The 71,483-nt window shown below is 48.7% G+C and overlaps 2 protein-coding genes across 3 annotated transcripts; one reads left to right on the top strand and one right to left on the bottom strand.

The window, feature by feature from the left end:
* Positions 1-26,424: 26,424 nt before the first annotated feature.
* Ackr2 (atypical chemokine receptor 2) lies at positions 26,425-40,547 on the top strand. Of its 2 annotated transcripts, XM_041677239.1 has the most exons (3): positions 26,425-26,553; positions 29,051-29,161; positions 36,632-40,547. In XM_041677239.1, the coding sequence occupies exon 3, from the start codon at positions 36,642-36,644 to the stop codon at positions 37,782-37,784; it is 1,143 nt and encodes a 380-aa protein (XP_041533173.1). In that variant the 5' UTR covers positions 26,425-26,553; positions 29,051-29,161; positions 36,632-36,641; the 3' UTR covers positions 37,785-40,547. The 2 variants fall into 2 exon arrangements, with proteins under 2 accessions (XP_041533173.1, XP_041533174.1); XM_041677240.1 differs by lacking the exon at positions 29,051-29,161.
* A 13,664-nt stretch (positions 40,548-54,211) lies between these two features.
* Positions 54,212-56,204, bottom strand: LOC121464432 (7-alpha-hydroxycholest-4-en-3-one 12-alpha-hydroxylase). The gene is made up of 2 exons (XM_041677413.1): positions 54,616-56,204; positions 54,212-54,501 (listed from the first exon to the last, which is right to left on the bottom strand). Exons 1-2 carry the CDS (start codon positions 56,119-56,121, stop codon positions 54,364-54,366), a joined length of 1,644 nt encoding a protein of 547 aa, XP_041533347.1. The 5' UTR covers positions 56,122-56,204; the 3' UTR covers positions 54,212-54,363.
* Positions 56,205-71,483: the final 15,279 nt, after the last annotated feature.

The following is a 71,483-nucleotide window of genomic DNA, read 5'->3' as shown; positions in this document are numbered from 1 at the left end:
CTACTCTCGATCTCTGTTCTTCTCCTTCGGCAGCTACATGGCGTCTCCTTGACTTCAACTACTCTATATCTCTGTTCTTCTCCTTCGGCAGCTACATGGCGTCTCCTTGACTTCAACTACTCTAGATCTCTGTTCTTCTCCTTCGGCAGCTACATGGCGTCTCCTTGACTTCAACTACTCTCGATCTCTGTTCAGATTTGCTGTCTGGCTTTACTCTGCTAAGTCATTGGCTAAAGCAGCTTCTTTATAACCAATGGTAATAAAATATATTCATAGCATACATAGGGAAATCCCACATCATAGTACTGTAAAAATATCTTAATTTTATACCAAACATATAACATATATTTTTGTCATTATTTTTCCCAGTAGATAGCAAGTAGGCATGAAGTAATAAGGGTGGCGGCGGGGCTGCGTCCCCAACACCCCAGCCGCCTGCCCGGCTAGCTTATGCCCCAAAATAATTACACAGACACTGTATTCTTTTAAGCACTGCTTGGCCCATTCTCTTCTAGGCTAATTCTCACATATTAATTTAGCCCATCTCTAATCATCTGTGTATGGCACCCCAAGGTGCGCTTACCAGGAAGATTCTAGCCTATGTCCATCCTGGGTCAGAGCTTCATAGCGTGCATCTGCCCAGGAGCCAGGAGCATGGCGTCTCTCTCAGGCGTCTGCTCCAGGGAGGAGAGCTGTTGAGACTCTGCCCTCACTTCCTCTTCCTCCCAGTGTTCTGTTCTGTTTACTCCTCCCACCTATCCTCTAACCAATAAAATGGGCCAGGGCAGTGCCTTTATTAGCCAATGACCTTCCTCCATCATAGGCAGAGTTTTCTTTTTTAATATTCAGCTAGTGATGGGTTATATGTTGACGTTTTAGATGATAAAGCTTGTAATTTAATAAATATAACTGAAGAGAATGTCTTATTTTTATAATCTGCATTTGCACACATGACTGCTGCAAAAAGAGCCTTGGTCTCTGGACGCAGAGCTCCCTGCATCCTTCAGGAAGATAACCCTTCCCGGTAGCCTGATCGATAAAAACACAAAGACAGAAATTGGGGTTCAGCCTGAAGGTCAGAAAAGGAAAACAGCCAGCCACTGGCTCTTACCTCATTTCAAAATGGTGATCCTGCCTCCAGGAATCTCAGAATGAGACTGCCTGAAAGCTGTCTCCTCCAGTCTTATATTTCTCTCTAGGGCTGGGATTAAAAGTGTGCACCACTACCGCCTGGTTTTTATGGCAAACTAGTGTGGCTACTGGGATTAAAGGTGTGTGTCACCACTGCCTGGTCTGTAAGACTGATCAGTGTGGCTGTTTTACTCTCTGAACTTCAGGCAAGCTTTATTTATTAAAATACAAATTAAATACACTACACTTTCCAAAGGAAGGAGTGGAGCAGTTTTGCCCCCAGGGTCCCTGGCTGGGACCTGCACCAGGACTGACACTCGATGTTGGACTGTAGCGATGAGTGAGTGCTGCCTTGCAAGCATCCAGGATTAAGAATTGCTGTACCATGCTTCTGCCACTACAGGGCCTGCTGGTGTCCTGTGCACAGAAGCTTCCACCAAACCCTGGAACCCTGGGTGAGTGACTCCAGGCTATCTTTGCAGAGGTGAGCAGCTGCACGCAGAGACGCTGGCTGCACCGTCAGAGGTGAGCAGCTGCATGCAGTGACAAATGCTGCACTACTATGGTGAACAGCCGCATGCAGTGACACTGGCTGCACTGTTAGGTGAGCAGTTGCATGCAGAGACATCGGCTGCACCATCAGAGGTGAGCAGCCGCATGCAGTTGACGCTGGCTGCACCGCCAGCTACTGGAGTTACAACAGAACTTTTTTCCTTTTCAGACAGTCTCACTCAAGTCCAGGCTGATCTTGAGCTAACAGGCCTCTGCCTCAACCTCTGAAGCGCAGGGATTACAGGTGTGTGCCCCACACCCAGCCTGCAGTGGGCTTTTGGACCCTCCTGTTCACCCATCTTCTATAGCCCCCCTTCATGACCACAGTTTGCCCAGAATGCCAACTTTCCCCTCTCTCTCCACAAGGATTTCAGGCCTGTTCATGGGCTGCTAATTCTCTGGACGAGGCGCCTCTCCTGGGAGGGCCACCACACTCGATGGCAGTACAAACAGGCTTTTATTGACCCATCTCCACGCTCTCCAGCCATCTACCCTCACTCTCCATTAGAGGCACCATCTGTTTGCCCTGACAGCGTAATGAATTGAGGGCTCACAAATGGAGCTGACATTTAAATTAGATCCAAATCGCAGTAATGGTGTCCTTTGCCAGAGATGAATGAGCAATCACTTTTAGAGCTCCAGGAGAAGAGTGGATTGTGCAAACAGATACTTCACCCAAATTGGTGGCCCTGAGTGACTCTCCCTGATGCCTTTGGTAGGGAGAGGAACCCGCTGCCCAGGGAAGACGGGAAAAGAGAAGTTTTCTGCCTGATCAGAGCAGTCACACTCCAGGTCCTTCTACCCTGCTTCGTGGTGACCAGAAGAGGGGTTTAAGGGTTTGGGGGCATCGAAACAACAGAAAATTCAAATGAGCTTAGTAACCTTAGCCTGCCGCCTTGCAAGGTGTGGTTGATGAGAGGGAGATCCCAAGGCAGGGGGACGGGGCTAGAGTTCTCTGCAACTCTTGGTTCCTCCGGAAACGGGGCTGTTGCTTAGAGACAGCTCACCAGCGCTAAGATGCCGACCACCAACAGTGTTCCCTGGGTTCCTTGGGTTCCGCCGCCGTCAAAACCGGGCTCTTCGATTCAGAGGCACCACTTTCTCTAGCGCTCTGTGTTACTTCAGGTGACTGTGAGCCTTCTATTTGTATCCCACGTGACCTCAGTTTCCCAGGGTCTCACAACCGTAGAGGGGAAGAGTCAGAGAGGCCCGGGCTGACAAATCCTGGCCCCCCAAACCCTCAGGGAAGGATCTGACCAATGGGAGTTGGGGTTTGTCTCTTTTGTCCCTCCTCCTCAGGCCTGGGAAGGGGACTCAGAGCTGTGAAGCAACTCCAGAACTCCTGGTTCCCACGCGTCAGTCACTGCTGGTCACGGGCCTCCGCTTGGGCATCCAGGACTCCCCTTCAGGACCCGATGGCAGTGGTTGGCCAACCGTGGGCAGTGAAAGGTGAATTCCCCACTAGTCTCCATGTATCTGTATCTTCCCCATAAAAGAAAATATTTGTTGGAAAGAATATAGACCAAGTGAGCAGGGACGGGAAAGCACCCCCGCAATAAACTCTAGTCCCAGTGAGGTGGGTCAGGGGATGCTGCCATTACATTTGAATTTCAGATAAAGAATGTCAGGCCAAGTGATCCTAAGGACCTTCCTCTCCTGTCACTGCCTCCTCCTCATCCCCCTCCTAGTTCTCCCTTTCTTTTCGAGGCAAGGTATTGCTCTGTAGCCCAGGCTAGCCTCAAACTCACGGTCCTCGTCCCTCAACCACCCAAATGCTGGGGTTGCAGGTGTGTGCTACCACTCCCAGCAAAGGAATTGTTTCTGAGACCTCCCGTTCTCATCGATCTAGAAAACTGGTTACGCCGGTGTGCTGGAGGCAGAGATACAGAGAGGTGGGCAAATTCCACAAGCTAACTTGACATTTGATCTCTAAGTCAGGACAAAGACCGATGATGCCTGAGCTACCTGAGCGGTTCCTGGAAGTCTCTTATCAGGGGTGCAGTGTGTGGGAAATATCAGCTGCTCTTGGTGACCCTGAAGATCAATTCTGTTATGAAGCACAATTCACGCATGGTTAGTGCACAATTTGTGCAGTAAAGAGGAGGGTAACATGAATGACGGCGCAGAATCTGTAGTGCTGGGACACAGGGCCTTCAGTATGATCGTCGTGGTTACTGACGGCCAGCTGAGGACAGGATGCTCCTGGAGAGTATCGTGCCTCCTGAGAGGGGCAGCCAGAGAATCAGAGGTGGCTCAGGGCAGGTCTCCAGGAACGGGAGGGCTTGAGAGGGTTAGAAGAATGGGTGATCTTTGGGCGGAGAGAAGGGGAGACAGAGAGCCAGTGGGGTGGGCACAGAAGCCAGGGTAAACATTCATCCATGTGTAGTGACCAGGCGGTGCCAGCGCTGGACTTTGGAGGAATCAAAGCACAGGGAAATTGCTCATGGGTGTGTCGGCTCACTGGGTGCAGATAGACGGCCCTTTAACTTTCTGTACTTCAGGCAATAGCTCCCGTTGACCTCATGACTAAGGTAATTACCCATGAGTCCTCAGAAATCCTCTTCCTGAGGAACCCAGGGGAGAGGTCAGCCATTATGGGTGTTATGGGCTGGGCCAGTGTGAGTGGACATGATCACCTATGCCCAACTTGGAAGCCAAGCGAGAGGTTGTGCTGCTGGGCCTCGTTCCTCTGCCTTTCCTTCCTCTCAGTCTCTAGGGTTGGAGTAACTTTTACATCAGGGGGTCTGAAGCCCAGGGGATCTCAGGATTGTGACCAGGAGAGGCCTCTGACCTCCAGCTTCCGCACCTGGCCCACAGCTTTACCCTTTTCATTTCTTCACCTTGGGAGGCAGAAGGGACACAGAACAGAACATGGGGAAGCTGAAGGTGTCCCGCTCCACGGCAGAGAGCCCTGGGGACCAGTGGAGGCGGGAGAAGTTGAGGGTAGGGTTTGTCCTTGATGGCTGTGTTCTTGTGGGGAAAGCCAGCCTCTGCATTCCTGTCTCAGGTCTCAGTTCTGGGCCAGGGATGTGGTCCCATGGCAGAGAACTTGCTTAGTATGCCCAAGGCCTGGAGTTTGCTCACAACCCTTAAAGTTAAAGCGAACAAGACTAGGGCTTTGAACTCGCAGACGCCGTGGCTCATTTAAAGGGGACTAGCCTTCTGCTGAACAGTTCGCAAGAACTCGCTTTTAAATTTGGGGTGCCAGCATCTGTTTCCAAATACCCTTCGTGGCATTTAGTAATTTACTGCAGGGTCCACATTTCTCTCCTCTATGAATATAATGAAGTCTTGTTTTTCCTGCCAAATGTCTCAGGGGCTCCGCTGTCTGACTATGTGGCCGTTGTAGTCATGCTGTGTGTTTCTATTAAAGATGTGTGGCCCTTCATGGTAAAGAATCGAGGTGCAGAGCTCTGGTCCCTGACTAATGAGCAAGACCTGCCTGCCTGCCTTCTGAAGTGCAGCCCTTAAAAGTGACAAAAATCTCATTTTAACATCCTCCCTGCCTTCCCTTCAAACCATAGTATACAAGATGTGGAGCAGTAGCGCCCCCAAGGGGAGCAGAGCTGTACTGCAGGACGTGACAGCTGGCCCACCTGGTAGGTTGCTGTAAGGCTGGCTTTTGCGTCCTGTTCTTGGCTCTTAGCGATGCTGTGACTAACTCCTGTCTGAGTCAGATTTCTTCTAGGAGAAGGCCTTGTTGCTTACGGAGAGCATCAGAAATCAAACCTTCAATGTGTTTCTTGGGCTGTCTGGACTTCTTACACGCCCCTTTGCAGACTTTTCAAAAATCTGTTCTCCCTGGGCCAGACAGGCATTCGATGGATGCTTCTACCGGGTGAGTAAGGGAATGTCAGCGTCTCCTAATCAAGTAACTTTGAGTGCTTTGTTTCTCATTCTGCTTAATCTCAGGTTAATATACCCAAACTGGCTCAAAATCTGTGTTTTTTCTGAAATGACTCTGAAAGTATGGACCATAATGTTTGGAAATGTTTTAGCCATGAAGGAAAGAGAATCATCCTCTAATGCCTAAGAAAATAAACCCATTAGTATTGCGTCTTTGAATGTATAGAGAAGGGGCTTTGTATGTTTGATGTATTTGTCATGGGGGACATATTTGGTCCAATAGAATGACAGCTTCTAACTAAGAATGGAAATATCCAAACAATTCAGACTTACAGCTTAAAAATTGAAAATAATTTTTAATATAATATATTTATATAATATATTCTGATTGTGGTTTCCCTCCCCCAACTCCTCCCAGATCCTGCTCATGTCTTAACCCACCCAAATCCACACTTTCTCTCTCTCTCTCTCTCTCTCTCTCTCTCTCATCATAATACAAACAGGCATCAAAATAATGATAAGAAGAGGAAGAAAAAGGAATAAAATAGTACAAAACAAACACAGAAAAAGAACCAGAGGAAAAGCACAAGAAACACATAAACACACATTTGTATACACAGAAGTCCAATAAAAACACAAAACCAGAAACCATTGCACACACACATGCGCGCGCACACGCACACACACACACACACACACACACACACACACACACAGGATTTGCGAGATTAAAAATAAAGAAGACAAAGAATTCCCACAATGTTATTAAGCTCATTTCGTGTTTCCCGTTTTGTTGGGCCAGGGCCTGCCTTCAAGAGTGGTTTGTGTATTCACAGTGAGACTCATTGTAGAAAACTAATTTTTCTTTTCTTTTTAAATATTTTTTATTGTTTTTATTGAGCTATATATCTTTCTCTGCTTCCGTCCTTTTCTTTCCCCTCCCCTTTAGCCCTCCCCCAGGGTCCCCATGCTCCCAATTTACTCAGGGGATCTTGTCTTTTTCTACTTCCCATGTAGATTAGATCCATGTGTGTCTCTCTTAGGGTCCTCATTGTTGTCTAGGTTCTCTGGGATTGTGGTTTGTGGGCTGGTTTTCTTTGCTTTATGTTTAAAAACCGCTTATGAGTGAGTACTTGTGACATTTGTCTTTCTGGTCTGGGTTACTGTTGTAGGAGAAACTGCTTGTTCATTCCTGGCTTCTCAGACCCAAAATATTCACACAGAAACTGTATTATTTGCAATGCTGTTTGGGCAATAGCTTAAGCATATTTCTGGCTAACTCATATCTTATTTTGTTTTTTTTAAAGGATTTATTTATTTATTGTGTATACAGTATTCTGTCTACATGCATGCCTACAGGCCAGAAGAAGGCACCAGATCTCATTACAGATGGTTGTAAGCCACCACATGGTTGCTGGGAATTGAACTCAGGACCTTTAGACGAGCAGGCGGTGCTCTTAACCACTGAGCCATCTCTCCATCCCTAACTCATATCTTAAATTAGCCCATTTCTATTAGTTTATATTTTACCAGGAGGTTCATGGCCTACCAGCAAGGTTCCTGCTGACAACTCACATCTTTTCTCTCTGGTGGTTACATAGAGTTGCTAAACTTCGCCTTTCTTCTCCCAGCATTCAGTTTAGTTTTCCCTGCCTAGCTCTACTCTTTTGCCCTATCACAGGCCAAGACAGTCTCTTTATAAACCAATGGTATTCACAGCACAGAGGGGAATCCCATATCACCTCCCTTTTTCTGTTTAAATAAAAAGGAAGGTTTTAACTTTAACACAGAAGAATTACATATAACAAAACAGGTATCAAGCAAGAATTACAGTTATAATATTTATATATTTTATCATAACTAAGGAAAACTATAACTATTTATTCTTCAACTCCATCAAGAACTATGTTGACTAGGTGTGGGGAGAGTGGCCGACCTTGTCTTGTTCCTGATTTTAGTGGAAACACTTTTGAGTTTCTCTCCATTTAGATGCATGTTGGCGTGGTCTGGCTGCATATGAGCTTTATTGTGTTGAGGTGTGTCCCCTTTATCCCTCCTCTCTCCAGGACTTTTATCATGAAGGGGTGTTGGAGAGTGAAGACGGCCTACCTGATTCCCTAGCCCTGTGGTCAGCTGGTTTTCAGGAGAGAGAGAGAGAGAGAGAGAGAGAGAGAGAGAGACCCAGGTGTTGACTGAGACCTAGACAACTATTCTCAGCAGGTAAGTGCTTGGAGACTTTTGTTGTGCTCTCAAACTATTGGATGCATGAAAGAAGTGTGTTTTTTTAGGATAGAGCATTACAGAAAATGAAGAGAGGCGTTTAAACAGAAACAGCCCAGCCTGCGATGTGCCCAGCAGCACTGTGACCATCCTAACCACCTACTGCTTGCCTGGACACCAGCACATTCCTTCTCTGTGCCCCCAATCAAGCACCCAGGTCTACCAGATCCTCTCTTTTTCTCCCGGCCTGAGCACTCTCTTAAGGAGCAGGACTGGGTGAAGTAATGTGATTTAAAGAAAAAATCTTGCTGTGCACGTGGCTTTTGTAATTAACCAGTTTTTCAGTGCTGGAAAAGCCGGGGGCATGCCGTCTAATCGACGATTGGTGTGTTCAGCAGTGGGGTTCCTGTGGAGGACCGTCCTGCTTACCTCCTGGGGAGCCCAGGGCGACCCCTACTGGCAGGAAGATGATACTACAATCAGGAGACTACCCCAGGAATACTGAGGTCTAAAAAGACTCCTTTAATGGGACTGCTCCCCAACATGTGTATAAACCACGAACTACACACCACTTCACTTCCAAACCCAGAGTCCCTGTGAGAGACAACCAAACTGGTGCTCAGGCCTCCTTCGCCCAGCAGTCTCCACCTGAAGAGCTATTTATGTGCACTATGCATGTGTGCACACACCTGCTTGTCTCTGTGTGCACCACAATCATACAGGTGGCCAAGGAAACCAGAAGAGGGCATCAGACCCCATGGGCTGGGGTTACAGGGGCTGGTGAGCTCTTCCAGGTAGGTGTTGGGAATTAAACCCAGGTCCTCTTCAAGAGCAGTGAGCTCTCCTAACTGTTGAGTTGTCTCTCCAGATCCCAAGAGGTTTTTTATTGGTCACCTTTCTTATTATCAACTAGTCATCTAAGTTCAGGGTTCCTATGTGTTATGGGAATTCGTTTCATTAGCCAATTGTATGGGGAGGCTTGTGTAGTCAGAGGCTGCTCATTCGTTTCCCAGCTGCCCAGACCCAAAATAACCATACAGAAACTCTATTATTTAAAACACTGCTTGGCCTATTAGCTTAGGCTTCTTATTAACTAACTCTTACATCTTAAATTAACCCATTTCTATTATTCTGTGTTGTATCCGGTAAGGTTGTAGCTTACCGGATAAAGTTCCAACAACTGTCTCCTTGGGCAGCTATGTAGCGTCTCCCTGACTCCACCTTCTTTCTCCCAGCATTCAGTTTAGTTTTCCTGCCTAGCTCTATTCTGCCCTGTCACAGGCTAAAGCAGCTACTTAATAAAGTTACAGGGAGCTGTGAGCTACTTGACACAGGAGCTGAGAACTGAACTCAAGTCGGTTGGAAGAGCAGCAAGTGCTCTTAATAGCTGAGCCATCTCTCCAGCCCCATAGCCACTGTGGAGGAGACCATAAGCGCCCTCTACTGGGAACATGCCCCCCCCACAATGGGTACCCCTTAACTTGATATACCCCATCTCACATTTCCATATTCCTGCAGTTAATAAATCAATGATACTAAAACATATTCACAGCATACAGAGGGCAACTATATGGCATCTCCCTGACTCTGCCTTCTTTCTCCCTGCATTCAGTATAGTTTTCCTGCCTAGCTCTATTCTACCCTTCCATAGGACGAAGCAGATTCTTTATTAACCAATGTAATAAAACATAGTCACAGCCTACAGAGGGAAATCCCACATCAGAACCTAGTTTATCGGGACTACCAGAGTCTAAACTTTGATCCTAAAATTTTGGTAAAATCTGAATAATTCAGCTGGGCAGTGGTGGTGCATGCCTGTAATTGGGAGGCAGAGGCAGGCATATCTCTGTGAGTTTGAGGCATCCTGGTCTACAAGAGCTAGTTACAGGATAGCTAGGAATGTTTTTTTGAGACAGTGTTTCTCTGTGTAGCTTTAGAGCCTGCCCTGGAACTCGCTCCGTAGACCAGGCTGGCCTCGAACTCCCAGAGATCCACCTGTCTCTGAGTGCTGGGATTAAAGGTGTGCACCACCACCTCCCAGCCAGAGGAGTTTTGAAGATACAAAACTGACAGGCTGCAAACACCTCGAACTGAGAGAATAAGGCGAACCTGGATGCACTTCAGAGACCCCTGAAGCCCTGGAGTGGCTGCAGCCTGGAGAGAGATGGGGGCAGTGTACCGTGAGGCACCTGGGATGGACTGGGTAAGGCCTCTCAGGAGGTTCCAAGCATATGCAGATGCTGGAGGGATCGTCTCAGGGGTAGGATGTGAAGTGGAGCCTGCTGGGTGGACCATGACCATACAGTGAGTCCATGAAGCCCCGTCTCGCTTACCCGGTCATTTGTTGGTACCGTACCTTTCCCATGGGTCTCCCTCTTTCAAGTCTTTACAGAGGGGACCCGGATGTATTGTGTTTTAGCTTTAGCGTCGTCCCTCAAGTTCTCATGTGCTAAACTCTACAAATTTCTCCCACCCCCAAACTACTTCAGACACGATCCTCCTCCCTGCCACAGACTATGGACAGGTGGTTGTTTTGGGTTACAGAGTTCAGGTGGGACACCAAGGCAGATTGTCCTCTTTGGTAAGAGCATAATTTAACAGAATTATTAACACCAGACAGACAGCAGCATGGTGGGGGGCGCCAGTGAGTGTTGAGACTCTGGAGGCAGAGTGGGGTTTCTTACAGGTCTCAGAGGAAGGTGGGGGGGGGCTTTCTATGTAGTAACACTGATGCCCCAGGAAGCATGGAGAGAGGGAGTCTTGCATTGCCAAGAAGGAGCGGGCAATTGCAAGAATATGGGAGCGGCAAGAAGATGGGACGCATCAAGTTAAGGGATACCCATCGTGTGTGTGTGTGTGTGTGTGTGTGTGTGTGTGTGTGTGTGGTAGGGACGTGTGCCCCCGGCATTCCAGACCCTGGTAACCATAGGATACTACAGATCCACAGACAAACTCCCAGTAGGGGCGCTTATGGTCTCCTCCACACTGGCTATTGGGGCTGGAGAGATGGCTCAGCTGTTAAGAGCACTTGCTGCTCTTCCAACCGACTTGAGTTCAGTTCCCAGCTCCTGTGTCAAGTGGCTCAGAGCTCCCTGTAACTTCAGCTCCAGAGGATGGGAAGCTTTCTTTTGGCTTCTTTGGTTCCCTACACATGCATACACATAAAAATAAAAATCCTAAAAAAAGAAATAAGCTGGACTGAGCAGGAGTCTGGTCTGGATTTAAACAGAGAACTCTTCATCTTCAGGAACATTTGGTTTTGGGACCTTGTTCTGTCTCCAATCTGTGGAATGTTTGACATTGGGAGACCTATTGTGATTGTGGGAATTCTAGGCCTGTGCACATAAGGGTGCCACTGAGAGTTTGTAAGCTAAGAGCTGTCTCATCTCTGTGAAGGACCAACACAATTACCTGTGCACTCATGAATGTGACTCCAAGCGATAGAAAAGGACACAAAACATTAAAGAAGGGTCCCCAGACCCCCTCAGTAAAAGGAACATTTGGGTCCTGGAACAGTGGAGATGCCTGTTAAAGCTGATAGGTAAAACCTCCACTGTCCAGGTTACAAGACAGACAGTGTGCACTTCTGCTTTGTCAGATGGAGTTTGTTACATTAGTTGTAAAACCTTTACCCTCTTTAACTTTCACAAAGTCCAGATGAATTGAGACAGGAGAGGAAGATGGAGAGGTAAGAAAGGCCCCACGTGAAGGCAGAACACTAATACACCCGAGAATCAAGGGCGTAGAGAAGTACTTCTCTGCTTCTATGACGTCTGTGCATCTCGGCCCGGTTCCTTTTCTGGAATGCAAGAATTTGAAAGTCACTGTGTGGCCCACTGACCTCTTGATCCACTCCTCTCAAAATGAACCTAGGAAGCCTAGGAGGTGGCTCAGTGCTAAAGCACTCAGTGCACAGTGAGAGCGGCCGTTCAGAGACTCTGAGTATATGAACACCGCGTCAGAACCCAGATGCTGCCCAGGCTTCTGCCCCTGCAGCCAGCAGCCCTTCCTCTCCCAGATAATGCAGGGCAGGCTCCCACACTAGTGAGCAGGGTGTCAGCATCTCTCACCCGGGAAAGTGAGTTTACCCCAGAGTGGCTACTGGTGGCCACACATCCTGCCTCCAGCCCCCTTCCCCGCCTTCTGCCTGGAAACCAGAGAGAATAAACCTCCCTCGGAAAGGGATAAGAAGAGACCCCTACTCTGTCCTGTGGTCCTAAATCCTCTCCTCAGAGCCCCCACTCTATTTGCTGGCTCTCTGCCCATGGCATTGGTAACCTTCTTATTCCCCAACAATCCATTTCAGAGCCTCTTAAAGCCACACTGAAGACCTTTCTCCTAGCATCCATGAGCGCCGGGAGGGGGTGGCAGCTGCCCGCAATCCCAGACATATCAAGAAGTGGGTTTAAGTGAGGCTCTTCCTCGATGAAGACACTTGATATCAACCTCAGGCTTAAAAACACTCATGCATGTGCATCCACACACGTGTTTCCACACAGGTTAACATACACCACACAACAACAACAACAAGAGCTTCTGCAAGCCAGAGAAACTAGGAGCCTAAGGAACTGTTACATAATTTATATTATATCTGCTAGAGTACAGTGTAAATGATACGCTAAACAGAAGGACACGGAAAGGGAAGCTCCCACCTCCTCCACAGAACAGAACCTTAGGGATTTTTCCCCCTGTATGCTACTCTGGATTAACAGTAAGTACATACAAGAGCCGTGACCGTCCTTAGAAATCTTTCACAACTCATACTGCCTGCTGATAGTCTTCTGAAGTTCACCCACATGGATCTGCGAATGTCAGGTTTAAATGTAACACCCATCCCTCAGCAGGGAGGCTTCTTTATCTGGGGACATGGGCTGGTATGGAAACTCAGAGCTGATCAAAGTGTAGAAACTTAGTGTCTATGGGATGCTTAGACACACATGGGACTCTGTGGCACACTCTGTCCCCGAGGCTCAGGGATCGTTGAGGGAGAAGGGAAAGGAAAGGGAAGGCCGGCTTGAAACAGTGCGTTGTGGACATGGCAGTGTTGCTGTTACCTAGATATGGAAATAACCAGGCTAGCTTAAAGATAGACAGATATATTTTATTTATTATTGGGGAAAACTCACGCCACAGGAACCGAAGATTTGGGCTCTGTGCGACTGCGGGGGGGGGGGGGGGGAGCTACAGAGAGAGCACCTGGGTGGTGCAAAGGTTTTTATCTCCCGGTCCCTCAAAGCCACGCCTAAACTAGCTTCCACCTCTTAAAGATGATTGGTTAACAAGGCTTTCCCCATCATGGCAGGACCACTTTGGCCATGAGCTCACAGTGATTGCTGTTGCCTGCACCAGACCTGGGAAAGACTGAGCCAGCCAACATTCTGTCTTGGGTTGGGGGTTCTTAGGGGCACTCACCCCGTAGCCGAGGTGCTATGAACAGCTGATTGCTTCTGGTGGAGCCAGAGTCAGTCTTCTCTAAGGGTGTGGCCCTTGGTAAGATGATGCTCCTGTGGGTATACTTATGAATATATGGGCAGAAACTGGACTTGGTGGGTTGTTATTTTATTCAGGTACAAAGTTGGGAGTAGGTGGGAGGTAGGGATGTATCTGAGAGGGATCGGGAAAAGGAGTTGGGGTGAATGAGATCAGAATATCCACAGCACGCAATGGATGCCTCTGCCCCTCGTTGTTCACCCAAGCACAAGGAGTTGGCATGGTGCAAGATTGTGCATGCGAACACTTTCAGATGCTTTGTTTATACACAGAACCCGGAAACAAATGTCCTTCAGCTGCAAATGCACAAACAAATCGGGGTATAAAGTAATCTGGTAGAATCATTGAAAAACTGTTGATGTATTTATTGAAGTGAGACTTGTGCATAGCAGCTGCATCCCTAGGGACACAGCCAAGGCAGCAGGCTTGTGTAAGAATGTAGCAGGATAGATCTGTTACTTCTCAACAGCTCTCAAGCATGCGCCTGGTTCTCTCACGCCCCACAGGTGGACAAGCTGACAGGTTCCCCTTCCTTGGAGCAGACTGGAGGCCCAAATCTCACAAAGCCCAGCCTGTGGGAGGGGCACTCTTATCCCGGATGCCCCAACCTCTGTCTAAGCCAGAGCTGCAACTTTTCTTCTTAGGCTCATGTCAAACACTCAGGTTTAAGTGTGGACTTTTCACTCCCAGAAATTGATGGTTGATTGACAGATCTTTTCAAACCTTCCTAAGGAGTATGCATCAAGCACCGTCTAGGTGGTTTATGTCACTGTGGTGGTCTGAAGGCATTGTAGTGGTCCTGCTAAGGAGAGCTGTGCTGTGTACAAGGAGGCCAGAGGATATCTCTGGAGGGGTCTCCTATCCAGCAGAGGGCTTTACTGTCTCCAGGCTCTGAACCTCTCTGGCAGCCCAGCCTGTGTTTGGAAGTCTTTACTCAAGTGCTGGACGGGAACACGGGCACCTGAGAGGAGAGGACCGAGGCCCAGATCCTTTAGCAGGCAAATGGCGGGGCTAAAATTTGAACTGAAATCCGGTTCTAGACAAATGCTCCCCATGGATTCTGGCAGGGCTGCTCTGGAAAGCTGGTGATGTTGACAAGGCTGTCTCACAGTGGGGCTTTAAAACGCATGGAACAAAATGCATGATCACCAAGCCCTATTAAAATGGCCAGGCATGCTAATCACATTGAAATGCATTTGTCAATATTTTGTTTTTGAGACATATTCTCACTGTATAGCCTATGATGGCCTTGAACTCTCAATTCTCCTCTCATAGCATCCTGGGTGCTAGTATTATAGGTGTTTTTCACCATGCTGGCTCAATTGCCATGACTTTAAAAGTTGCCACACATTGTATCACCTCTGTGTTATGTCTGGGGGTATATCTATGTGTTCATGGAGAACCTGTATGTCACGTCTATGTTATGCGGGGGGGGGTATCTATGTGTTCATGGAGAACCTGTATGTCACGTCTATGTTATGTGTGTGGGGGTATCTATGTGTTCATGGTGAATCTGTATGTCACGTCTATGTTATGTGTGGGGGGTGTATCTATGTGTTCATGGAGAACCTGGTGTTCCCCAGGTCTGCTAGACAGGCAGCAGACTGGATTCCTGGAGGAATCTGCCTGTCTCTCCAGCAATAGGATTACAGATGTGATCCAACTTTTTTCTTTTAATTTTTAAAATTTAATTTTTATGTTTTTGAGTGTCTTGCTTGTGTGTATACCTAGACCGTGTCCCTGGAACTAGAGCTACAGACAGTTGTGAGCCCCCATGAGCATGCTGGGAGTCTCAAATCTTAGTCCTCTGGAAGGGCAGCCAATGCTTTTAATCGCTGAGTCACCTTGTAGCCCCCACACCCAGGTTTTAGTGGGTGCTGGCAATATGGACTCAGGTCCTCGTGCTTGTTTAGCAAGTGCTTTACCCACTGGGCCATTCCCCCAGCCTCGTGGATGTTTATTAATGTTTTAAATTCAAGATATGTCTGTAGTTCTGGGAAACAAAGATTTTTCAGGAAGTCGTGAGTGATGTGAAATGCAGTATTAGTGCTGACAAAGTCAGGGGTCATATTCCAACTGATGGAGTGATGAGAAGGGATAATTCCGCTCCCATCCAAGTTTCCAGACCCCTTGCCTGCAGGTGTGGATTCACTGGGCGGTGTTGTGTGTGTGTGTGTGTGTGTGTGTGTGTGTGTGTGCGTGTGCGTGTGTGAACCCTAGGTTCAGACTCCCTCTGTCACCTCCACCCCGTCTCCCTCGTGCGTGTGTGCGTGTGCGTGTGTGTGTGCAGCTCAGGCATTATCCCCGCCACGTGCACTAGGGAAGGCTCTATATCCCCCAACGAATGTGGTTTCACGGTGTCATTTATGCCATGGTTTTGACATCCTCTTGGTGGCTTTTCTAGAGGATTATGGGAAGAAATACCCTAACCGGGAGAGCTGTCCACCATGATTTGGGAGGGGAGGAGCCAGCGGGAAAGCATTTCAGAGGTTGACCCTGATGTCAGGGGGTATGGAGCGTGTGCTGCCTGCCTGCAGTCCTAGCTCTTGGGAGGTGAACGTCTCTTTAATCTGCTACCTGTACCACAAACATCTAAAAAACTACCTTTAAAATTTACAGTGCGGAACCCACTGGCCGCTCCCTGCCTTGGGGAAGCTCACTCCATTCTCTCTGGAGTGTTTGCTTTGCTGTGTAAACTTTTGCCTGAAACTGCCTGTCGTTCTACTGAATTTTTCCTTTGAAGAGACAAGAGGTCCCTCATAACTCACGGGCCAGGAATCCCTGAGGGGTGTCGCTAGTACTAAAACTGGGTACAAGCAGCTTCAGGGGACAGTACTTAGGCACATACGCTTGGTCACAAGTTGTTTTAGGTTGAAAATCTAGTCCCATCATGCCCTTGTGCAAACCTCCTCAACCTCCATGCCCCAGTTCTTCATTCTTAGGGAGAGGTGACTAACACATCCAGGTATAAACTTAAGTTAGTCATGATGTCACTGGTGAGGTGGACAGAAAGGGTGGGATAGGCACCCCCACCCTCTGTGTGTGTGCGAGAGAGAGACAGAGACAGAGAGAAGAAAGCTGCCATTATACCCAGCCAGAGCTCACCCATTTGACCAGGGAGCTCCAAAGAGCTTGGGCCCACAGTGAGAGCCTGTCTCAAAAGCTGAGGTTATAAGTTGCATACACCACCACACTTGGTGAGTATTGGGAACCCTAACTCAGGGCCTCAAGCTTGTCTGAGCCATCTTCCCTGCCCCAGAGACAGCAGGGTTGTGCTGAAGCTGGGTCCCTTTTTCGGGTAGAAAACAGGCTGCCTGCGTGGTGACCTAAGGCGGGGCATAGCCAAGCGTATTTTTATTTTCATGTCTCATTGGAGGACAGCATCACAGCTGTGGTTTTACCAATATTCCTCCATAAGCTGGGGTTAGACTGTTAGGAAAGTTCACATGGTGACACACACCATGGGTGGCCGACAACGTGTCAGATAGCAAGCCCAAAGCAGCAGTGGAGCGGGGAGCCACCTTCCCCTTAGGGAGTTCTCAGTATTCTTCCGGTCAGACAGCACTCCCTGTAGCTCTGACTGGGACACACAGATGACAGCAGGCATGGAGAATCTTGGAAAAGTCCAGAGATCACCTCAACCCTCGTTTCTGGATATGCTCCCTGGCAGCGGTTCAAAACTAAGGCCACCACCCAGAAGAGGCCTAGGATAGTGGGGGAAGAGTCACAGCCAACTCTACAAACACAAAACAAGAAAATAATGGCATTGTGCTCTAGAGACAGAAGAACCAGGCCGTGGGGTGAGCCGCGCACCAGGGGCTGGCAAAAGCCTTCCCTGCTGTGTGGTGTGGAAGTGGGCCAGGCCCCTCGCTCTTTTCCCTGCCCTGTTCTGTCTGTAACCTTCCTGCCAGGCCATCTGACCCTTGAAGCAGGGGGCAGCTGAAGTCAGCGCGGTGGTTAAATGAGGTTTGTGCTGGGGGCTCCAACTGAACAGGTGTCCAGAGCCTTTGGATATGTCAAGAGCCTGTCAACTCCCCGACATTTTTTAGGAAAATGAGTCAGGCCTAACTGCGTCTGAGGGCTCACTCTGTCCCGTGTCCCTTCGCCAGACTTCAAGCCCACACCCAGGTCCTCTGCTCCCGTTGCTGGTTGCTTGTTCCAGGCAGTGTTCCCTATCGCTCCTATTTCCTCATTCTGTCCTGCGTTTCCCGTGTAGCACGTGATCTGACTACAATGCTCCCGCGGCTCCTGCGGCTCCTGCGACCTACTGGTGTGGAAGGGGACGGAAGGGGTGTTTTCTCCATAGGTTGAGAAAACCTCTGTGGCAACTTGGGAGACTGTGTTTGATGGGGTACATCCTCAGCTGGGGTGTTGGTTTGGATGTGAATTATCCCTACTGGCTCGGGTGTCATAATGCATGGTCTGCAGCTGGTGGCGCTGTTTTGGGGGCCTGTGGGACAGTTAGGAGGTGGAGCCTACTGGGGTCAGGCCTCGAGGTTTGATAGCTAGGTCCTGATTCTGATCCACTCTCTGCTTCATGGTTGCCACCACACTGTGACCCCTGGCTCCTGCCACTGCACCTCCCAACACCATGATGAACTACGTCCCTTCTTAAACCCCGAACCCAAGCTCGTTTAAGTAGCTTCTTCTTAGGTGTTTGGTTATGGATGAAAATACTACCACTCAGAAGGCAACCCTGGACTGTTGGTGAGCTTGGGTTCAAGTGAGGGACTTGCCTCAATGAGTAGGGGTGAGGGTAATGGAGGAAGACTCTTGATGTTGGTCTGCAACTTCTACACACATGCTCCTACACGTGAACAAAACATGCAAACACGCATGTACAGCACACAGAGGCACACTCATGCTCCTACATGTGAATAAAACATGCGAACACGCACACCAGCACGCAGAAGACACAGGAAGAAGGTAAATGTTTGGATTCAAAACTAAGGGTGCAGCCAACTAGCCGGGTGTGGTTCTGAGTAGTCAGGCCCAGATCCAAGTCCTGAAATTTGAATGAGCTCATCTCTCTTCATAATTTTCCTCCTCCTGAAAGGGAGCTGAAGGTGAAGAAGGCAGGGAGCATACACGGATCCCTTAAAGCAGCGTGCTTCCAGCCCAAGTACTGGGGATGTTAACACTACTGTTCCTTCTTTTCATCTGGGCTCTGGCCCAGGAGAGGTGGACCATTGTAGATCCAGAGGCAAATTATTGTGTGCTATCCTTAGCCCTGACTGTAGCCATTCATTGCTCACCTCTATGTCCAACCCAACCCTTTTGTGACTGTCAGGTTAATCCTTCTGAAATGTATTAACTGAATGGACCTTCTGGATAAGAATGTCAGCAGCTCATGACTGAGACCCATAGCAGAGGTGTCCCCTCTGTGTGCAGGACAGCAGAGATGTCCCCAATGTGTACAGGATAGAGATGTCCTCACTGTGTACAGGACAGAGATGTCCCCTCTGTGTGCAGGACAGCAGAGATGTCCCCAATGTGTACAGGATAGAGATGTCCTCACTGTGTACAGGACAGAGATGTCCCCACTGTGTACAGGACAGCAGAGATGTCCCCACTGTGTACAGGACAGAGATGTCCCCACTGTGTACAGGACAGCAGAGATGTCCCCAATGTGTACAGGATAGAGATGTCCTCACTGTGTACAGGACAGAGATGTCTCCACTGTGTACAGGACAGCAGAGCTGTCCTCACTGTGTACAGGACAGAGATGTCCCCACTGTGTACAGGACAGCAGAAATGTCCCCAATGTGTACAGGATAGAGATGTCCTCACTGTGTCCAGGACAGAGATGTCTCCACTGTGTACAGGACAGCAGAGATGTCCCCAATGTGTACAGGACAGAGATGTCCTCACTGTGTCCAGGACAGAGATATCTCCACTGTGTACAGGACAGCAGAGATGTCCTCACTGTGTACAGGACAGAGATGTCCCCACTGTGTACAGGACAGCAGAGATGTCCCCAATGTGTACAGGATAGAGATGTCCTCACTGTGTACAGGACAGAGATGTCTCCACTGTGTACAGGACAGCAGAGATGTCCCCAATGTGTACAGGACAGCAGAGATGTCCCCAATGTGTACAGGATAGAGATGTCCTCACTGTGTACAGGATAGAGATGTCCTCACTGTGTACAGGATAGAGATGTCTCCACTGTGTACAGTACAGCAGAGATGTCCCCAATGTGTACAGGATAGAGATGTCCTCACTGAGTACAGGATAGAGATGTCTCCACTGTGTACAGGATAGAGATGTCCCCACTGTGTACAGGACAGCAGAGATGTCCTCACTGTGTACAGGATAGAGATGTCCTCACTGTGTACAGGATAGAGATGTCCCCACTGTGTACAGGATAGAGATGTCTCCACTGTGTACAGGACAGCAGAGATGTCCTCACTGTGTACAGGATAGAGATGTCCTCACTGTGTACAGGATAGAGATGTCCCCACTGTGTACAGGATAGAGATGTCCCCACTGTGTACAGGACAGCAGAGATGTCCTCACTGTGTACAGGATAGAGATGTCCTCACTGTGTACAGGATAGAGATGTCCCCACTGTGTACAGGATAGAGATGTCTCCACTGTGTACAGGACAGAGATGTCTCCACTGTGTACAGGACAGCAGAGATGTCCTCACTGTGTACAGGACAGCAGAGATGTCCTCACTGTGTACAGGATAGAGATGTCTCCACTGTGTACAGGACAGAGATGTCTCCACTGTGTACAGGACAGAGATGTCTCCACTGTGTACAGGACAGCAGAGATGTCCTCACTGTGTACAGGACAGCAGAGATGTCCTCACTGTGTACAGGATAGAGATGTCCTCACTGTGTACAGGATAGAGATGTCCTCACTGTGTACAGGATAGAGATGTCCTCACTGTGTACAGGATAGAGATGTCCTCACTGTGTACAGGATAGAGATGTCCTCACTGTGTACAGGACAGAGATGTCCTCACTGTGTACAGGACAGAGATGTCCTCACTGTGTACAGGATAGAGATGTCCTCACTGTGTACAGGATAGAGATGTCCTCACTGTGTACAAGATAGAGATGTCCTCACTGTGTACAGGATACAGAGCTGTCCTCACTGTGCAGTACAGGACAGCAGAGATGTCCCCGCTGTACATATCCGGTCTACCTGGTTTCTCCACCAAAGCATCTGAAACGTGCCTGTCCGATGACATCCCTAGTCCTGTGGCTGTGTGTCACAGTTCGTCAGTCTCTTACCACGATGGAATGCCTGAATTCATGTTCCTGGGCCACAGCCACTCATATGTGTTGGGGAATATTATTTTCAGGTGTGTGACTTTTGTTTACGCTTCATTGGTTTAACTCTGTGAAGCTGTTCCTGAGCCTGTCTAAAACACCCAGTGGTCTAATAAAGAGCTGAACAGCCAATAGCGAGGCAGAAGCAAGGATGGGCAGGGCTGGCAGGCAGAGAAATGAGGAGAAGGAGGAGCAGGAGAACAAGGAGAGGGCATTGGGGCCAGCACCCACTACACAGCAGGACACAGAGAAAGACGTGAAGTAAAGCATACATAAATAGAGCAATATAAAACCAGAGGCAAAAGGTAGTCAGGTTAATTTAAGAAAATCTGGCAAGAAACAAGCCAAGCTAAGGCCAGGCATTCACAACTAAGAGTAAGTCTCATTGTGATTTGGGATCTGGGTGGCAGGCCCCTCAAAAAGCCAGAGTCCAACATCACACAACACACATGTGGCTCCTTGAGGAGGGGAAGAGCATAAAGGGGTGTGTGCGCCAGCACAGTGTGCATAGCGCGTCCATCTCATGGCATTTATGTGTGTGTGCACGTGTGCATCAATGACATCATCCACCTGATTTTGAGACAAGGTCTCCCACTGAGCCGGGACTCGCCAGCCCCAGGAGAGGCCACCATTGTGATGGGGGCAGGGGCGGGGGCGGGCTGCCACTTGCTGTCAGCCTCCCCACTGTGAGGGCTCACGGCAGGTGTCACCATACTTGTTTTTTACCTGGGTTTCAGATATCAAACCGAGGGCCTTGTGCTTGCAATGCGGGCACATTACACACTGAACCATCTCTCTAGTCCTGGGAGGGTGGTGGTGGTGCACGCCTTTAATTCCAGCACTTGAGGGGCAGAGACAGGCCGATCTGTGTGAGATCTCTGGTCTACAGAGTGACTTCCCGGACAGGCTCCAAAGCTACACACAGAAATCCTGTCTAGAAAAAAAGGGAAGGAAGGAAGGAAGACGGAAGGAAGGAAGGAAGGAAGAAAGAAAGAAAGAAAGAAAGAGAGAGAGAGAGCATTTTGAATCAAGGACAAGAAGCTGGGAATTGTGGGAAGGGTTACATCCCTTCCCATCAGTAGACTCCTTTCTTCCAGCAGCCCAGAGCTCCACCTGCGGCTAGTGAAGGCCAGCGAGTCACTCTGGAGCCAGCAGACATCTCAAAGACGTGAGTAAAAGCCGGTGCTCACTTGGTGCCTTTTCTGCGGGGCAGCTGTGGGGTTAGGAGCCCAGAGTGGCGGGACCCTGGAAGAAGACTAGATGATCCCTCATACGCTCAGTGGGGACAGGCTGAACTCACCCCAGGAAGACTGGGGAAAGGAGAGAGGGTGAGACACAGGACAAGGCAGGCCCACCCAGGGCTCCTGTGCCAGCAGCTGGTCTTCTGAGTGCCGGCAAGCCGTGGCAGATTGCAGATCGCCCCGCGTGGGTTCAGTGCTGAGCGTGCTGTGGGGGAGAGCTACTTGTAACCTAGTAGGGGGTCATAGCTGCACCTGAACAGTAATAGCTCATTGGCCCCAGAGTTGGGGAGGAATCAGAATAGGGATTTGGGGAGCCCTGGAGAATGCAGGAGACTCATGGTGGGTTGCTAGAGCTAGGCTGAGGGAGACATGAAGGTTGGCCATAGTCAGTGGTTCCCAGGTTTATGCTCTGGGATCTGCAGAAGAGAGAACCAGGGGGCTTCCTGAATGCCTCTAACACAAAGCTCCCCCCCCCCCCCCCCCCAGTTTGGTCAGAGTTCCATTTTCAGCTTTCTGCCTGGCTTTATGACTGGCATAAAACATCTGGTAACCATCTCGGGGTGGAGAGCTCTTCCGCTCAGTGTTGCAGGAGTTGGGGCAAATACTGCCAGCTGTTCATGTGGGCAGGTTTGGTCACCGCTCTAGAGGCCTGGAAGTGGACTCGGGAAGGATGCAAGGTCTAAGGTTGGTGCCTGTGTGACTAGACAGCAAAGGAGGGACCCGGCCCATGGCTGAGGCGGGAGCCGGATCTCTCTCAAAGGATTCTTCGTTTCATTGATAAAAGAATTCAAGAGCAACTCAGATGGAAGTTCAAGAAAAAAAATTTTTTTTAAAATTAAAGGAAAGTGAAATCCTTTTTTTAAAATTTATTTATTTATTTATTTATTTATTTATTTAGGATTTCTGTCTCCTCCCCGCACCCGCTTCCCATTTCCCTCCCCCTCCCCCGATCAAGTCCCCCTCCCTCATCTGCTCGAAGAGCAATCAGGGTTCCCTGACCTGTGGGAAGCCCAAGGACTGCCCACCTCTATCCAGGTCTCCTAACTGCCTAGGCTCCCACAAAGCCAGTACGTGCAGTAGGACCAAGAACCCCACTGCGATTGTTCTTGAGCTCTCATTATTCCTCATTGTCCGCTATGTTCAGCTAGTCCGGATTTATCCCAAGCTTTTTTAGACCTAGGCAAGCCAGACCCAAAAAGAGGAACATGGGATGTACTCACTCATATTTGGTTTCTAGCCATAAATAAAGGACATTGAGCTTATAATTCATGTTCCTAGAGAAGCTAAATAAGAAGGTGAATCCAAAGACAAACACATAGGCATCCTCATGAATATTAACCTTCATCAGGCGATGAAAGGAGACAGAGTCAGAGACCCCCAAGGGAGCACCGGACAGAAATCTCAAGGTCCAAATCAAGAAAAATTTTTTAAAAGAAACACCCCAGGGCAGGAAGTTGTAAACTTCAGCAGCTGCCTGAAGGGGAAGGAAGGGTAAGGGAAAAGTCACACGGGTCACGTTAAGTCAGCACAGAGGTCACGTGGCAGGGAGGGGAGCTTCAGAGAAAGGATAGAAGCCCCCAAAGCGCCAGAAAAACCTACATGGGTTCTGGCCAGCTTCGGAAAGAAAGAGGAGGAACAAAGACCTCAGAAAACTGGCACCTCATAAAGGTGAGCGGGTCTCATAAATGTGGGCAGACCCAGCTGAACCTCCGGACGGTTCCTCTAGGATGGCTGTGGTAGGGAGGTGGGATTCTAGGAGAAAAAGTCTAGTGTCTCATCAAAGGACTAAACTTTTTGGCATTGCTTAAAGTGCATCTGCCTTCCTAGAGATAGTTCCTCCTTCCTGAGCCTCCTAGCCAGGTCATTGACCCCACCCAGCTGGAATGTTAGGTCTACACCCAGGCCAGAGATTTCTTCCTCTTGGCCAAAACCTCTGGGCCTTCACTACTGTGATGTCAGGGACAGGCAGCTCCTTTCCTCTCTGTCTCGGGGACCCAGTTTCGGGGAAGGACCAGCCTTGCTGGGAAAGTGCTTGGGTGAGTTCCCTGGAAACCTGGCTGCCCATGCAGAACTGCGAACTTCCCTACCCATCTTTTTTGCACCCCAAAGCGTGGCTCATTGAAGGTGCCACAGCTGGGGAGTGACACGGAGGCCAGATGGCAGCCTCTGGCTGCATCTCAGATGGACAGGATACAGATGTGTCGAGATATTTAAACAGGGGTGGAGACAGCTGGGCCAGCAAGATAAATTGTGACAGTCAGAAGCAAAGAAGTGATCCAGTCTGTAATGATCTGGAAAAGAGAAAAGGAAAAAAAAAAAGGAGAGCAGAGAGCCAACTCTGTTTTTATAGTAAAATTCCAGAGAACATGGCAGAGAGACCGCTGGCCTCAAAGTCAGCAGTTGGCAACACCAAGGCCATTGTTGGTTACTGGAAGTGTGTGTGAGCAGCAGACCGAAAGTCAGTATGATAAGAAACAAGTTATCTGCCTGTTCTCTAAGTAGCAACCCACAGGTCCTCCCTAATTATAAAAGGAAAAAAAAAGAGTAAAATCTTTGTGGGAACATAGAGTTCTAAGGATGACCTGGCTAGCATTCTTTAAACCTATCAGGGCTAGACAAGGCAAGGCAAGACCTACGTCTCAGGATGGAGGTACTAAGGAAACTCAGGCAAATGCCATGAGGGAATTAAATATGGTTATTAGTTTATTTCATGTTGCTCTAACAAAATACGAGCCGCTAACAATTTATCAAGAAAGAGGCTGCAGGCTGGAGACATGGCTCAGAAGTTAAGAGCACTGGCTGCTCTTCCAGAGGTCCTGAGTTCAACTCCCAGCAACCACAAGGTGGCTCACAGTCATCTATAATGAGATCTGGTGCCCTCTCCTGGTGTGCAGGCATGCATGCACGCAGAGTAAATTTTAAAGGAAAGAAGGAAGGAAAAAGGGGAAGGAAGGAAGAGATTGAGAGCCAGAGAGATAGATCAGGGGTTAAGGATGATGCTTGCTACCAAGTTGAGTTTGACCTTTGGAACCTACATGGTGGAAGGAGAGAAACTGAGTCTTACAAGTTGTTCTCTGACCTCCACATGTGTGCTGTGACATGTGCATGCGTGTGTGCGCGTGCGTGCATGCGTGCGTGCGCGTGCGTGCACAAACACACAGACACACACAAAATACTGGAGGTTCAAGTGTGTGGTATGGGGCCAATATCCGACCTACTCTGGCGAGAAGCCTCAAGGCAGATGGCCTTACATCACATGGCCAAGCAGGAGCAACAGCCCACACAATTGACCTCATTCCTTTTAGTAACAACCCATTCTTGCCCTCCTCCAGAACCCAACTGCCTCCCTTGAGACTGTCTCTTAAGGTCCCACCCACCTCCTCTGAGCATAGCCACCTTGGAGACTAAACTTCCAGAATGTAAGTGTCTGGGACATGTTCAGACCATGTCCAGGCTGTGGCGTCTGTGAGTCAGTCAATAGTATGGGTTCATGTTCATTTGCAATCATTTGATCTCTCTGTTGTGGTTCCATGGCACTAATGGGAAAAGCTAACTGACTTCTGTATAGGAATACTGGAGAGGGGTGGGTGAGGAAGGAGACCAGGCCCTAGAAATTTAGGTGTTTTCTAGGAGGGAAACAGGATCTGGGCTCTTGTTGAACCATCTCTGGGCCTTATTTGCTGATCCACTGATAACTGGTATTTAGCCTCACGGAAGGTCTGGGACTCTTCTGTCTGAGAGGAGACCTGTCAGATCTTGTCCCCCACTCTGGTGGTCTGTGGAGTTAGAAAAAGGCAAACGCCCAAGTTCATGGTCACTTCTCATGTCTGAAGGAAGAACCCCACCTAAATCCACTGCTGACAGAGGCTGTACCCCCAGAGACAGGAGGGTGGTGTAGGGAGTCTGAGGTCACCTGGACCACAAAGTGTGACTCTTTCCCCCAAATAGCACAAATGGAGTGGGTGGCACACACCTATGGCCCCCTCACTATGAGTTGGAGGCAGGGGGCCAGCTTCAGCTCTGTCTCCACAATGAACTAATCAGACAGCCGGGACAGCGTCTCTGCGTGGCTGGAAGGTGCAGAGCATGCAAGGCCAGCTCCGCAAATGCAACAGTGCAGCCTGCTCCAGCCATGTTTATGGCTTACTTGTGGCAGGGGCCTGGCCTGGAGGAGAAGCTCCTGGACCTCAGGAGAGAAGAGCCAGCCACTCAGTGCTGAGCATACAGCTAGCAGCACACTGTACACCCACGCTCATCCATTCTCCCCTGTCCTGCTGCAGGAAAGGTTCCCCGCTGTTGAGGGAGAGCAGACTGCAAAATAGAACCACCAAGAAGGGAGAGGAAGGACGGTGAAGGGAGCCTGGGAGGCGAGGCTGTCTCTTTGCTGCTGATTTGCTCAGACACAGCACAGTTGGGGCATCCCACTAAGGGGTCCAGGATGGACAGAGCTGAGTGCTGGGTGGAGTTGGGAGGACCAGCCAGGTGGCCAGGATGTTGAAGGCAAGCTGCTGGGTTTGAGTTAGTGTGCTTGACCCAGCTGCTGGGAAATTGGGGACTGTGCTCTTCAGAGTCACTGGGCTGTTCTTGGGGCACTCCTTCCTGGGGTGGGGGCCATCAGAGCTTGGCGCACTGCAGCGGATGGGAGGACTTGGGAGGGAAGAGCGTGCTTCCCCAGCCCTAGGAAACCAGGATGTGTATCCGGAGATCCACACTCACTCTGTGCGTCCCCGAGGAAGAGGCAGCAGCCGCGGGGCCCTCTCAGACTCCGGTGGATGTCCCCAGTCAATCAGGTCTGGCAGACCTCGGGGGAGGGTGGAGCCGCTCTGAGGCTGTAGTGGTCTCGGTAGCCCGGACCCGGCTCTGGGGAGAGGGAGGCATGGAACAGTTTCTACCCCAGGGGGAGCTCTTCCCCTCTTTGGGACCCCGCGTTGTGGATTCCGAGGGTAGGGCCTCAGATGGGGGGGATTCCTCTGTCTCAGGGCTGAGATCCACCTCACTCTGAGATCCACTCATTTTGCTGGAGTTAGGGTCAGAGCCTGGGTCCTGACATTCCGTCTAAGGCAGACCCAGCTACTATTTCCCAGTATGCCAGTTAGAGAGGCAGCAATAAAAAGCAGAGAGAGATTTATTCAACGTGGCCACACTGAAAGAGGGACAAAAAAGGGTCCCGGTGACCTCCTCTCCAGGCTCATCTTTGGGGTCCTACGAGAAACTTAGGTTTAAACAGAAGGTCAGAGGCATGCACAGCTCAGTGGTCCCAGGTGAGAAATCTTTGGCTCATAGAGGTTCAGTGACCAGCCAGGGGTTCCCCAGTCTCTGGAAAGTGCACGGAACCTGATTTGCTTTCTGTCTATAGTGGTGGTGGAGATAATTCAGCAAAATGACAACGGGGAAGGTTAAAAAAAAAAAACAGGTTAAAAAAAAGAGCAGGGGAGAGGCTGGGGCTGGGGAGGGCCTGCTTTCCCATGGAGGGCTGCTCTGGGAGGGTGGCTGCTTCCTTTGGTTATCAGCACCCCAGACGTTCCCAGGAAACTAGGAAACCCTGAGAAGTGCAGTCTCCCAGGCAGCCTAGGGAGCTGGGAGCTTGGTGTGTGTGTGGGGGGGTCGTACCCTGTGGAGACTGGTTAAGCGGGTCCTTCTAGACCAGCTGTGGCTGCAGACAGGCTCTGGGCAGGAAGAGAGACAGACAGACAGACCGACCGACCTGACCTGAAAGTCATATCTTCCAGGGAGGGGTTTGGAGAGACTTTGCATCACGTCTGACTTTTCTCATGTTTATATTGCACATTTTACATTAGACATTATATTTATTTGTGTGTGACAGCGGCTGTGGACGTTGGAGCTTGACCTTGGGTGTTGTTTTTTGTTTTTGTTTTGTTTTTAATTTTTTATTGAGACAAGGTTTCTTAGTGTAGCTTTGGCTGTCCTGGAACTTACTCTGTAGACCAGGCTGGCCTTGACCTCAGAGATCCACCTGCCTCTGCTGCCCAAGTGCTGGGATTGAAGGCGTGCACCACCATGTCTGGCACTGGTACTGGGTATTGTTCCTTAGGGGTCATTTGTCTGTTTGTTGTTGTTGTTGTTTTGTTTTGTTTGAGACAGGGTCTTTCACTGGTCTGGAGCCCACTGATTAGGGTTGTCTGGTAGCCAGTGTGTCTATCCTGCCTCTTTTTCCTCAGGACAGGAGTTACAGGTGGCATGCTACCAAGCCCAGCTTTCTACATGAGTGTTGGGGACCTAATTCAGGTCCCCAGGCTTGCAAGGCTAATACTTTACAGACTTTCCCCAGCCCTGGACACATGTTATTTTAGACATCAAGAAAAATAGCATGTTGGGGCTGGAGAGATGGCTCAGCAGTCAAAGGCTTTTCCAGACGTCCCAGGTTCAGTTCCCAGAACCCAAGGGGTGGCTCCTAACTCTGTTACTCCAGTTCCGGGGGATCTGACACTCTCTTCTGGTCTCCATGGCCACCAGGCACACACGAGGTATACATCCATCTATCTAGGCAAATTATTGACATACATAAAATAAAAGAGAGAGAGAGAGAAATGTTTAAAAAAAGGAGCAGTTAGTGTAGTGTAGAAAGTGTAATCCAGTGCTCAGAGTGCAGAAAGAGGCTAGCAAGTCTGAGGCCAGCTCGTGCTGCGAGTGAAGGGCTCAACAAACAAAGTTAAGGGAACAGAGCATAGAGACAACCGCCGTAGTACTGTTCCAGAGACGGAATGAATGAACAAAGGTGAGAAATCCTGAGAACAGACCCTGGCCTGCAGTGAGCACTGTGTAGCTGTAGGGTGTGGCTACACATGCAGCTAGGATTGAGAACTGATGGTTTCTCAAACCCGTGATGGAGGGAGGAAGGAGAGAGCCAGTACTACCCACAGCCCCCTAGAGACAGGCTTCTGGTGCCTGGCACAACCTATATGTGTAGCTATTCTGGGGATGGAGGATGTCCCTGCATCTAGTGGCTGGGGCTGACTCGATGTCTCTAGCTACTGTTGGGCCAAGGATATCGAGAATGCCACAACTCTGGGCTGAGGGCTAGAGGGGCCATCAGAAGCCAAGCAAGAATAGTTCCCCAGACGAACCAGGGAGTCTCCGGGGAGGGTTGGATAGCCTGAGGCTCTGCGCTGGCCGTGTTCTGGATCACAGGATCCTGAGGCGGCAGGGGCGAAGTTGGCCCAAGCTGTGCCTGGAGGAAATAAAATCAGAAAGGAAAAAATGAGTGAAGAGAGGGAGGAGAGGAGGCGGCCACACCATTTACACCGCCGTCATTTGTTCCGATGCCAGGCCTGCGCCTAGGAGTGCCGGAGACGGGCCGTCACCCTTGGAGCCCCCAGACTTAGGAGAAGCCAGCTCTGTGTCTGGAAGGTGAAGGAAGGTCAGCCAGAAGTACCCTGTGTGAGTGCTGGGGACTGGGCAGGGGTGCTGCAGGGAGGGGTGGCTTTCAGGGAGGAAAGGCACTGTCCACTAGAAGTGGCCAGATGGGCTGCTTTTACATTCCACTAGCTGCGGAGTCTGTGAGGTCTTGTTTGTTTGAGCAGTTTGCACATTTTTTTGGGTTGCACCATCCATAGCACACTCTGCTGGAATGGATGGAGGTCAGCCCCTTGGGCAAACTACCCACCTGGCACCGTTCTTTAGAGCTCTTGGCTGGGTGCCTGGCGGTGGTGACGCACGCCTTTAATCCGAGCACTTGGGAGGCACAGACAGGTGGATCTCTGTGAGTTCCAGATCAGCCTGGTTTACAGAGCAAGCTCCAGAACAGACTTCAAAGCTACAGAGAAACTCTGTCTTGAAAAACCCAAACCAAAACCAAACAAACAAAATAAAAGAGTTCTTGGCTGGGATCCAGGGCAGTGGAAGGAGGGATGCTGTCAGCAGCTCTGGATCTCAGATCTTGGAGTTCAGGTTGAATAGGCAACCTGAGTTTAGTGCGGGGTATCCAAGCGTGGGGAAATCCCCACCGTGGCCTTTGCCACACTCAGTTCTCCCAGCACTGACCACAGTGTTGGTCACTGTGAAGAGCTCGCAGACTGCCTGCCAAGGCCACGTGTCAGCTGCACAGCTGCAGGGCTGGCTCCATTGGCTGACTTTTCTCTGGCCTACATTGCTCAGGCTGGAAGCTCCATTGAAGGAGTCGTATCCTTCAAACTTAAGTTTGTCTGCTGAAAGGGGGACCTCAGACTAAGGCATGGCAGTTCTCCCTTGAGTTTTCAGTCCACCAGCTCATCCATGGCTTTGGGAGTTGGGTGTTACCTCATCACACCTGTTTCACCCTTTGGTGATGTGGGATTCCCCTCTGTGTGCTGTGATTACCTTAATGGATAAGGAAACTGCCTTGGCCTGTTGATAGGGCAGAACTTAGGTAGGCAGGGAGAACTGGACTGGATGCTGGGAGAAAGAAGGGCGGAGTCAGAGACGCCATGGAGCCGCCAGAGTCAGAGATGGTGAATCTTTGCCGGTAAACCACTGCCACGTGGCAAAATACAGATTATTAAAAATGGTTTAAATTAAGATGTAAAAGTTAGCCAATGAAAAGTTACAGCTAATGGGCCAAGCAGTGATTTAAATAATACAGTTTCTGCGTGATTGTTTCAGTTCTGGGCGGCTGGGACGAACAAGCGGCCCTCTCTTCCAACACTCTGGGACATGGAAATCACTGGAGCAGCCTTTGAGCATCCTGGGAGGAAGTTCCAGGCATGCTTAGGTCACACGTCGTGGCTCTCAAAGCCACTTGTCCCTGAGAGTGAGCTCATGCGGTGCAGCCCACAAGGCCACATGCCACATGGATGGAGCTGTGCTTTTTGTTTTTGTTTTTGGAGGTTTTGTTTTATTATTTTATTTTATTCTATCCTATTTTATTTGAGACAGGATTTAATGTACCTCAGTCTCATCTTGAACTTTCTGTGTGACTGAGGAGGATGATCCTGAACTTGTGATCCTCCTACTTTTAAATCTCCTGAGTTCAGGGATTGAAGGTGCGCACCACAGCCATACAGCACTGAGAGCCAAACCTGTGGCACCAACAGCTCAGCTACATCCCAGCGTAGATATAACAACCTTACTGTGCCACAGCTAAATTCATGTGCCTCTGCGTCCCTAGCTTTATGGGACACAGTGAGCTTAGCGGAACCTAAACTTGTCGGCCCTCTGACTGGACGTCCTTAAGCGATTCTCTGGATCCCCCAAAGTTTTCCCTGCAGAGTCTCCTTTAGTACCCACAAACTTACCCCAAGAAGGGAACGACTCATTCTGCTCGAGGTTCTGATGGAGAAGCCAGTAAATAAAGGGGATAAAGATGACCAGTGCTCACACTCGTTCTTGTGATTACTGCACAGTGGCCAGGGAGGCACGTGCCGTCTATGCAGTGTACAAGGACAGAGTTGCTGAATCAGTCGGGTAGTTTGGATGGAAGTGTTGGGAGAGGCCTGTTGCTTCAGAGAACCTGGAGAGCTTCCCAGAATCCTCAAGGGGGGGAAAGACCTTCAGACGTGGCTCGGGCCCAAGTAGAGCTGCTGTCTCCGACTTTGATCTCAGCATCTGTTAGGTTGCATGTTTGCTAAAACAAAAGTCAGGGTCTTTGAGAAATCAGATCAAGGCCAGGGCAGAAGGTGCAGAGCTGCAGAGAACAGCGAGGGTGCAGTTATTGGCATCCTGCTTGACAAGCCCTGAGCCTCAGAAGGGCTCTCTTCACCTGTACCCCTCCTCAGCTCAGCTCCTGATGCCAGCCCAGGAATGGGAGGCACTCAGAGCCACCTCTGAGGCCAGCCAGGAAACGACTTCCCAGACATGTTTACAGCTTGCCCAGCATCTGGTCCCCATGCTATTAGATAGGAGCCCAAGGGTGGGGCCGAGGCTGACGGAGAGGGAGTCTCCTGCGTTCCATGGGAGGGGTGATGTCCCCACCCAGTCCATTCCTTCCAAACTCATATGTGCTCAGAGTCCCACTTGGGCCTCTTGAGCCAGCAACGCTTTCAAAATTCTTCTTATAAAAATAATAATAAAAAAGCCCACAAAATTCTATAAGAAAGAACTGGAGAAAGAAGCATACATGAGGAAGGTAAAACCCACACTACATAAGCCTCCTTACAAAAACCAAGTTATGGCAGTGTGTGCCGGCACTCTAGCACTTGAGAAGCGAGGCAGGGGGATCACTACAATCCCCCAACTTCTTATGGAATGAGATTCCCACCCACTAAAGGCATAAATAAATATGAGTACAAGCTGCCACTGAGCGCATGAGACGCTCACCCTAGTGGGTCTGGAAAACAGGGAACAAAGCGCAGATGATGTTTAGGGGGAACTGGTATGTATTTCATGGCTCATTAGCACCGGCAGCCCGCAGACCCTCTCTAGTGTCCCCTCCCTCCCCTCTCTCCTCCAAAGCCCTCCCCACTGGTGAGCTACGCAATGTGTTGGACTTAGAGGCCCCTCCCCTTGGGTTCTAACAGGGAGTGAAGTTAGTCTTATATTCTTGATCAAAGAGGCATCTTCTGCTATGAAGGAAGGGCATCCTCTTTGTCTAAGCGTGCAACTTCAAGACGGACACACGGCAGTGTGTGTGTGTGTGTGTAGTGTAAGGAAGGGGATGCCCACTTTGCTAGACAGATAAGCCACATTAGGTGGTCAAAGGGATGACTGACAGATGTCAGGCAGTCACCCTAAATACTGTCCTCTTTTTCTGCCTCTGTACCTGCCCCCACCTCTCTTTTTCTGTAACTCAGCACAGAATTGAGCACAATTTAAGTTCACTTCACCCATGCCGTGGTTCATGCTATTCTCATGTTCACCCACGCTATGGTTCATGCTATTCTCATGTTCACCCACGCTATGGTTCATGCTATTCTCATGTTCACCCACGCTATGGTTCATGCTATTCTCATGTTCACCCACGCTATGGTTCATGCTATTCTCATGTTCACCCACGCTATGGTTCATGCTATTCTCATGTTCACCCACGCTATGGTTCATGCTATTCTCATGTTCACCCACGCTATGGTTCATGCTATTCTCATGTTCACCCACGCTATGGTTCATGCTATTCTCATGTTCACCCACGCTATGGTTCATGCTATTCTCATGTTCACCCACGCTATGGTTCATGCTATTCTCATGTTCACCCACGCTATGGTTCATGCTAGTCTCATGTTCACCCACGCTATGGTTCATGCTATTCACATGTTCACCCACGCTATGGTTCATGCTATTCTCATGTTCACCCAAGCTATGGTTCATGCTAGTCTCATGCTTTGCTACATAGCAGTACATAGGTGTGGGTGAAGGTTTTCTAGACAAGACCGCAAAAGCACAGACCGAAACTAGAGGCTGGGGTGGGGAAAGTGGATTTTATCGAACAGTGCCGAGGAGAGACTCAGAAGAGTGATGAGGGAGCCTACAGGGTAGCAAAGAAATATTAATTATTCATCTGACAAGGGATTAATACCAGGAGTATATATATAAGCCATTACCCTCTCCCAAACTACCTGATCTTAAAATGAGCAAATGATTAGCTAGGCATAATAGTACAAGCCTGCAATCTCAGTGCTTGGGAGAAGCAGGCAGGAGGATCAGGAGTTCAAGGTCAGCCTCTGCTGCAAGGTAAGTTCAAAACCAAAACAAATCAAAGCAAACAGAACAAAACAAACAAAAGACAAGAGAGGATGAAGATATTTCTCAAAAGGAGACACGTAGTGGTCAATAGTACACCCTAACCATACTCCCCCAAAGATAACATTAGTAACCTTCAGGGAAATGTGAGTCCAACCCCTGAGTCGGATCACACCACACCAGTAAGAGACGAAAGAGACAGAAAGCAGGGAGGCAGAGGCGAGAGTCGGATCAAGTGAGCCCAGTCTACACAGCCAGTTCCAGGCCAGCCAGGGCTACATAAAAACATAAACAAAACACAAAATGCAAAACAATAACCTTGCTGGCTGGGATGCAGAGAAAAGAGGCCCAAAAGCCGTTGGAGGGATGTAAATGAGTGTGGTCACCATGCATTCTGAGCTTAGCCGAAGGCCCAGGAAAAATGCCCCACCGCCATGGCATTTAGCATGCAGATTCTCAAAATAACTGTACATCGAACCACCAGATATATGTGTGTGGGAAATGCAGGCCTCACAGAGTTGAGAAATGAGCAATCACAGAAGGTGTGGAAGAGGCTGGATGGGTGAGGATGTAGTCTGTGGCGGAAGAAGCGTTGGGGAGCCTCTGCATGGTACACTGACTGCAGAGAATCATGTGTGCTGTGGGTATTTTTAAACCTCGAAGGCAGATTCTCATTTGAGAAGCAGAGACGCACCGCTTCCCACAACTCTGCAAGAGAGGAGCCAGGGCAACAAGGAGAAAGAATTCTGAGAAGAGAGGAAAGCCAGAACAGCAGGGGAACTGGAAAGGGAGCAGAAAAAAGGAGGCACCAATTTGAAACTAACACCAGCGCTCTGGCTGGGCTCAGAGACCAGACACTGCAAGCAGGAGGTAAGCCAGAGTGCAACCAAGCCCAGCTACTACCAGCTACCCCGGCAGACAGCACGGTTGAGCAATCCATATTCCATCTAAGCTTTAATACAGTTCAGGGGACTGGCTCAAAAGACACCTGCGCTGCAAGGCATACAGAAAAGGAATCCAGCTACAGCTCCAGGCCAGAAGCCCTTGAAACAAATATGCCTGGAATAGCCATGAGTCGGGGGCCCTATGGACCAGCTAGCCGCATTGATTTGTTGGGAGGTGGCATGGTAGACAAGAGGTGTAGGGGAGAGTGATTCAAAGTTACAAATCTGCTCTGTGGTGGTGTAATGGGGAGTCTCCCGGAGATGGCCGCCCAAACAGTTTGTAGCCAATTGAAAGTCTTCATTTCAGCTGACTAGGTCTACACTCAGGCATTCAGAACCTACGTGTAGCACAGAGTGTCCAAATCAAGGGGTTTTCGAAGGCAAAACCAACGCCCCAGCTTTTCACTTGGCAGATGCGGCAGGGCAGGGCAGGGCAGGGCAGGGGTAGGGTAGGGCAGGGCAGGGCAGGGCAGGGCAGGGCAGGGCAGGGCAGGGCAGGGCAGGGGTAGGGTAGGGGTGCTCCACTCCAGTAAGCAGTTTAACAGAAGCCAAGATAAGCAGTTAGCTGGAGGGAGGGGGCTTCTGCACAGGCAGACAATTTAACAAGCTAAGTTAGCTGGGGCATCTTGACCTCCGAGTTCTAGAATATACTTAGGCAATTCTTCTATGGCATTCTCCACTAAGGAGATCAAATTCTAGTCAAGCCTAAAATGGCTTCAGCAAGAATACAAGATGGAGAAACCTCTTGCGTTGTCAATAAAGAGGGGAACAGAGGAGACAGAAGTCAGTTGACTACCAACATTTTTTTTAAAGTCTGTTTGTGTTTCTTTTTTTTTATTTAAATTTATTTATTTATTAAGGATTTCTGCCTCGTCCCCGCAACCGCTTCCCATTTCCCTCCCCCTCCCCCAATCAAGTCCCCCTCCCTCATCTGCTCGAAGAGCAATCAGGGTTCCCTGACCTGTGGGAAGCCCAAGGACTGCCCACCTCTATCCAGGTCTCGTAAGGTGAGCATCCAAACTGCCTAGGCTCCCACAAAACCAGTACGTGCGGTAGGATCAAAAACCCACTGCAATTGGTCTTGAATTCTCAGTATTCCTCATTGTCCGCTATGTTCATCTAGTCCGGATTTATCCCATGCTTTTTCAGACCTAGGCCAGCTGGCCTTGGTGAGATCCCAATAGAACATCCCCATTGTCTTAGTGTGTGGGTGCACCCCTCGTGGTCCTGAGTTCCTTGCTCGTGCTCCGTCTCCTTCTGCTCCTGATTTGGACCTTGAGATTTCTGTCCGGTGCTCCCATGTGGGTCTCTGTCTCTGTCTCCTTTCATCGCCTGATGAAGGTTAATATTCATGAGGATGCCTATGTGTTTGTCTTTGGATTCACCTTCTTATTTAGCTTCTCTAGGAACATGAACTAAACCCTGTGTAGTCCTGGGTGGCCTGGAGCTGGCTGTATAAGCCAGCCTTGCTTTGGACTTGCAGTCTCTGCCTACTCAGCAGACTTGCTGTCTCTGGAGCCAAACTTGGAGGCGCTGGTCTGAGTTGATGACCCTCTTCTGGTTCTGGACTCCGCGAGTCAGTGTGAGTGGGGTGGGTGTTCAGTTCTCATACCAGAGCATTCTGGAAATCGCTTTGGCATTTGCTACTCTCCTGGGCACATGCACTGGAAACTTCCAGGCTAATATATACCAACCATGCTACCCCACAGACTGTTGACAACGGCCAGATTCTGGCTATTCTGTGTTCACATGCTGGCAAAACTGAACCCACATATCAAAACCTCTGGGGAAGTGACAGCCCTGGTTAGACAATGCTCCCCTTAACCTGCTCAGTGAGATGCAGTGTCTATCCACACTTCACCCCAACTTGTACCATGCATGCTGAGTGGCACCACCTCAGGTTGCTGTTCAGGTATTTAGCCACAGCCTCAGAAAACTATCAACTTAAGGAAGGTGCATTATTTGGGCTCAGGGATTGAGGGGACACAGTCGTTCATAGTTTAGGTTTCTCTCTTTAATCTTTGTGTTTGCATGTGTTTACATGTATGTGAGTACGGGCAGGCCAGTGGATGTCGGAGGACAAACGCATGTCTTCTCTGCGGTCATGTACCCCAGGCTAACTGGCCTTTGAGCTGCTGAGGCTTTTGTCTCTGTCTCCTGTCTCTTTGTAGGAGTTCTGGGATTATAGATGTACCGCTGCCTCCGGCTTCACATGGGTCTGGGCATCTGCACTGAGGTCCTCATGCCTGCCCAGCGAGTGCCTCACCCCACCAAGCTCTTTTCCCAGGCTCTCACTATGGCTTTTTGTTTCCTGCAGAAGTTCAGCCATGCCCACCAAAGCCTCCCCCCTGCCACTCACCACCAGCTCCGAGAACAGCAGCTCCATTTACGACTATGATTACCTGGAGGATGTGACCGTCTTGGTCTGCAGGAAGGATGAGGTCCTTTCCTTTGGGAGAGTCTTTCTGCCGGTCATCTACAGCCTGATCTTTGTGCTGGGCTTGGCTGGGAACCTCCTCCTCCTGGTGGTACTTCTCCGCTACACACCGCGAAGACGGATGATCGAGCTCTACCTGCTGAACATGGCCATCTCCAACCTCTTGTTTGTAGTGACGATGCCCTTCTGGGCCATCTCTGTGGGCTGGCATTGGGTTTTTGGCAGTTTCATGTGCAAGGTGGTGAGCGTTCTCTACACGATTAACTTTTACAGCGGCATCTTCTTTATCACTTGCGTGAGCCTGAACAAATACCTGGAGATCGTTCATGCCCAGCCTCTCCACAGACCGCAGACCCGGTTCAGGAACCTGCTCCTCATTGCCGCAGTGTGGACCACGGCCCTGGCCATCTCTGTCCCAGAGATGGTCTTTGTCAAGGTCCACCAGACCTCAGATGGCATGTGGCACTGTTACGCTGATTTTGGCGGACACGCGACCGTTTGGAAGCTCTACCTGCGCTTCCAGCAGAACCTTCTGGGGTTTCTCCTCCCACTCTTGGCCATGGTCTTTTTCTACTCCCGCATCGGCTGTGTTTTGGTCAGGCTGAGGCCGCCAGGCCAGGGCCGGGCTCTGAGGATGGCCGCAGCCCTGGTGGTAGCTTTCTTCCTGCTCTGGTTCCCGTACAACCTCACCGTGTTTCTGCACTCGCTCTTGGACCTGCACGTCTTTGGGAACTGCCAGATCAGCCACTCTCTGGACTACACGATGCAGGTGACGGAGAGCCTGGCCTTCTTCCACTGCTGCTTCACGCCTATCCTCTACGCCTTTTCCAGCCGCCGCTTCCGGCAGTATCTGAAAGCTTTCCTGGCTGCCGTGCTGAGATGGCACCGGGACCCTGGCCCTGCCCAGGCCCTGCCATCTAGCCATTCGGAGAGCAGCAGGGTTACTGCCCAAGAAGATGTGGTCAGTATGAATGACCTGGGAGAGAGGCAGGCTGATGACTCCCTTAACAAGGGGCATACGGGGACTGGTTAGGCCTGAGTGGCTGGGCTGCACCATTCCGGAAAGAACACCGCTCCCTCTCAGGGCCCTCATGACTGCACTGCTTGGCCCCGTGATTCTCAACCACCAGCGGTCCTTGCTCACGGCTGCCCCTTCCTCCATCTCCCTGGACCGTATGCTGTCTGCTGATTCGCTGCAATGGTCCCCATGATCTTTGCTTCTGTGGCTTTCTGGGTCCCCAGCAGCCAGTGAGGTCATTCTACTCGGACTTCAAGGGCTTTGTGACCAGCCTATGATCTCACCTCTGCCACGCTCCCTCCTAGTTTCTGGGTGCAGGGCTCCCTGGTTTCCCCTCCCAGTAGGGAGAGCTCAGCCATGCCACCTGCCTGGACAGTCGTCCCCTTGGGGAGCGATGGCTCATTCCTTTGCTCTTGGGGTCATGGCTCAGATCTCACGGTGTTGGCGAGGGGCCCCATGCTCACCCTACTTCATGCCCTGCCTGCATCCCCGATGCTCTAGACCGTTGGCATCTGCCCTGACCACTTACACTCTGTCCACAGATTTCTCCTGTCCGTGGCGTCCACTGCCTTAAGCTATCTACCCTGCAGAGCCACGGAGGGAGGCTCTTACTGTGTGGTCACAGCTACACTCAAACCCATGCCACAGAAGAAAGTGTGGAGTGTGAGTGACGAGTTCTTTCTCTGTGGCATTTTTGGGAAGAGCTACAGGCACTCTCCCACCAGGGCCCTTTTCTGTGTAACTCAGAGGGGTCTACACCTTCCTAGCCTTGACAGTAGCTCCAGAGCTGTCGTCTGAAGGCATTGGAGGTGCTCCAGTCAGGGAACAGCACAACAGGCGCACATCTGGCAGGAGGAAGGCAGGAACCATCCCAGCTCGGGCCTGATCTCAGGACCTTCAGTCTTTCAGAGGTCTGTCAGTCAAGTTCAAGGCTTTCTCTGAACTTTCCAAAAGACCTGCCGGGGAGAAGGTGGCCCCTCAACACATCCTGCTGGGAAAACTGGGTTTGCAGGTGTGGGAGGTTAAAACAAGATCCTATCTCTCATCTGGTACAAGAGCAGCTAAAAGTGGATCAAAGACTCGGTAGACCTAAAGCTTTGACCCAAAGGAAAAGCACAGGGAAACAACCAAGACATCATCAGAGGCAAGGACTTTCTGAGCAAAGTTCCACTACCCCAGGAAACAGGAGCAGGAACTGAGAAGCAGGATTGCATGAAGTTACATGGTGTTATAGTCTCCAAGGCACAGGGGCAAAGGTCAGGTTAAAAAGACGGCTTCATCTGTCTCTTTAACCCAGCTCACTTTTACCTAACAGGGCCAATATCCAGACTGCACAGGGGACTGAAAAATTGACAAGGTCAAATAATCCAATAAAAAAATATGGGTGAGTGGTCTGAACAGGCATTTCTCAAAAGAACAGATGCTCAATAAACACATGAAAGCCCCTTTGCACCCTTGTCCATCACAGAAACACAAATCGGATGATGCCGCAGGTCTACCTCACCCAGGTCAGTTCCCAGAGAAGTTACAAGAACAGCAGAACCATGGACTCTGGTGGGACACGGGGAAGATGGACCCTTAGTGACTGCAGCTGGGTAAACTGGTACAGTCGCTGTGGGCAGGAATTTGTTGGTTAAAGAACTGAAAACTGCTAATGACCCATCAATAAAACCCCTGCGTGTCCCTGAAGGAAGTGAAGTCGGCGAACTCTGGAGACAACCGTGCATCATGTTTATCATGCTGTTTTCAACGATAGCCAGGATGGGAATCAGCATAGCTGTCCAGCAATTAACAAACACGTGGAAAACACCGTAAACACACTGTAGGGCGTTACCCAGCCTTGAAGGAGACGAGGAGGAGAAGCCGGAAAATGATAGTGTTCTGGTTGAGTCAAGTGACGTAAGCCAGGCTTACAGGAGTATCATGTATTTCCTCTATTTCGTGGAAGCTAAGACAAGAGAGTAGGAAGTAGGAGTAGGGAGAGCAGAGGGAGGAAGGCATGGCACATGTATGTCATGGACAAAGCATCATATACACATGTAAGGAAAGGTCACAGAGAACCCTGTCAGTCTACACAGGATGAGCCCATAACTACAACAACATTGCTTGGCATGAAGGCCAGGACTTGTGTGTGCGTGCACATGGATGTGCGTGTGTCAGTGGGTGTGCATGTGTGCAATGAATATGTATGTGTCAGTACATACATCCACCTTTTTTTTTTGAGACAAGGTCTCTCCCTGGTCAAGGCAGACCCCTGTCTCCCCCTTCCCCGAGGCTGCACAGCTATATGCACCAAGCCTGGCTTTTTGGCACTGGGGATTGGACTCAGGTTCTGGTCCCTGTGTGGCAGGTGCTTCCTTGACTGTGCCTCCCAAGGCCAGCGCTTTCTCAGCTGTATCCAGGCATCTTCACCCTCCAGCTCCTCCGTTTCCCCGAACACTCGCCACTCCGTGCGGCTCTTGTCTGCCCTGCTCCCTCTGTAATAAAGTTTGCTTCTGGTCACGTGTGTTCTCCCTCATCTCCCAAGCTAATCCTACCTGCTCTGGGGGAAGTTGCCCTGCCCTGTGCTCCAGGTGGAGTCTTATACTGTTCTGATTTGGATCAGCATCCTCTGAGTTTCCCGTAGTGGAGAAACCTCCGAGCAGGCCCTTGAAGGAAACGCTGGAGCCTGTTGCGGGAGGTCCTCCCACTCCTCCAGCCTATCACCACTGAGGTACCAGCCCACTGGGGCGTGGTTTCTCTCCCTTTAAAAAAGCGGCCACTTCCCTCTTCTCTCTCTCTTCACTTCCTGCTCCGCCTGCAACTAGACTCCTTTCCTGGTTGCGAAGAGGGCTGTTGGCTGGGACAGTGATCTGTAAGTTTTTTCCCCTTTAAATAAATACCACCCTAATAATCATAACCCCGAATTGGTGTGGCATTGTTTGTGACTTACGCCTTCATTTTGGCGCCCAACATTTGGTTTTAGAACCTCTCCTTTCCCCACTCGCAGCCGCGAGTTCGGCTTGGCGGCCCCAAGTTCGGCTTGGCGGCTGCGGGCTTGGCGGGTGCAAGTTCAGCTTGGCGGCCGCGGGCTTGGCGGGCTCTAGTTCGGTTGGCAGGAGCCCTCCCCTTCCACAGCCGCCAGCGGCCTTGGACTCCCCACGTGGATTTAAACTCCACAGGCCCGCGTAGTCTCTGGCCGCGTGGTTTGCTCTTTTCTGAGTCATTTTTAAATCTCCCTTGCAAGTACAGCTCTTAAGTGGCACGAACCAGAGCACGTGGTTGCTGAAAGCTGCAACCCCTCAGGGTGACTTGTTCCGTCTCAGGAATTGATTTAATTAGATTTATTTTGTTGAGAAACTTGCATTTTCCAGTTTTTAACATCTACTAAGGCACTGAAACAGGACCATGTTTTCACCGCGACTCTGCAACAGCGCCACCTGCTGGATAATAGGTAATATTGCAGTTTTTGTTTCTAACGCAAATTTTACTGCTTTGTTTTCACTAATACAATGGATTAGTAAATTTATATTTACTAATACAATTAATTACATCATACAAGGTTTATATGATTATGGGGATACCTTAATTTGCTTGTTACTAGCCTTCAGTTTTCTTTTCCATATTCTATCATTAAGGAAGAATATGGCACTCCTAAGAATGATAGAATCTTTACGAACTAATAATGAACAACTAATTGACAGGATTAAAATTATTGAAAATCAGAGGTTATCTGAACAAGTGGATACTATGACAGACAAAATTGATTCCATATCCAAGGGTATTAGAAAGTTACCTGAAAGGGTTCAGGCTGTTGAATTTGACGTTCAGACTTTATCACAAAGTTTTGATAAGGTAACAGACAGAATGTACCTCCAAGATGGGAATCTACATGATATACAAGAAAAGTTTAAGGAGGACATGTTATCTTTGAAGGAAAAAATTAAAGCTTTGGAATCACAGGTGCAGAATGGGGACCAAAAAATTGATACCTCAGTGAAATCACTGGAAATATATACAGGTCAGGAGATTCAGGATTTAAGAGAGACAATGATAAAAAGATTTGAAAAGATTGGGGAAATTATTGCAGCTGGTGAACAGAGTAAGGAGGCACAAGGACAGGATACAAGGCCTCCACCAGCTATTAGAACTGGCTTACCCAGGGTTCTAGCGACATACCCTATACTTAATTCTGAAAAAGCATCAACTTCTAAAGGCTCAAAGGGAGTCAGAGAAGCTAGATGGACGCCAATAGCAATGAATGATCTGAAAGAAATTAAGCAAGCTGTTGTTAATTTTGGCTTGCACAATGCATATGTAAAGGAAATGATAAGGACTTGGGCTTCTAATGCTAGAGCTACCCCCCATGATTTCCATCAGTTAGTGTCTGCAGTTTTAGATAATGGACCTTCCTTGATGTTCGGAATTTATTTCAGAGAAGAATCCAAACATATGGAACAGCAAGGAAGAGCAAAAGGTATTGAGGTTTCCCAAGATCAAATTCTTGGTGCAGGAGAATATGCTGATCCACAGGTCCAAGCTCTTTATGACGATGAAGTACTGTGTCTATGTCACCAAGCAGCTTTAAATGCTTGGAATAGGATACAAGATCCAGCAAAAAGGGTTGAATCATATACCAGAATTAGGCAGGGACAGAGAGAACCCTTTATTGACTTTTTGCAAAGATTAATTAAGGCTCTGGACATAGGGGTAACAGACCCAGAAGCTAGACGAATACTTCTTGAATCTCTAGCTTTTGAGAATGCAAACATAGAATGCAAAAAGATAATTGGGCCTTTAAAGTCTAGATCAGCACCTATGGATGAATGGATTCAGCATACGATGAATGTTGAGACGTTTAGCTATAATGATGAATCTTGGGTAGGAGAAGCGATTTCCAAAGCAATGAGGAGACATCAAACTGCCAGGTGTTTTAATTGTGGTAAATTAGGACATTTGCAAAGGAATTGCAGGCAAAGAATTTCTAGGAATAATATCTCTTCTGGGAATGACAAAAATAGGAGACCTCGGCCTTCAGGTATATGTAGGAGATGCGGTAAAGGCAGGCATTGGTCCAACGAATGTAGGTCAACAACAGACAGACGGGGCAATCCGATATCATCGGGAAACTCCTTGGGGGGCCTCTTGCAGGCCCCCAAGCCAACAGTGGCCCAGTCATTCCCAGTCACAGTGGAGAACGTGCCTCACCAAGAAAATTAAAAGCTCCAATTTCTGCTGTAAAAAGTAATACTGGTCTAAATGAAGAATTACGTGTGGAGGATGAGTCAAAAAACCCAATAGGGCAGAGTAAACGTATATTTCGGCAGACTTCTATTAATGATCAAAGACCAAAGCTAAGAGTCTGTATAAATGGCACTTTTATTGAAGGCTTATTAGACACAGGTGCGGATGTAAGTATCATTACCCCAGAATCTTGGCATCCGAATTGGCCTCTTCAAGAGGTAGATGTTCAGTTCCTAGGAATTGGAACCCTATCTCGTGTAAAACAAAGCACAAGATGGGTTGAATGCATAGGGCCCGAAGGGCAAATAGGAAGACTAAGGCCATATATAGCCAATATTGCCATAAATTTATGGGGCCGTGACCTGCTACAGCAATGGAATACCCAGATTAACATTCCTGTATTTCCAGGAACTCATAATTCTGGGAAGGATATGATGAGGTATTATGGAAAAAGGTCACCAGCCATTCAGGCTGTACAAGAACATACAGCAAATACCAAACCTTTAGAGGTACCAACGGCCCTACCTTTAAAATGGCTAACTGAGAAGCCAATATGGACCAAACAATGGCCTCTAACTGAAGATAAACTACAGGCATTGGAACAGCTGGTGCAAGAGCAACTAGATGCTCACCATATTGAAGAATCAACCAGCCCTTGGAATTCTCCTGTGTTTGTTGTAAAAAAGAAATCTGGTAAATGGAGAATGGTGACAGATCTAAGAGCTGTCAACAAAGTAATTCAACCTATGGGCCCACTACAATCTGGAATTCCTTTGCCTTCTCTGTTACCAAAAGGATGGCCTCTTATAGTTATTGATTTGAAAGATTGTTTTTTCACTATACCGTTACAAGAAAAGGATAGAGAAAAATTTGCCTTCACAGTGCCTACTTATAATAATTCTCAGCCTAATAGGAGATATCAGTGGACTGTCCTCCCACAGGGTATGCTCAATAGTCCTACACTGTGCCAATATTTTGTAAGTAAGCCATTGGAAATAATTCGTAAACAATTCCCCAAGTCCATCATTTATCATTACATGGATGACATCTTATTATCTGATTCAAATAAAGATACTTTAGAAAGGATGTTTGAAGAAGTAAAGAAAGTCTTGCCTAGGTGGGGATTACAAATTGCCCCTGAAAAGATTCAAAGAGGAAATTCTATTAATTACCTAGGTTACAGAATAGGGTTAGAGAAAATTAAAACGCAAAAGGCACAAATTAGGAGAGACCGGTTAAAGACTCTTAATGACTTCCAAAGATTGTTAGGAGACATTTCCAGTCTACGACCAGCTGTTGGGATAACACCTGATCTAATAGTTCATTTAAACAAAACCTTAGATGGTGATAAAGATTTGAATAGTCCAAGAGAACTGACAGCTGAAGCAGAAAAGGAACTGACAATGATTGAGGAAAAATTACAGGAGGCACATGTGGATAGGGTGAACCCAAATCTTAGCTGCATCCTAGTCATATTGCCTTCCAGAATTTCTCCTACAGGGATTCTAATGCAGAGGGAAGATATTATTTTAGAGTGGATATTTATACCTAATAAACCAAGTAAAAAATTAAAAACTTATGTGGAAAAGGTCTCTGAATTAATTATAAAAGGTAAGCTGAGACTTCGTCAACTAGCAGGTATAGACCCAGCAGAAATTATAGTGCCTTTTACTACTGAAGAAATAAAAAAGTTATGGGAAGACAATGAACCATGGCAAAGAGCTTGTGCTAACTTTTTGGGAGAAATTAATAGCAACTATCCCAAAAGTGATAGACTTAATCTCATAAAAAGAACTTCTTGGATTCTTCCTAGAATTGTACGTGATGCTCCAATAACTGGAGCCCGTACGTTCTATACTGATGCAAATAAATCAGGGAAAGCAGGTTACAAGTCAGATGAATTGAGTAAGGTGGAACAAAGCCCTTATAATTCTGTCCAGAAGGCAGAATTATATGCCATTCTTATGGTGCTAAGGGATTTTAAAGAACCTCTTAATATAGTTACAGATTCACAATATGCAGAAAGAGTTATCTTGCATATTGAAACCGCTGAATTTATACCAGATGACACAGAGTTGACTTCATTGTTTATCCAGGTACAAGACATAATCAGGAACAGGCTTTGTCCGATGTACATAACACACATCCGGTCCCATACAGGTCTGCCTGGTCCTCTAGCCCAAGGCAATGCTGAGATTGATCAATTATTGATTGGAAGTGTGTTGCAGGCCTCGGAATTTCATAAGAAGCATCATGTCAATAGTAAAGGCCTAAAGAAAGAATTTTCCATTACTTGGCAACAAGCTAAGGACATTATAAAGAGATGCCCTACTTGTTCTTTCTATAATCAAACACCGTTGCCTGCAGGGAGTAACCCAAAGGGTACTAAGAGAAATGAAATCTGGCAGATGGATGTGTTCCACTTTATGGAATTTGGTAAATTAAAATATGTACACCACACCATAGACACGTATTCAGGTTTTCAATGGGCTACTGCCCTGAGCTCAGAAAAGGCTGATTCAGTAATCACACATTTATTGGAAGTTATGGCCATCATGGGTATACCTGCGCAAATAAAGACAGATAATGGTCCAGCATATGTATCTAAGAAAATGAAACGCTTTTTTGATTATTATAATATAAAACACATTACAGGTATACCAAATAATCCTACAGGTCAGGCAGTTATAGAAAGATCAAATCGTACTATAAAGGATATGCTGAACAAACAGAAAGGGACTGAAAATACCCCCAGAAATAGATTACATAATGCTTTATTAACCTTGAATTTTCTTAACGCTAATGAGAAAGGAACGACAGCAGCAGAAAGACATTGGATAATGGAAAAGTCTGCTGAACTAAATCAACCGATTTATTTCAAAGATGTGCTGACCTCTCAGTGGAAGCCAGGAGATGTGCTACGTTGGGGAAGGGGTTTTGCTCTTGTTTCCACAGGAGAAGAAAAATTGTGGATACCATCAAAATTAATAAAGTTTCGATTTGAAGAGGAGAAACCTCTTGGAAAGGAGAAATGACAACTCATCCACAATGATGATATTCATACAGGTGGTAAGAAAAACATAGAATGGGGGCAGGGTTCTGTTCTTATCTCCACAGGAAAACACTCATCTTTGAGAAATTCAAGGGACCCTGGATGTTTGGATACTGACAGATGGAAAAATACCTGCCCAATAGGAAATATCAAGACAACTGAATGGATTGTGTAAGTAATATTAAACCATATTTCTAAATTTATAAAGCTGGTTTTGAAGTTGGACTCTGGCTCAGTCCCTCTCCAATTCCAAGCCTGTTAGTAAGAGAAAAACCCAGAGTTTCTGGAGTTTCTGTCTCATGTCAAGAGCCATGATATGGGACAGAAAGAAATATGAGTTTAGAAAACATCTTTGCTTTTCTTCATATCTATCATACTTTTCATTGAATATATCTATCATGTCTTTCATTGAATATATATATATGTCTATATATGTCTATATGATTAATGTTTAAGTTTTTCATAATGAACAATGAGTTTTTCCTGAAGTGACATTTGAAGTTTCCAGGAAGAAGATGGGGCCCCATAACAACAACTCCACCTGGTTGATATGACGTCATGATACTGATAGCGCTACTACAAGACCTGCTTTTGGTACCAGCTGCACAAGACAGTTCCAACTTGGTTAGCTGAAATGGTGCACATCTTATACAACATTTTGGCCAGACCTGCACAAAATACTCAGAGACTATTGGCAATTTTAAAAGACATTGATCTTGAAATTTAACCATCATTTCACTTTCACAGGATCCCCCAGAAAGAACGTCGCCCCCATGACAGCTGGAAGTAATTCTAGAGGACGACGTCCCCTTTCCCAATAAAACTTGCCCTTGGGTTTAGGGACATCATTTAGGGGTCGATTATAATTAGTATACGATTGAGGGTTGGGGGAGGAATTTTATACGCTCAGGGATCATTTTGAAAAAAAAAAAAAGAGGGATGATGGGATAATAGATTTGTAATTGTGAGTTACTGTTTTTAGACAAATACATTGCTATAGATTCTTGTATATTGATACAAAGTTAAATTATATTGACTATTGTACGCATGCATGTTTCTACCTCTGTTTAAAACATTTTTTTATGTATTGACATATATTGTATTGATATATATATATATGTATTGTATATATTTACCATATTGCAGTGTACATTTCTACCTCTGATTAAGATACTTATATAATGATTGTGTATTGATATATATTTACCTACTGCAATGTTTATTTGTACATTGTTTATATTTGGAGGTCATTGTCCTCATTTGTTTCACAGTCGTTTATTGTCTTAGTCTTTAAGTTAGATAGATATTGAGAATTATATAGACTAATAGTCATCCAAGTTTGTCATTTATAATAGACTAATCAGGTTCTTTAGATATATAGAGATTATACTCAGTATAGATAGATAATCTTCAACTTCTTCAAAGAGCTGTAGAAAATGGCCTTTAATCTAACTCAGTTTTGTGGTAGTGAGACACAATTGCTCCTGGCAACACCACTCTATTCCCGAGAGAATGTTGAGCACCAAAGACACTCCACCTGGAGCCTTTCTTTTTGGCAGAACTGGCGTTTGGGCAAAGAAATGCCCATACCTCAACAACTGACAAAGATACAGAGCATGCATCAATGGATAAAACAGGACTGTCATATCCTGCCAAGACAGGGTAAGATAGTTTTGAAAAGTTGCTTGCCTTAGAAAATGGTATGTCAGTTATGTTAGGCCTTAGCCAAAGTTGGTTGCTTCAACGCTGCTAATGTGACTTTGGGTGATTGCCCAGGTAGCTAGTTGTCTCTGTAATTTGTTGCATGTTTTGGAAGTTGTTTTACTGAACTTCCTAATTACCCAGGTAACATTATTTCCCTTCTCAGATCTTCGATGGGGTTGAAGACTATATAAATGTAGTTACTTTCTCTCATGACTTGGCCAAGTTATTTATTATACAAGACCTAAGCTAGTTAGAATAGGATATTTGTACTTATTGTATATAATTTCATAGTAGGTTTAGAACTCTCTTATTTAAACAAAAGGGGGAGGTGTTGCGGGAGGTCCTCCCACTCCTCCAGCCTATCACCACTGAGGTACCAGCCCACTGGGGCGTGGTTTCTCTCCCTTTAAAAAAGCGGCCACTTCCCTCTTCTCTCTCTCTTCACTTCCTGCTCCGCCTGCAACTAGACTCCTTTCCTGGTTGCGAAGAGGGCTGTTGGCTGGGACAGTGATCTGTAAGTTTTTTCCCCTTTAAATAAATACCACCCTAATAATCATAACCCCGAATTGGTGTGGCATTGTTTGTGACTTACGCCTTCAGGAGCCTGAACCTTTGCCCTCACCAGTGTCTCCCTTTGCGTGTGCTCATTCTGTGTGTTGCCATCTGGCCCAACCGCCAGCATCCCAAAGCTACAGGACTACAGCCTCCCGATGCTGAGCCGAAATCCTTTCTCTTTGGTCATTGATGACCTTGGGTCTTTTGTTGCAGCAGCAGGAAGCTGACTAATGCATAGAGCCATTACAATTTTAGATCTTCATGGTCACATGATTCTTTGGGGACAGACATGTGACCTAGGCAAAGTCAGTGGGACGTAGGCAACCGGGACTTACTGGATAGAGCATGAAACTAAAACGGGAGGATGTGAGGTCTGGTTGTCAAGAAGTGAAGTGAGCTGACAACTCCCCAGTGCTGGCTTCACCTTAACACCTTAACACCTGCGGCAGCTCCACTCTGCCCCGCCCCCGTGTGGATCCCTGCCTTTATTAGCATGCTCCCTGCCACCCTGCCCAATGCAGGCTTCCTTCTCCAGGGAGCCTTCAGTCCCCAAGGCTTCCCCAGCCCCACAGAACCCCTCACAGACGGCTCACCCCTTATAGCACAATGAAGAGAAAGCACAGCGCGGCACAGGAAAGAAACCCCATGTAAGTGAAGTGGAGGGCAGGATGGTGGATGGCTGCGTTCCCAGACAGCGGCGGAGGTGCTCATTTGTAAGTCTTCAGCTCACACGCTGCTCCCAGGGCGTGGCCTATAGCAGATGCTCAGGGAGTACTTCAGGGGGCACATTCGTTCATTTTCTCGTGAAGAGAAAGTGGCTGAAGGAAGGAAGGGTTTACTTGGGTTCACAGTTTGAGGTACTGTCCCTCATAGGGGAAGTCAGATCGCACCCAGTCAGGAGGCAGAGAGAGATGGACACTGTGCTCAGCTCGGTTTCTCCCTTTTGTTCATTGCTACCCTGGCCACAGGATGGTGCCACCCGCAGTCAGGGCAGCCTTCTTACCTCACCTTCCTGCTCAGCCAGTCTACGAACTCCACACATGCCCACCACAAGTTAGATTCTATGTCCTGTCAAACTGAAAATAGCCGGAAGGGGATCTCTACTCCCCACGCCCCCCCTTCATTTTCTTTCCCTCCCTCCCTCCCTCCCTCCCTCCCTCCCTCCCTCCCTCCCTTCCTTCCTTCTCTGTACTGAAGAGGTGAGCAGGCCAGGATCCTGGCTCCCTGGCTAGTTTACACCTGAAATAATTACACGGAAACTGTATTCATTTAAATACTGCCTGGCCCATTAGTTCTGGCCTCTTATTGGCTAATTCTCACATCTTGCTTTAACCCATATTTAGTAATCTGTGTAGCATCACGAGGTAGAGGCTTACCGGGAAAGATCCTAACCTGGGTCCGTCTCAGGTCGGAGAATCATGGCGGTTGCCTGACTCTGCTTTCTCTCTCCCACAATTCTGTTCTGTCTTCCCCGCCTACCTATGTTCTGACCTATCAAGCCAAACAGTTTTCTTTATTAATTAACCAATGAAGACCCTCCTACATCACTTCTCCTCTTCCCTACCTCCTTCCCTCTTTCCTCTTATTTTTGATTTTTTTTGAACGAATGACTGGTGAATGGAGAACTGAACAGGAAGACAACGTCCCACCTAGTTCTGTTCTCTGCACACTCCGTAGCCGTGTGCTCCCTGCAACACTCACATGCACACACATGTACACACACCTATGCATTCGAACATACAGTCACATACACATGCACACACACCTATGCATTCGAACATACAGTCACATACACATGCACACACGTACACACACCTATGCATTCGTACATACAGTCACATACACATGCACACACATGTACACACACCTATGCATTCGAACATACAGTCACATACACATGCACACACATGTACACATGCCTATGCATTCGAACATACAGTCACATACACATGCACACACGTACACACACCTATGCATTTGTACATACAGTCACATACACATGCACACACATGTACACACACCTACTCATTTGAACATACAGTCACATGCACATGCACACACATGTACACACGCCTATGCATTCGAACATACAGTCACATACACATGCACACACATGTACACACACCTATGCATTTGTACATACAGTCACATACACATGCACACACATGTGCATGCCCAGTTGTTCCTCCATGTGCCTGACTTACCTTTAGTGGGTTTTTTTTGTTGTTCTATGTGTTCCCCATACCCACCTCTCTCAACTCTGATGTCGTCAGGTCTGTCTGTCCGAGGCCCCAGATTCTTTATGTCCAGAGGGGACTCCAGGCTCCCTCAGTATTTTATCTGTGGTTGATTTGTCTGAGGACATGGAGGAAGGGTATTAGAGTTCCCGAGACCACGTGTGTCAGGAAGACTGATGAGATGCAACCCAAGTTATGGCGACAGGACCAAGGTCTCCCAAGTCCCTGGCTTTGTGCCCCAGATGTGCAAATGGGATGGGACACAGTATGCCAGGTGAGGGAGTTCAGGAGCCTTGTTACCAGCCTTGGTGACATGTGTGTATCTGTCTAGGACATCTATGTACACATGTCTGCCCCTGACAGTGTGCTGTGTGGGCCACATACAATACATACAGCTGTGGCTGTGGATCTACTATGGATGTGTATCTGGTATGTGTCCACAGGCTTTCTAACTGCTCCTAATTGTCTCTGTGTGTGTGTGTGTGCTTATTGTACTCATGGGTGGGCACTGATTGTACGTGTGGGTGTGCGCTGATTCTCTGTGTATATGTGGTTATGCACTGATTGTTTGTATGTGTGGATATGCACTGATTGTGTAACCGTGGGTTTGTACTGATTGTGTACGCGTGGGTGTGCACTGGTTGTGTATGAGTGAGTGTGCACTGATTGCCTGTGAACAAGTGGGTGTGCACTCGTTGTCTGTGTACGGGTGGGTGTGTACTTCCTGGGAAAGAGACCGATAGTCAGCAGAGCCCTGACAGAGCGGAGCGCTGGCCGTGGACACTCCTGCTTATGGTTATCGGGACCCTGTGCAGCAGCTCACCGGTCCGTACAGCCCAGGCCTACGCAGAGCCTCTCCTCTCACCCCTACCTCCTTCCAACGCAGAGCCTCTCCTCTCACCCCTACCTCCTTCCAACGCAGAGCCTCTCCTCTCACCCCTACCTCCTTCCAACGCAGAGCCTCTCCTCTCACCCCTACCTACTTCCAAGCCTGAACATGGCTCTGCCCCCTGTTCTGTCTGTACCAGGCCTGCCATGCCTGGCTCCCTGTGGCCCCACCCAGCCTTAGCCAACAGTCTCAGGGGTGCCTCTGTATGCACCTGACCACCAGGCTTAGAGGCGAGGAGAACTCTGCTGTGTGCTGGCTCAAGGAGAGGGCGGGAGTGACAGCCTGCAGCTAGCTCTGGTCCCTTGGCGCTGTGCCATGAGACTGGAGTGTTCACAACAGTAACTACGTGGGGGAAAGTCTTTTCCCTCCCAGGTGCCCAAAACCCACCATAGGAAAGTTGTTTTTACTTTATGTTGTCTTGGCTTTGTGAATTTTTGGGGTGACAAGCTCTTACTGGAAAGTCTAGGTTGTCTCTGAACATGAATCCTCCTGCCTCAGACTCCTGAGTGCTGGGTCCCTTGTGTGTCCCTCCACAGACAGCAGGAAAGGCCTCTCTGGTCATATTCTATTGTAAGCCGTCTCCAGAGAGAATCCATTTGCTGCTCTTCCCTTGGAGGCCCTGAGGGGAAGGAAGGGACACACTGTGGGGCTGGGCCAGCGTGACTAGGTGTACCCTTGGGTCTCCTCTGACAGGACTGTTCCCATCAGTCCTCACGGAGGGGATCCAGAACCACAGGAGCCCCAGGGCTACCCATGCAGGCACTGGATTCTCCTGCATAGCCAAGATTTCTGGGAGACCCCACATGTGGGACAGAGCGCCTCTGATCACCTCAGACCTGGCCACTGATTGTCTTGGTCCTTCACATAATTTTCTGGGCTCTCAAAGGCCACTCTCTGCAGGAGGAGAGTTTTCTGCAGAGCTGCCCAGGCCACTTGCAACTGAGAGCTTCTGGCCCTGACTCAGGGACACGCAGGCCAGGCTCCTGCGTCCCCCGAATATGTGAAAAGGGAGAAAACCTGGTAATGAGGACCTTCTCCTGCCCACTGAACTGAACACGGGCTGGCTGGATGGGAGCCATTGGTAAGCTCACCGTTATGACTCTTGGTTTTCCACCCCAGTCCTCCTCTCATGTCCCTGTCCATCTCCTCTCCCTCTGTTCCTTGCCTTGTGGAAGTGGACAGGTAGGTGCTCTCGGACTGACTTCATCATTCAAGAAAGGCAGGTCTCGGTCCAGGCTTGCACAGCTAGTGGAGACATCTTGTCCCAGCTCGAGCCTCTGCCTGCTGTCACAGCAATGCTCAGGGCAGAGTAGGCAGGCTGAAAGGCTGCGGAGCAGTGTTAGGAAAGCCTCTCTGCGTGGGCCCTGTGGTGGCGAGGCTGGATCCACCTTTTCCAGGATCCTCTGTCTAGCTACAGTTGTCCCCAGCCTGTCCTAATCCCAGCCAGCACAGCTCTGCTGGCAACACTGAGCAAGTCTGGCCCTAAGGGCACCTGTATGTCATGCACCAGGATGCTAAGGTCATGCAAGGACAGAAAATGTTTGACTGCGGAGTAAATTTTCCCAGGCTGGAAATGGAGTCTCTACGACATGATGCGTGCTTAGAGAAGTGGCAGGCGGAGACAAAGGGACAAGTCACCAGACTCTGATGAGCTCAGTCCTTGGTTCTGGGGATCCTGGGTCCCCTCCGTGAGGACTAGCGAAGACAATCCCGTCAGAGGAGACCCAAGGGGGCAGCTAGTCACACTGGCCCCGTCTAGCAGTGCTGTGTCCCTTTCTTCACCCCCACACCTCTCACCAGCTTCCCCCCTCAGGACCTCCGAGGACAGATCCCTGATGGGCTTGAATCTGGACCAGGAGCAGGAAGAGGAAACCAAGACAGTGACAGCAATGGTCTAGCCTAGGTATACTGGGATGGATAAGCAATATAGGGAAGCCCAAGGGGCACAAAGCCGTGACTGGGATGGGAAGATGGAGGTGGAGGAAGGCTTCCAGGAGTAGCTGGTACTGGGTTTGCAGTCAACGCTACGCCTTTGCCTTAGGGATGGCCCCACTGCAGAAATCTGGTAGAAATGAAGCAACCCAGATGACAGGAGCATGGAGATAACAGAGAGCCAGGGAGATGAACGGTGGCAGCTAGAGATGCTCTTTGAAAAGAGTTTTGGATAGCTCTGTGAACCAAGGGGGCGGGGGTCAGGCCTGATGTGGAAACAGGCAGAGGCTACAGGCCTAGGAACAGCAGCAGAGGTGGGTGGAACGTGAGGTTTTTGAGGCACTACATGGCTTGAGCAGACAGAACTGGGCCTGATGCCTGAGAGGGAGGAGGCCAGGTGTTTGCTCTGGGTAATGGGTGAAGGGCAGCTCTGAGCAGAGAGGCAGGGGAGTAGGGAAGGAAGCCCGTCACCAGAGCCTGCGATGAACGGCGAGTTCCACACAGCCTGAGCATATCCGAGGGGTTGTGGGATCTGACAGGGAGACAGAGGACATGAGGTGGAGAAAGCCAGCTCAGCGGTGTTCTGGGAGCCACAAGGAGATGATGCAGAGAAGAGGAAGTGGCATGGAACCTCGAGGGGCTCATGTATCAGATGTGGCCATTCTCTACGCCTAGCTCCAGAGCCCTTAAACTGTGGCTAGGCCACTTTAAAAAGCACCCACGAGTTTGCTGACATGACCCCACTAACGCAAAGCAGCCGGTGAGTGTCTTCGAAATTGTTTAAGTTCTAGTTCTTTGTAAACCCTGGGCTAAGAGATACTGACCAGAAAACAAGCCTCGACTTCAACCCTTTGCTTTCTCTTAGCCGGTTTATTAGGAATAATCACACACATGGCTCGACGCCATCGAAAACACCTCCAGGGTGCAGAGTACGGGCACTGAATGGAGCGGGCAGGCGGGTTTGAGGCAGCATTCTCCAGACGCTGCTTGACTCACGCAAGCTCAGTTTGTCCGCCAGGATGAGACACCCGCTGCAGGTTGAAATTGAGGTGTTCGTGGGTGCTCCTCCTGAGAGTAGGGTCTGGCGAAATCCTCCGGGGAGACAGCATCTTTCACGGAGCGTGACAACCTATGAGACGTCTAGGAGGCAAGACAGCAAGGATCCCAGGGAGTGGCAGGGGTGCCACAGAGCCAGGAGGAGGGCTGTTTGGCGCCACTCTGGACTACAGGGTGTGGTCAGGCTCATGAACTCACTGCGTGCATGGGTTTCAGGCGGTAGCGGAATCGCACCTCATAGCTGGGCTGTGAGGTGCCGAAGCCCCAGCGCCTCGGGTGTAGAGGGGGCACAGGCTCGTCGGGGTCCACCAGCTCAAAGTCAAAGTACATAACCATTAGTAGGACAAAGATCTTCATCTCGCTGAGGGCAAAGAACCTGCCAGGGCAGATGGAGACGCCTGAGCCCCACGGCATGTTGTAATGGTGGATCTTCTTGCCTGACTTGTAGAAGTCCACTTTCCGGGTGCCATCAGGGTTGAGGAAGCGATTGTACTTGAAGACTGTGGGCTCGGGGTGGATGTCGGGGTCCATGTGCACAGAGAGGTAGGGGAAGAGAGCCACCTTATCTCCACGGCGGATCTGGTACTCTTGCCCACTGTCCATCTTTAGGACACAATCCTTCTGCACCATCCTAAGGAGAGTGGGGGAAGCGCCCAGCCGCAGGGTCTCCTGCATCACACTGTCTAGCACTGGCGTGTGATTCAGGGAACTCAGTGTAAAGGCAAAGGACTTTCTGCCTTCCAACCTGCCCTCACCCAGGACCTGGGTGGCTTCCTCTTGTACGGCCTTCATGGCGTCCTGATGCTTCAACAAGAACATGAGGGCCCAGAAACAGGTTGGCCCCGTGTTCCCCTGGGAGGCCCAGAGCATCATGAAGTTGAATTTGTCCTGCATGGATGAATCTATTCCCTGCTCCCTCAAAAACTGAAGCATGCAGCCTAACCAGTTACTTATTCCGTCTTTCTCCAGGTTTTGTTCCACAGAGAGTCTCTTGTGGAAAAGACGCTGGAGTTGGCCCACTTCTACCCACTCCCGGGGCCCCAGCAGGGAGTAGACAAACCTGGGGAAAAGCAAGTCAAACCTGCGGAACTTGGTGAACAGCTCCTCAGACTCAAGCAGATCCTGCGCCTTGTCCTTTGTGCAGCCAAACAAGCTCAGGAAGCCAGCCTTGAACAGGATGCTATAGCAGAAGCGAAAAAGGCCATCTTCGTGCCAGGAGCTGGCATCCAGACTCAGGCCTTTGGGCCCTAGCATCACCAAGGACAGATAGTCCAGCATGGCCTTGTTGAGGTCCTCCAAGCCTTGTCCCATCAGATGCTTAGTACTGGCTGAGTGTATCATCCGGTGGTCCCCATCCATGGGCCGGTACCCAAACACCTTCAACACCAGTTCCTGTGCAAACTCTCTGAAGTCTAGTGCTCTCTGTGTGTCCTTAATGATGGGGCCAAAGGACAGGGGGTCCATGACAAAGGTGATGTACTGGCCTCCGAGCTGTACCGTGAACACATCTCCGTGCTTGGCCCGCATTCTCTTCAAGAATTCATACATATTCTTCCGGAAAGCTATGGCGTGGCCCAGCCAGGGCACGAGACCTTTGTCCAGAGGTGGCTCCCGGGGCCCGCGGTGCCTGAGCAGCTTGAGCAGACACAGGCAGCCCACAACGATGGTGAACAGGGCTCCAAGAAGCGGACTGCACAGCATCATGGCCAGACTCCAGCTGAGTTCTGCACTCAGTCTCGTCAGCGCAACACTTGTCAGCTCTCCGGCGCTGGAATTGCTTTATGTGGGCTTCAGAAGTCAGGAAGGCCAAGGTCCGCCACCCTTGGACCTTGCTCTGTGCTGTGAAATGTGTGGTAAATAGCTCCTAGTTAGCTGGCACCCGGGAGAAGACAGTATTCCAGCTTAACACATGACATAGCAGAGCCTGGCCAGGCAAGAGGAGAAGGGGCTGATCAGAAAGACTGTGGCCATAGGTTCCGTGTCGGCTCTCAGACCCGACATGCTGTCTCCATGCTTGCCTTGAGCCCACCCCTGCAGACCGCTCACACTCTTGTTCACCCACACATCCGTTTGTTTTCTAGCTCTTCGACTAAATGTACACGTCTCCTTCATCTTAAACGATTTTTAAAATTTATTTTGCGTGTATGAGGGGGTCCATGGTGGCATTGGTATCTTACAAATTTTTTATTTTGTGTGTGTGTTGGGGGGTGTACATGGTTGACATTGTATCTTCCTCTGCTGGTGTACATGGTTGACATTGTATCTTCCTCTGCTGGTGTACAAGGTTTACATTGAATCTTCCTCTGCTGGTGTACATGGTTTACATTGTATCTTCCTCTGCTGGTGTACATGGTTGACATCGGTATCTTACAAATTTTTTATTTATTTATTTTTTGTGTGTTACATGGTTGGCATTGGTATTTTACAATTTTTTTATTTTGTGTGTGTGGGGTACATGGTTGACATTGGATTCTTACAATTTTTTATTTTTTATTTTTTTAATATTTATTTATTTATTATGTATACAATATTCTGTCTGTGTGTATGTCTGCAGGCCAGAAGAGGGCACCAGACCTCATTACAGATGGTTGTGAGCCACCATGTGGTTGCTGGGAATTGAACTCAGGACCTTTGGAAGAGCAGGCAATGCTCTTAACCACTGAGCCATCTCTCCAGCCCCTACAATTTTTTATTTTGTGTGTGCGTGGGTACATGGTTGACATCGGTATCTTACGATTTTTTATTTTGTGTGTGTGGGGTACATGGTTGACATTGATAGCTTCCTCTGCTGGATCTTCACCTTAGTTTTAAATTTGCCACATTGACTTTCATATTTAAATATTACTATATTTTTATTCATGTATATGCATGCTTGTCTGCTTATATGTGTGTCTACCACATACATTCCTGGTGCTGGTGGAAGCCAAAAGAAAAAAAAAAGAAAAGAAAAAGAAAAAGCATGGCATCTTCTGGAACTGGAATTTCAGATGGTTGTGAGCCAGCATATGGGTTCTGGGAACAGAACCCGAGTTCTCTGTAAGAGCAGTCAGTGTTCTTAACCTCTGAGCTGCCTTCCCATGTCCAAGATTTATTTTTATTGTTTTTAAATTATGTGTGTGTGTGCGCATGTGAGTGCAGGAAGCCAGAAGAACTGGATTGCCTTGAACTGGAGTAACACATGGCTGTGAGCCTGTTATGGGTGCTGGGAACTGACTTTGGGTTCTCTGGAGAAGGAGAAAATGCTTTTAACTGATGAGCCACTTCTCCAGCCCCTGTAACTTATATTTTGAGGCAGGATCTCTCCCTGAACTTGGAGCTTGTTGACTGCACTGTCTGACCACTGAGCTCCCAGGATCCATCTGTCTTGTTATGTAGGTACGCAGGCATGCAGAGTGAACAGTCAGTGTGCCCATCCTAGGTGACTGACAAAGCCTGAGGAGAGCCAAGCAGCTGCCAGTGTGCTGATGCCACCATGGGGTTTGATGTTAACGAGTCTGTCTATGGGAGCCAGAGAAATTCCCAGACTGCCGAAGATTCAAGCAGAGGTTCCGGCTCTTATCCCAGAGTCCCTTGTCTGGACCTGCCCTCAGGGCTTGCCGGTGGTGCAGCTCTCCAACACAAAGGTGGAATTCTGTGCTCTAGATCAGCAGGGGCTGTAGTAATCTCAGGCACTGGCCTTGTTTTTACTAGGGCTCACTATACTGTGGGAAAACTAGATTAGACTCCCTCTACCCTCTGAACTGCCTTGGGCTTTGGAAGCAAGCCAAGCATTGTTTAAGAGTCTCCATGAGATGTCAGCCAGTTTCTTACCACCAGGCTCACCAGGGGAGAAGCTGTGGATCACATTGGGAGAGTTCTGCTAGCCGTCTCTACACAAAACAGCTCTCATTCCAAAAGAAACACCAGCACTTATTCTGGTGTAAAGTGTGAGTGACCATGGCCCAGGAACACAGATTCAAGTGGCTCCAAATACCATGTTTCAGTGTAGCAACAATTTAATGAAGTCTTTACAGGAACAGAGCAAAGAAGGGTCTATCTGCTTGTACACTCTGACAGGACTGTGGGTAATGAGTCCCGGCTTAGGGGCCAACAAACCCCCACATCATTTTTCTCTGAACCTGCAACATTACTGTTCTCCACGCCCACTAACGTTTTACCCAGCCAGTTCAACTGAAGGTGTGCTTTCTAGTGTATAACAGAATGCGTGGCTTTCTGAACTATTCTCTAACTTCCCAACCCATGAACAGGGACTTCGGTTTCTCAGACCATGGGTCCATATGCTGTGTTATCTTCTGCCTTGAGTTCTCCCTAGCAAGGAGCAGGAATCAGCACACTCTGCCTCCAGGAAGCCCCCGGTGATTGCGGTCATAGGACGTACTCCAGACCGTCCCGTTTCCAGGGCTTTATGGAGTCATAAAGAGTCAAGCACATCAAGCTGAAATGTGCCCTGCAGTTCTAACACACGGAGCACCATTTTGCATTCTTGCCTTCATCCACGTACCCTCTCCTTCCTGGATCAGCCTCTTTTAGCCAGTCAAAAGTGTGTGTATATGTGGTGTGTGTGTGGTGTGTGAGAAATGTGTGTGTGTGGTGTGTGATGTGTACATGTGTGTGGTGTGTGTGATATATATGTGTGTGGTATGTGTGTGTGTGTGCTGTGTATGTGTGTATATGGATGATGTGTATGTGTGTGTAGTGTGTGTGTGTGTGTGTATGTGTTAGGGTTTCTATTACTTAATAAAACATCATGATTCAAGTAACTTGGGAGGAAAGTGTTATCTCATCCTCCAGTCTACTTTCCATCACTAAGGGAAGCCAGGGCAGGAATCCAGGCAGGAACTGAAGCAGAGGCCATGGGAGGAGTGTTGCTTGCTGGCTTGCTCCCCAAGACTTGCTCTCTGCTTTCTTAATCAACACAGGACCACAACATGGGCTGGCACCGCCCTTGGTGAGATGGACCCTCTCACATCTATCATTAAGAAAATGCGCTATGTCTTACCGACTGGCCAGTCTTGTGGGGCTCTTTCCTAACTGAGGCTCCACTCACCAGATGACTACAGTCACATCAGGCTGACAAAAGCCTGCCAGGGCAGGCTTTTATGGAGGGATACTTGCTGAGAGCTGGGAGGTTAGCCAGTCAGTCTCCACAGCCATGGAAATATTAGATACAAGTATGTTAAACAATGCAGAGAGCCGACCGTGAAAGGAACCACAGTGATCATGTGATTAAGTGGAGGCTGGGGGACAAGATAAGGTCGTACTGCACTCAGAAGGGGGACGGTGCTAACTGGAAGGGGGGGCATTCGGTGCTAACAGTGGAACAAGGGGGGGGAGGTTCAACTTAAGGTGTCAGCGCAAGAAACACAGCCCTGGCCACAAGGTGGGAAAGAAATAGTTTATCCTGGAGCCAAATGAGTGGCCGTGGTCCTGGAACACAGATTTAGATTATCTGAAAATTAATGCTTCAGCGCGGTGATGGGTTTGCAGAGTTTTATAACAAAGGTCATAAAAAAGTGATCCAAGACATTTTTCAAACACTTGGTGAAAATATTAGAAAGGTTGGTTATAGTAGAGGAGGGACATCTCTGCTATAGGCCTCAGATGCTACCAGACAGCATTTTTAGTTTCTGGGTTGATGGAGACTATGGCTCTGCTTGTAGACTCCATGAGGACTTATGAAATAGTCACCTATTATCCCTGCTAGCCTGGGATACACCAGGCAACAGTGAAGCCACTCCCGGACATGAAAAAGCAAAGCTTGGTTCTTCCCTTAGCCCCACCACCTACTTATGAGACGACGAAGGCCATCTATTCAAAACCTTTGGACCTCATATGTCACAACCGATGCCTTGCCTTTGCCATGCTTGCAAGCAATGAGATACTGTTACGGAGGGGTCAGATTGTTATCTCCGTAAGAGACTGGGAGAACTAGGGCATGCTTTGGAGAGGCTGGAGGGACCCAGGAGGCACCGGAATGACTGGCAGGAAGTCACTACTCTGCATGGTTCCCAGTGGTCATTTCCCATTGCCACTCAGACCACCGCTGTGTTGGTTTGAATGAGAAACACCCTCCATGAGCTCCGGTATTGGACAGATGGCTCCCCATCTGTAGCACATTTTGGGAGGCTTAGGTGGTACAGCCTTGCTGGAAGTATTTATGTCACTGGGGATAGACTTTGAGTTCACAGCCTCACCCTACTTCTTGCTCACTCTTTAGACTGAAGAAATGAACACTTAGCTTCCTGCTCCTGCCCCATGTTGTCAAGTCTCCCCACCCCGACGGACTTCCATCGCTCTGGAACTGTAAGCCAAACTCTTTGTGAGTTGCTTCTGCTTGCAGTGCTTAGTCACAGAAATAGAGGCCTCACGGATACAATCACTATTCTTTCTGTAATTAAAAAATTATATATATATATATAATTATTATATATAATAATATATATATATAATAATATATAATATATATATATATATTGTGTGTGTGTGTGTACTTATGGATGTGAGTACAGTGCCCGTGGTGGCCAACAGGGGGCATTAGATGCCCTGGAGCTGGAGTTACAGGTGGATGTGAGCCACTATGCATGGGTGCTGGGTACTGAACTCAGTTCTCAGCACATGTTCTTATCCACCGTGCCATCTCTCCAGCCCATCATTATTCTTATTTTCAGAAATTATGATGTTCTAGGTATTGCGAAAGTGCTTTACATATATTTACTTATTTAATCCTTGCACTAGTCTATGTAGGGGTTCTAAAAAGGCGGGCGGTTAGGCACCACAGGTTAAAGGAATTGGGGCGGTGGATTCTCAAGACTGCTTCCTGCTTAATTGTGGGTGTCATCTTTGTGGGGGAACCTAAGAAGGCTGGGTGCTGGTCACATCCTGGCATAGCTGGTCTCTTTGTTCCTGTCCGGCATTTGTGGTATGGAAATGTCTGGTGCCTCTTATACCTGTTTAAGGTATTGGCAGAACAGAGGACAAAGTTAAGTTTAGGAAAAAAAATTATTAGGACCAAGGAATTGGGAGGGGGTTTATCTGGCCTGTTTAAGGTGGATCCTTCAGTTCGGCTCCCTGGAACTCACAAGAATTCTTTGGGTTTGTGAAAACAGAAGTTTTAGGTATATACACTGTATAAACAGTAGCATATTTATGTCAGAATGGCTGTGACAGATGTTTTTGCACAATGAAAAGTGTTTTTAAGACTATGGAAGGCAGTGTGAGAGAGAAATTTGATAACTTGTATCTGTCCTCACACCTTTACAACTTGCAGGTCTTATATTTGTATTTTGTTGAAATTTGTTTGGTGAGGTTGTCCTTTTAAAATGACAAAACCTCTCAGCTGTCAAACTGCATCAGAGATCTTTGGGAAAGATAAAATTTTACTTGAGTTATTGATTAAAAACGACAGAGAACTTACTTGGTTGGCACCTAGAGCTACTCCTCAGGGTCTTGAAAGTTGAAACTTAAGGAAATGTTCAACATCCTTAGTCATCAGAGAAATGCAAATCAAAACAACTCTGTGATTCCATCTTACACCTGTCAGAATGGCCAAGATCAAAAACACCGATGACAACTTATGCTGGAGAGGTTGTGGGGTAAAGGGAACACTCCTGCATTGCTGGTGGGAATGCAAGCTGGTACAGCCCCTTTGGATGTCAGTGTGGCAATTTCTCAGAAAATTAGGAAACAACTTACCTCAAGACCCAGTAATACCACTTTTGGGTATATATCCACAAGATGCTCAATCATACCACAAGGACATGTGCTCAACTATGTTCAATGCAGCATTATTTGTCATAGCCAGAACCTGGAAACAACTGAAATACCCATCGACCAAAGAATGGATAAGGAAAATGTGGTACATTTACACAATGAAGTACTACACATTGGGAAAAAATAATGATATCTTGAATTTTTTTTCTCTTTTCTTTTTTCTTTCTTTTGGTTTTTTTGAGACAGGGTTTCTCTGTAGCTTTGGTGCCTGTCCTAAAACTAGCTCTTATAGACCAGGCTGGCCTCGAACTTACAGAGATCCATCTGTCTCTGCCTCCTGAGTGCTAGGAATAAAGGCATGTGCTACCACTGCCCAGCTTATGACATCTTGAAATTTATGGGCAAATGGATGGATTCAGAAAAGATCATATTAAGTGAGGTAACCCAGACCCAGAAGGACAAATATCATATGTACTCACTCATAAATGGCTTTGAGACATAAAGCAAAGAAAACCAGCCTACAATTCACAATCCCAGAGAAGCTAGACAACAAAGAGGAACCTAAGAGAGACATACATGGATCTAATGTACATGGGAAGTAGAAAGACAAGCTCTCCTGAGTAAATTGGGAGCATGGGGACTATGGGAGCAGGTAAAAGGGAAGGGGAGAGAACGGGAGGGGAGCAGAGAAAAATATATAGCTCAATAAAAACAATTAAATAAAAGATTTCTTTCAAATGGGGAGCAAGGATGCATGCCCAGATGGTCAGGGGGAAAGAGACAGATAGAGGCCGCAGGAATCCACACACTGGCCATCTAATTCTTCCTCTCTCCATCACAGACCACACAGATCTCACTCTTCCGGCAATGGAAATACAGCAACACGTCTGTTCTGTGTATGCTCAGGAAAGCTCCTGAGAAAGGCAGATCTGTAAGGTTTTCATTCAGGGACTGGTCACATATACACCCTAATTCGGGGACATGACATGTATACACCCTCATTTGGGGACCCGGTCACATATACACCCTCATTTGGGGACCCAGTCACGAATACACCCTCATTTGGGGACTGGTCACGTATATACCCTAATTCTGGGACTGGTCACATATACACCCTCATTTGGGGACAGTCACGTATACACCCTCATTTGGGGGCAGTCACGTATACACCCTCATCTGGGGACCAGTCACAGATACACCCTCTGCTTTTCCTACACCTAACTCCAGACTTTCAGAGAAAAGCATTAGATACATTGTGTAACACATGTGGGCATAAAGTAATGTCACTGTTGATTAAATGTTTACTGGGGACACAGAACAAAGTTCCAGAAGCCAGTGGACAGTTTTGAGAGCAGGCCTTAACACGCTATTACGCGGTGGCCGCCCCCTCGTGCAGAGTGCTTCTAAGCGGTCTGTTTGTGGTCTCCTCTCCACCCCATTCCTATCAGCCCTCTGCACTTGTTCTTCCTGTCTGGAATGTTCTGTCTCCTTGAATTCCTAATTCCTTCTCACCAGTCAGGTTTCAGTCAAGATTTGTGATCAGCCACTTCAGAAAGATCTTCCCTGACTGTGCCCTCTGGCCTGTCTTTCCCAGAGGCACTTGATAGCAAGTTGCTTTAGCTTGGTTTATCTTTGTGAAATCAGCCCTCTCTGTTTTTATTACCCCTCACCCACCTCCTGTACACTGATAATTTGTCACTCTGGAGAAAAATCCCTGTGTGGTGTTTGTTAATCTCTGATGTAACTGTCCTCACAGAAGGACGTTTTGCAAGAATCGGGTGTCAGCCGGGCAGTGGTGGCACACACGCCTTTAATCCCAGCACTTGGGAGGCAGAGGCAGGCTAGTTCCAGGACAGGTTCCAAAACCACAGAGAAACCCTGTCTCGAAAAAAACAAAAAAAAGAATCGGTATCATCGATTCCCTGAGTCATTACAAGCCGCTGCCAAAGTAAGCTTTTTGTTTGAGTGTTTTGTTTTTCGAGACAGAGTTTCTCTGTGAAACAGCCCTGGTTGTCCTGGAACTCCCTCTGTAGACCAGGCTGGCCTGGAACTCAGCAGACACCCACCTGCCTCTGCCTCCCGAGTGCTGGGACCAAAAGCTGACTCTTTTTTTTTTTTGGTTTTTCGAGACAGGGTTTCTCTGTGGTTTTGGAGCCTGTCCTGGAACTAGCTCTTGTAGACCAGGCTGGTCTCGAACTCACAGAGATCCGCCTGCCTCTGCCTCCCGAGTGCTGGGATTAAAGGCGTGCGCCACCACCACCCGGCCAAAAGCTGACTCTTAAAGGGAGCACTGGCTTTTAGGACTGTACCTTTGAGCTCAGCACTGCCTGGCACTAAGCAGGTGCTCTATAGGCATTGGTCAGCAAGGGAACCGTCATCCCACACCATCTCTAGCTACTGCTGCCCACATTCATGTTTTATAGATAAGAATAGTGGACACTAAAGACAATAACTGTTCCTTCAGGTGCTGATGCAAGCCACAGAACAGTCACTGTTATGTTATTGTGAAGCACACCAGGAGCACACCATGGCTGAGAGTGGTGGAACACACCAAGAACACACTATGGCTGATAGTGGTGGAGCACACCATGGCCGAGAGTGGTGGAGCACACCATGGCTGACTGTGGTGGAACACACCAGGAGCATACCATGGCTGAGAGTGATGGAACACACCAGGAACACACTATGACTGATAGTGGTGGGGCACACCATGGCCGAGAGTGGTAGAGCACACCAGGAACACACCATGGCTGAGAGTGATGGAGCACAGCATGAGCACACCATGGCTGACTGTGGTGGAACACACCAGGAGCACACCATGGCTGAGTGGTGAAGCACACCAGGAGCACACTATGGCTGAGTGGTGGAGCACACCATGGCTGAGAGTGGTGGAGCACACCATGGCTGAGAGTGGTGGAGCACACCAGGAGCACACCATGGCTGAGTGGTGGAACACACCAGGAGCACACCATGGCTGAGTGGTGGAGCACACCAGGAGCACACCATGGCTGAGAGTGGTGGAACACATCATGGCTGAGTGGTGGAACACACCAGGAGCACACCATGGCTGCGTGGTGGAGCACACCATGGCTGAGAGTGGTGGAGCACCCCAGGAGCATACCATGGCTGAGAGTGGTGAAGCACACCATGGCTGACTGTGGTGGAACACACCAGGAGCACACCATGGCTGAGTGGTGAAGCACACCAGGAGCACACCATGGCTGAGTGGTGGAGCACACCATGGCTGAGAGTGGTGGAGCACACCAGGAGCACATCATGGCTGAGAGTGGTGGAGCACACCAGGAGCACACCATGGCTGAGAGCGGTGGAGCACACCATGGCTGAGTGGTGGAACACACCGGGAGCACACCATGGCTGAGTGGTGGAACACACCGGGAGCACACCATGGCTGAGTGGTGGAATACACCATGGCCGAGAGTGGTGGAACACACCAGGAGCACACCATGGCTGAGAGCGGTGGAGCACACCATAGTTGAGAGTGGTGGAGCACACCAGGAGCACACCATGGCTGAGAGCGGTGGAGCACACCATGGCTGAGTGGTGGAACACACCGGGAGCACACCATGGCTGAGTGGTGGAACACACCGGGAGCACACCATGGCTGAGTGGTGGAATACACCATGGCCGAGAGTGGTGGAGCACACCAGGAGCACACCATGGCTGAGAGTGGTGGAGCACACCATAGTTGAGAGTGGTGGAGCACACCAGGAGCACACCATGGCTGAGAGCGGTGGAGCACACCATGGCTGAGTGGTGGAACACACCGGGAGCACACCATGGCTGAGTGGTGGAATACACCATGGCTGAGAGTGGTGGAGCACACCAGGAGCACATCATGGCTGAGAGTGGTGGAGCACACCATGGCCGAGAGTGGTGGAGTACACCGGGAGCACACCATGGCTGAGAGTGGTGGAGTACACCATGGCTGAGAGTGGTGGAGCACACCATGGCCGAGAGTGGTGGAGTACACCGGGAGCACACCATGGCTGAGAGTGGTGGAGTACACCATGGCCGAGTGTGGTGGAGCACACCATGGCTGAGTGGTGGAATACACCATGGCCGAGAGTGGTGGAGCACACCAGGAGCACACCATGGTTAAGAGTGGTGGAGCACACCATGGCCGAGAGTGGTGGAGTACACCGGGAGCACACCATGGCTGAGAGTGGTGGAGTACACCATGGCTGAGTGGTGGAACACACTGGGAGCACACCATGGCTGAGAGTGGTGGAGCACACCATGGCTGAGTGGTGGAACACACTGGGAGCACACCATGGCTGAGAGTGGTGGAGCACACCATGGCTGAGAGTGGTGGAGCACACCATGGCTGAGTGGTGGAATACACCATGGCCAAGAGTGGTGGAACACACCATGGCTGAGTGGTGGAACACACTGGGAGCACACCATGGCTGAGAGTGGTGGAGCACACCATGGCTGAGTGGTGGAATACACCATGGCCAAGAGTAGTGGAACACACCATGGCTGAGAGTGGTGGAGCACACCATGGCTGAGAGTGGTGGAGCACACCAGATGGATTGACGACTGACCAAGAAAATAAGTGCATTTTTTTCATGAATGCTGAGTGACCTACATGCTGGAGTCTGAGCAGGGTCACCTCCCAGGTCAACAAGAACTCGTTTGGCCATCGGCAGTGCCGTTTGCAGCCTTGGTGGTCAGAGAAGTTTCTTTGTGTAGTTGGCATGGTTGAGTCATAACTGATCCAAGCATTGAGATTAAGTGAGTGCTGACTCTCAACTTGAAATGGGACAGCTATATCAGCATCCACTTCCCTAGGGCTCAGGGAACAGCCACAGAAGAGAATACAGAAAGAGTATAAGAGCCAGAGGATGAAACGAGGGCTGTGAAGGGCTGTCTTCTGGATGGCATGGCTGATGCTATCTGTACAAGATCAAGCTGTCAATGTGTCTGTGATGGATGGGGTAGGGGGGCTCATGGGACTACATCCTAGCTAAGGAGCTGATGTCAATGTGTCCACATGGATGGATGTGGGGGGCTCATGGGACTACATCCTAGCTAAGGAGCCATGGGACTACATCCTAGCTAAGGAGCTGATGTCAATGTGTCCACATGGATGGATGTGGGGGGCTCATGGGACTACATCCTAGCTAAGGAGCCATGGGACTACATCCTAGCTAAGGAGCTGATGTCAATGTGTCCGCATGGATGGATGTGGGGGGCTCATGGGACTACATCCTAGCTAAGGAGCCATGGGACTACATCCTAGCTAAGGAGCTGATGTCAATGTGTCCACATGGATAGATGGGGTCGGGGGCTCATGAGACTCCATCCTAGCTAAGGAGCTGTTGGCAGTTGATAGCTTCAGGTAGGGAACTCTTTTCCCCTGGGGTTGCGCATGCTCCCACAGATGGCACCACACCGGTGTACATGCAGGTAACACTAATTGGACCCAGTGGGTTAGCCATATTACTCAACAAAGGTCTTTGCTCCCAAGCTTGAAGAACTGGGTTCAGTCACCATTAGGGGAAAACTAATTTCTGAAAATTGTTCTCTGACCTCCAAACATGTGTTGCTGTGCCAATGCTGCCTCCACAGAGTAAATAAACATCAAGAAGAGAGATCATGATCGTGTAGGCCTCAAGGGAAGTAGGGGCTATAGTCAGGATACACTGGGTACATGTGTGCAATATAAAATGATAGGTAAGATATTAATTTTAAAAGGAAAGGGAATAGGGTTGGAAAGTATTTATGGAAGATGAGTATTTGAGTTGGACCTCTGAGGACCCATGAGGGCAGGCTGTGGAAGGGAAGATGTTGCTTTGGGGAACAATTTGGGACAAGGCCCTAAAAGAGTCACTGAGGTGCAGAGGACTCCGGACTGAAGCCTGGATTTCAGTGGGCGTCTGGATGTCCCATCTGGGAATCTGGGCTCCAGTTCCCTCTCACAGCGAGCCCTCAAGGGAGCACTGGAGACCTTAACACCCTCAGAGGAAGATGCCTTTCAGGGCACCTGAGGTAAGCAGAGGAACATAAATGCCCCCCCCCCCCACTCCACGTAAGAGCTTTGTGAGGCAATATTTGTGGGGTACCTGAAGACCTGGGAAACTGCCCTTCCATGCATTGTGGGAGCACAAGGCACCCCCCCCTCACCTGAACAGTGGTATCAGAGGCTACTCTGGAGCTCTGGCCATTCCCAAGGGACGGTGCTACCTGTGTTTCACAGCCCAAGCTGGCTCCTGTCTTTTTCGTGGCAGTGTCTGCCCAGCTCCATGACAGGCATGTGACATGCGTCTGGCCTGCTTGCTGGGCTCAGACTGCACAATAAGGACCTTGTCCTCCAAGTATTGGAGTTCCGTGCTGTTATGTTGATGGCTGCCACAGGTCAGAAAGATGCAGGCCCAGAGGCTGCGTGCCATGATTTACTGCTGACTGAAGCAGTTTCTGGAGTATAGAACTCTGCTTTGTGCCAGAGAACAACGGTGGCAGCAGGCGGGTAGAAGGGCACCATATCCAAGGTGGGATTCCCGCTCTACATGCGGCCTAGATGGTAAATAAGTGAAAGATGTCCAACTCAGAGACAACACGGTCTCAGAGATCTCAGAGAGGCAAAGAGCTGTGGGGCAACGTGAGCCAAAGTGTTGGCTGTGACAGGGTTGCAAGAGAAACTAGTTAGAAGAAAAGGGTTTGTTTCGACTGATAGCTTCGGTTATTGTTGGTTCTTTAGCTCTGAGCCTAAGAAAAGGTAGAATATGATTCAAGCCACCTTCTTTATTGGCAGCCAGGAAGCAAAAAGAAGGGACTGCTAACAAGATTTGCTTTTTTAGGGCACACCTCCAGGGGTCACACCTCCAGGGGTCACACCTCCACTGGCCTACACCTTCCACTCCTTTTCCACTACCTCCCAATAACGTTGCCCAATTACAAATGCATTGATGAATGGATTAATCCAGATGAGTTGAGAGCCTTCATGGCTCAATCACATCCATCCCTGCTATGGAATGATATTTCTGTACACTGTGTAAATTATGCTGTGATTGGTTTAATAAAGAAGCAGATTGGCCAATAGCTGGCCAGGATGAGGTTAGGTAGGAAAACGAGAATAAGGACAATGGGAGGAAGAATCAGCAGTCAGAGGAGTTGCCAGTGAGACATGGAGAGGAAACAGGAGATACAAGATGAAAGCAAGATAATGTCATGTGACTGAATGTAGATCAATATAAATCAGTTTAAGTTATAAGAGCTAGTTAGTAATAAGCCTGAACTATTGGCTGAGCATTTATAATTAAAAGTGAGTCTCCATGTGGGTTATTTGAGAACTGGAGGGCAGGAAAGAAACATCTGCCTACACATCCCCAAAGCCCATTACCTGGCATCCAACCTGTAAACCATGAGTTTTCTTTGGAGAACATTTTAGATTCCAGCCAGAACAAAGGAAGGCAATTGAGGACACCAGCAAAGATGTAAGCCATCGCCACTAGGTTCAGTTTGTTCCACATCCAGAAGTGTGTGTGTCTGTGTGTGTGGGGGTATTTTCTGTTTTCACTTTTGTGTCCCCTAAAAGTAAACTCTGATTTTTAAAAAAAGTAGAAATCATACAGAAAAAGGAGGAATTCAGGAGCCAGAAAGTGTAATGGATGTAAGGAAGAACATGCCAGAGGGGATTACAGTGGAGTCAGACGTGAAGAACCCATCCTAAAGGGCAGGCCACTGCAATGACTGAAACAGAGAAACAGCAAGAAAAAGAGGGATCAGCTGGACAGCTTAGGGGATCCAGCACACAAAGAGAAAGGGAAAAAGAATATTTGAAGAAACACCATCTGAAAATCCACCACATTTGATAAGTAGATGATAAACTCATAGACTCACATTATATCACATGGTCAGAAGTCAGAACAGGGGGAAACTTGGAAGTAGAGAGGAGGAGGGACCTGGTCAGGGATCCTCAGAAACCACCACACAGCTTCCCCAGAGACCATGAAAGTCAGGATGGGATTGATAATTCCAAGTGTGTAGAGAGAGAGATCACTCTCAAATTTATGGAAGGCTTCTTGTCTGTTTTCTTTCTTTTTTTCCCACTAGGCAAGTAGTGTTACGGGGAGTCCTTTAGGTTGAAATTAAATTAGATAGAAACCCAAAACCATCTAATCAGGTGCCTTAGAGGGCCTACATTTAATCCCTGAGACCCACATGGTGGGAAGTGAGAATTCTCTCACTGTAATACTTGTTCTGTCTCTTTGAGAGACAAGCCATGCCCACTCCTTCCCCCATCTGCTGAGACAGGCTGATCTTCAGCTTTCAGCCTGGAGTTCTCTCTTCTCCACCTTCCTCTCGGAGAGGCAGCTTCTGTCTCTCCCTTCTCTCTCCTCTTTCCCTCCCCTCTCCTTCTCCCTTCCCCCTCCATAACCCACCAAATAAATATCCAGTCTCACTCTGCATGATGTGTCAATTGATGTTTCTGTCTCTTGCCCACTGCTGCATGTCTCTCTGCTCTAGACCAGCCACTGCTCAGGGACCTGCAGCCATCCCTGCCTGGAACTGGCTGCTCTCAAGGTTCGCTGCCTGCCACTACATGGCCTGCTGCCACCACTGGGGATCCTGCAGCATTTTTATTAATCCATTTCATTGGTGCCATGAGTCAGAGAGGCTTTCCCACCTGAGCCCCCCTCCCAGGGTCAGGATCCTGAACCAGGTATTTTTTTCCACAACAACCACATGTTCCATATGCCTGAGCATGATTTCTACAGTGTGATTTCGACTCACACCACCGACTTCGATTGGTGAGTTTTCCCCGTTCTGGTCAGCTTAACCATTTCTCTGAACTTGAGGAACTGACGGGTGAGCTCCTGGAAATCTTCTGGTGTTCCTAGAAATGGAGGGACAGGCCCCAACCATGGTCAGTTGAACCTTTTGTTGACATGCATCTCTGGATTGCTTCCCTTAGCTAAAATCGTGACTGAAATGACCCAGGGTCAGTCCTCTGGTGCTAGCACTGCACACTCTGTGGTGCATTCGACTGGGGGCCCAGGGTCCCTCAGATGCTTTGTTCTCTTTTTTCCTTCCCCCATGTTGCTTGTTTTGTTTTGGTAAAGGCAGCTCGGAGGGCTTGTGGTGTCTCTGTTTTGCTGGTTTTTACAGTTTTACCTATGGGTAGCAAGCCATCCATGTCCATGCCCCCTGGGATGGAAGCCTTTTAGAGGCCCTAAAACCCCAGGCCTTAATGCCCTCCTTCTTCAGCTCGTACCCTCACTCTGCCGGTGTCCCACCAGCTCCATTTTTATGTGAGTTTTCTGACTACTGTCAGTGCACAGGCAAATGGAAGGAGTATCCTCAAACTGTCCCTGCTACTCCTGCTGCCAACA

The sequence above is a fragment of the Microtus oregoni genome, unplaced genomic scaffold (genome assembly GCF_018167655.1).
Source record: "Microtus oregoni isolate MIOR12 unplaced genomic scaffold, Mior012 000028F_ref0000031, whole genome shotgun sequence".
Lineage (NCBI taxonomy): Eukaryota > Metazoa > Chordata > Mammalia > Rodentia > Cricetidae > Microtus > Microtus oregoni.
Note: the sequence above shows the minus strand (reverse complement) of the source record. Positions and strands in the feature narration are given on the sequence as shown.

Bases quoted from the DNA above. Each gene is read 5' to 3' on its own strand.
- Ackr2 (XM_041677240.1), top strand. From the start codon at position 36,642: ATGCCCACCAAAGCCTCCCCCCTGCCACTCACCACCAGCTCCGAGAAC.
- LOC121464432 (XM_041677413.1), bottom strand. From the start codon at position 56,121: ATGATGCTGTGCAGTCCGCTTCTTGGAGCCCTGTTCACCATCGTTGTG. The intron at 54,502-54,615 runs GTGAGTTCATGA...CTTGCCTCCTAG, and splicing joins GCCTGAAACCCATGCACGCA to ACGTCTCATAGGTTGTCACG.